Source organism: Pelodiscus sinensis, chromosome 2 (genome assembly GCF_052426305.1).
Source record: "Pelodiscus sinensis isolate ZL-2025 chromosome 2, ASM5242630v1, whole genome shotgun sequence".
Taxonomy (NCBI): Eukaryota; Metazoa; Chordata; order Testudines; family Trionychidae; genus Pelodiscus; species Pelodiscus sinensis.
The window spans coordinates 19,176,375-19,248,463 of NC_143053.1; the positions used below are offsets into that span (position 1 = coordinate 19,176,375).

The window sequence follows — 72,089 nt, forward strand, 5'->3', positions numbered from 1 at the left end:
CATTTCTGACACTTGAATGTCGATGCCCTGGCTCTCCCTGGTATTTTATTTGCCATGTTTCACATACCTCTTATTATATACAATTACATCTCATTAGTGACCAATCTGGTAGATGTTAGCATTTAATATTACAGGAGCTGTGTGCTCTTAAAAAAATCCACCTTTCATCTAGCTCAAATTAACCTGACACATATATAACACCTCAGAAAAAGCTGACTCGATGGAAGTTATCTTATGTAACCCCATTAGGCAATCTGCTTTAAACCCGATGACTTTACAACATCACCTGCAGCTGACAATACTGTAGACAGGTTTTGTTCTAGAAGGAATCTGGGTTAAAGTGGGGTTGTTTTAGGATACAGTCTTATCAGTTGCAAATTACCATAGGATCCTAACTTTCTGCATTCCTCTTCTTTCATTTAGACAACTGCTAATCCTCTGGGCTCATTGCTGTTTGTTGTTTGTTTCTGATTTTTCCCTGCTTAGTTCTTCATTGCTTATCAGGTAGCACCTCTCATTAGAAGCTAGTAGTCTGACCCAAATCCCATTAAGTCATTGGGAACACTCCAAAAATTCAAGACCCAAAGGGTGGGACAGTCCATTCCAAGACAGAAAAGAGGGATGTCGTGGAGCAGATTCGGACATGCCAACCCAGAAAGAGGGCTGGCTGTACTGTAAGGAGAAAGTTCCAAAGATTCCCGGTATTCCAGGGCACTCATGGAGGTGCCCCCCCTTACCTTGGTACAGTCTACAATGCAAAATGGGTGCAATTTTAACCCTAAGTGGGGCACCACCTGCTTCTTTGTCCAGTCATCCAATCTTCTCCCCTGCTGCTCCTTGCATGGTCTTCCTGAATTTCTCACTGCTGCCTTAATCTGCCATCAGAGCTTGGAGTACCTTCGATCTCCTGTGCTTGTATGTCTTTTCCCTCTTGTTTATTATATGCCTCTGAATTTCTCTCTGCTCTTGTTATTGGCTTCTGAACTGAGTACTTTGGCGACCATCCAATATTCCTTTGTTTCTTGTGTAAAAATAGTTGCTTCATCATTTGGCTTTTCTGGGCACCACCATCATTAATACAGAAAAGCTTAGAAGTTCTAACAGGTGTTCAGCAAGGATGTGGCTCCTGCCAGGTTATCATGTAAATGGTACAGCAGGCAGTATTTGTAGGGTGGAAATGGAACTAGAGGGTCGAGTTTTAAGAGGGATCTTGTTCAATATATCACCTATCACCAGGGGTTCAGAATTGTAAACGATGGCGTGAGAAGGGATTTGGAAGCATATCAGGCAACTGAAACACATGCTGGGGCTATAAAGTGTAACACGAGAGTCTCAACTACAGCTAGCCAAAGAGGGAATTCATTTCTGCAAAAACTTTTGCATTAAAAAAACCAACTGTCCCAAATTGAGATGAAACATCAAAAATGCAGAAATGGCGGTGGAAAATTTTTGCCAAAAGGGCCTTTTTCATCAGAAAATCATTGACAAAATATGTTCCCGCCAGAAATAATCTCGACATGTTTAATGAAGATACCTGTCCCACAGCTGCTTACAGCATCCCCCCTGGCTAGAGAGTGTTTTGTGTGATTGGAAGGAAGTTAGTTATTTGTTGTTAATTTGAACATAAAAAGGGAAAGGATATTAGTTAGGGAGTAATGAAAGATTTCACCAAAGCTGCTTTCTGAAGACACCTAAAGCCCAGGAGGAGAGTAGGAAAAATAAATACAGTGGAAATCTATCACAGATGAACAAACATTGACTGCACTTTGTCTTTTTCTGTACTTAGGTGCAATATTTTCCAGGCTATTAATCCATAGGAACCTAATAACATGTTAGCAGGAAATCAACAAAGCAATAATGGCTGCAAACCCTACTCCTTGTTATGTCAATGGGAGTTTCATCTGACTCCAGGGGAAGCAAGATCAAATCCTATTATTGCACAAATACCTACACATATATATTAGATTGCTCATTATCACAAATACACATGCAGACCAAAATACTAGGATGCGATTGAAAATGAAAATCTATAACACCATTTGCACTTAAGTCTAATGTAACCTTCTGTGTGATTTTAGATGCCAGGGGCCATATCATAGTGCTGCATCTTTGTACCAGAGGAAGGAATGCAGTCTATTTGTGATGTCACCACCAGACTCAACGAGACTGATTCTGCTTTTGATACATTCACGCAACCCCTGTGATTTTAATGGGGTCTTGCAGTTTGCCTGTTGGAGGTGAGGGATTGTCATTTTTAGTTCTGGGTGCCAGTGACTATAAATGTTAAACAGAACATATATCTCTAAGTATTTGATTATTTGTACTACCACTGTTCCTAAGAGCCCTGATCCTGGACCCAGGAGCTCACTGTGATAGGCTGTACAACTACAGAATACAAAGATGATCCCTGCCCCAAAGAACTTACAGTGTAAGCATAAGACAAGAGGCAACAGCTGGAAACAGACAAGGGGAGGTGGACAAAGAACCCAGGAGCCGGTATTGGTCTGCACAGAAAGTGGGAGACTCTGCACATCAACAGAATACAGGTTTGTTACTTTCTATTTCTATTTATCAGTTTCCATTTTTTAAAAACAGTGGCTAGCGGAGGAGGGGCAGGACCAGGCACAGGACCAGGGAAGGCCGTGGCCTCCCGGATTGCTGCGCAGATGTCCCTACGCTGCTGGGCGAATTCGGCCAGCAACTGCTAGTGCCACTCGGCCTCTGCCTCCTGCCTTCTCTCCATTGAGTCCTGCGTCCTTTGCAGGACTCCAACATGCTGGCGCACCAGGTCTAAGTAGCTGCGCCAGTGCCGATGAGTTCCTTGTGGCCCTCTGGATGGTGGGGCAGGTGTGGCACCCCCCTCCTGGTCAGCTGGTCCGGCTGTGGAGGACAAGAGGGAAAAGTCGTCAGTCATGCATGCTCATCCCTTCCCTGAGAGGGCATGCCCTCCTTCTTGTCAGCCAGCAGTGCCTGTCCTAGGGTCAGAGGCTGCTCATGTGCATCTCAGTAAGACATGGTGTGGCCTGGCCCACAGCCACGGTGTCCCTGGAGCCCAAAAGTTGTGCAGGCCACCATCCTGCCCCCCCCCCCCCAATGGCCAAGCAGCACAGACAAATGTCAGGCCACGGTTGGGGTTCCTGCAGAGTACTGAGAGGCCTGCAGCCGTGAGGCAATCCCGGCATCCCTGACCCATGCCTACCCCTGGCATCACTGCCTGCGTAGCAGCCATGCAGGTGCAGGGGGTAGCACGGCCCTCCCTGAGGGCGGCCCCGGGCCGTGATCAGCATGACATGTCACAGCACTGCACCGTCCCCTTTGCTCCCACATGCCCTGCCCTGTGTGTGTTGGACTCTCACAGCACTCACCTGATGTTCCCTCACCGGTGTCCGAGGTGGTTTGGGAGGCCTCCTGCATCTGGGTGCCTGGCTCCTGGGTGCTCTGAGTGCCATTCTCCTTCTCTTCCTCCTGCTCCTGGAGCTCCTGGTCCCCCAGCAGGTGTTGCAGCTGCTGTAGCACAGGGATCTCTAGTCTGGACTCCACGAGCCTCTCAAGATGCAGGGGTTCCCTTGGTCCCAGGATCCTGTCCAGCTCCTCATAGTAGACACAGGCGTGCGGTGCCTCCCCAAAGTGGGAGCTGCGCTCATGGGCTCTCACATACCCCTGCCGCAGCTCGTTTACTTTTGCCCTGACCTGCTCCAGTGTGCGAGGGTGGTGACCTTTCTGGGCAAGGCCTTCTGCCATTCAGCCATACACGTCCGCAATCCTCTGCTTGCTGCACTGCATGGCCTGTAGGGACTCCTCCTCAGCCCAGAGGCCCAGGAGGGCTTTTATCTCCGGACCTGACCAGGAGGGTGCCCACCGTTTAGTGCCCCGGGGTTCCCGGGGGGAAGAGTCCCTGGAAGGGCCAGGGAAGTCTTGGGGACCTTGTTCCTGGGACATGGCTCCCACCTGGCTCACCACACAAGAGCTGTGCCATCAGGGTCTGCTCTGGAGCTGGCTTGCTGTCAGAGTGCTGATCCTGGGTGCCTGTGCCTTTTAAAGATGGCTGCAGGCAGGAACAATAGAGTTGAAAGCTGTGGCAGGAGTGTCCACCAGGGGTTCTTCCTGGAGGCCTTTTCTGTCGACATAACTTCTCTCCTGCATCTACACTTACCTTTTGTCGACAGAACTCTGTTGACAAAGGAGTTATTCCTCATAGAATGAGGTTTACAGCCGTCGACAAAACTGCTGAGTTATGTCGACGTTATGTCGACAGAACTCGATGGCAGTGTGGACGCAGGTATAGTTTTGTCAACAAAAGGCCACTTTTGTCGACAAAACGCTGTAGTCTAGACCCACCCTAAGAGCTGAAGTCACTGGTTTGGCCTGGAGCCAGACCCATTGCAGCCAGAGGAGCGGCTGGCAGGATCGACCAGCGGGTGGTCAGCAGACCGGCTGGTGGGATTGACTGGCACCAGTAGGAGCGGCGGCAGGTGGCCAGTGGAGCGACTGGCGGGATCAACTGGTGGGCGGCCAGCAGGAGCAGCTAGCAGGAACGAGCGGCCAGTAGGAGCGGCGGCAGGTGGTCAGCAGAGCGGCTGGCGGGAACGACGGGCGGGCAGCAGGGGCATCACACAGGTGGCATCACATCAGGGTCTATGAAGGAAGTCATCAGGGTGATGTGTGTGGGTCTGCACTGACTGAACAGAGCTGTAAGTGGGGCGTTTGAAGTGGGGTACGGGGAAAGTTTGGGTAAGTGAATGGAACCCTTACATTGTTGGACTAGTGAACCTGAGAGGCCAAGGACATTGCTCGATCCATTTGAGCTGGGACGGTTACTCATGGGGAGTTATGAACTCTGTTCATGGTATTTTCCAAGTTAATGCCATGTCACTTCTCTCTCTCTTTCATTAAAAGTCTCTTTTCTACGCTCAGACTCTGTACTTGAAAGTGGGGAAGCATTGCCTCTCAGAGGCGCCCAGGGGTGTGTGAATTTCCCAGGCTACTGGGTGGGGGCTCGAGCCGGTTCTGTGTGAGATGGACCCCTAGATATTGAACCCGGCCCTGGTTGCTGCCGGCCCTATCCGGCAGAAGGGTTACACTCATAAAATTGTTTGCAGTATTGGGACCTCATGTTGTAATAATTATAAATATATTGTGTAGCCCCATAAATGTTCATGGCACTTCACAGACACTATTCTTAGTGAAAAAATTACAGTCTAAGGGAATATAAGCAGATAGCTCCACATGTCCGCCTGTTCTGTCTGGCATGTGCCTACTCCCTGTTCAATCACCCTTTCAGATGAAAACCACTAAGCACAATGTTTTCATTATGAATATAGGAAGAACACTTAAATTATGGAGAACTTGGGACCTGGATTTCAGACCAAAGTAAATTTATACGAAATTTCTCAGAAATGTTGTTATTAATGGGCACCTTGCTGGTTCTGTACTGCTTATGATGATGAGCATTGCTCTCGCCACATTTGGGTTCGTTAGAGTAAATCATTATCGCACAGGGATGGCTGCGCTCCAAGGGCTGTTTTAAAATTGTAAATAGTGAAAGGAAAACATCTCATGGAAGCAGCCTATTCCTGTCTTGCACTGCTCGGAGCAAATAAATTGAACTGTGGAGCCAGGGGGTGTGTGCAGGAATTTAAATGTAACAGTTTTTGGAGGGGCACAGCAGCACAGTGGCTGGGGGTTGGGGTAGCTACCAGGGTTGGATCCAGGGCTGGAGCAGAAATACATCTTTTTTAGATGAATGTTTGGTGCGGGGGTATGTGTCCCTGCTCCCCCGCTGGGAGGGGATCACGGTTGGGGAGGGGTGGGCTCAGGGGGGCAGGCTACAGGCAGTGCTTACTTCAAGCAGCTCCCAGAAGCAACGGCATGTCCCCCTGGCTCCCTTTAGACTGGGTGTTCTGGTTGAAAACCAAACACTTGGCAACTCTAGTCATCTCCATAGCAGTCATGCATCTCCTTGGACCATCCCATTCTCCTTACTTCCTCACAAATGTACACTGAGAAGGGAGGTGAGCTAGCATTGAACCTCCTCTTCGACACTGATCGCTAGTGGCTAGAGGCCCTGGATTTTAGCACACAGGATTCATGAGCCCTTGTCAGCCCCTCTTCCTCTCACCTCCCTGCCTCACAGGGGAACCATACTTATAGGGTAGGTCTAGATTACAGGCTTTTGTCGACAGAGGCTTTGTTGACAGATACTGTTGACAAAGCTTCAGTCGACAAAGTGCATCTAGACTACATCCAGTTCTGTCAACAAAGCAAGCCGCTTTGTTGACATGACAGTGTAGATGCAAAGGACAGTGTAGCTGCAATAACGCCTTCTGTCGACAGAACTCTGTCGACAAAAGGTGTTATTCCTCGTAGAACGAAGTTTACCGCCGTCAACAAAACTGCCGAGTTCTATCGACATTATGTTGACAGAACTCAGTTGTAGTGTAGACACAGGTATAGTTTTGTCGACAAAACTCTGTAGTCAAGACACACCCATAGATTCCAAGGCTAGAAGGGACTGTTGTGATCATCTGGTCTGACCTCCGTGCCATAGAATTTCCCCAAAGCAGCTCGAGAGCAGATCTTTTAGAGAAGCCTCCAATCTTGATTTAAAAGTGGTCAGTGATGGATAATCCACCACAAAGTGACAAATTGTTCCAGTGATGAATTATTCAGACTGGCAAAAAAGGATGCTTTATATCCAGTGTGAATTTGTCTAGTTTCAACTTCCAGCTAGTGAATTATATTATCTTTGGTAGATTGAGAGCCCATTATTAAAGATTTGTGCCCCATGAAGATACTCAGACTAATAAAGGTCCCCTGCAATTAAACGTTTCTTTTTTAAGCTAAAGAGACTGAGCTCTTGAATCACTGTAACACGTTTTCCAATCCTTTAATCATTCTTGTGGTTCTTCTCCAAACCCTCTCCATTTATCAACATCAACATTCTTCTTGTATTGTGGAAACCAGAACTGAACGTTAGTTTTGCTGCTATTGCAGTATCCTGGAGAAAGTTTTGAGCGGGATATGCCCCTTAGAAATGGGGACACTTCGCCATCTTTGCTGAAGAGCAAATAAGTCTTCTCCCTGGTGTGGGGAAGCAGCATTTTCCCACAGCTGCCCCTTCTCGTAGGCTGGTGTCGTGCAGGCTCCTCCACCTGCTACTAGCCACTTTAATCATCATGTTAAAGTGACCAGCTGTCTTATTTGCCCTAGGAAATAAGCACCATTTTCTGCTTGTCTCTCCTGGGAGTTATTTGAGAACATGGGAGTGATTTTTAGAAAACAGAATCACTGTTAAGCATGTTGTGTTCTAAATATGTATTTTTCAAAGTTTCAATAACTGGTGGTTTCTGTATCCCTATAAAAGTACTCAGCAAATATAATTAATATATATTGTGATAAATTAGAGCTGGCTGAATTTTTTTTAAACCAACAGCTTTCATTTAAAAAATGCTGTCTTTTTCAAAATTGAAATGTTTTGGGAAAATGTGTCATTTTTGATGGAAGAGTCAAAATGTTCTGTTCAAACTGTTGTAATATTCTGTGGAATAGAAATTGTGGTTTCTGACCAACTCTATCCAAAATGAGGATGCTCAGGGAAGGGGTAAATTGATTTAAAGAGTAAAGTAATCTACTTGGAGAGGAACAGTGATCTAGCAGATAAGGCCTTAGGCTGGGAATCAGAATCCTAGGTTGTATTCCCATCTCTGCCACTGACTTGCTCTGTGACCTCGGTCAAGGCACTTTCTATTTCCTTTCCCGTCCACTGTCTGCCTAGATGGTATGTTCTTTAGGACAGGGACTGAACTCTTTTTACATGCACATATTATGCCTAGCACATTGGATCACCTTGGATGAAGCCTCTGTGTGCTATTATATTTAGAATACTCAGAATTATCACCTATTTTTAGACTGAAACTCAACTTTTTATGGCACTAAAATATTAGGGTATGTTTGTTCACTTTTCATTTCTGGATGCAGTGGGATTTGTCAGAAGTCTCACAAGAATGCTTACCGTTGTGAGATTTCCAGCAGAAGATTTACAACTTAAGATCCAGAGGTTTTACTACAAATCCAGACTTTTGAAGCCATCTCTGATTTGTGCCTGAAGTCCAAATCTCTGGCCTTTCTACCATCATTAAGCAGTTTGTATGGGTTAGAAAATGCCCCTTTAAACTCCATCTCCAGACCCAGCTCAGTGAACTTTCAGGAACTGTACTCCACTTAAGGCCTAGGTAGGCTCCAGGGGAAAGGCATTACTTCTCAGAAAAATGACTACACACAAACATTGCTATCTTACTCAACAGGCTTTTCCCTGTGCATATTGACAGTGACATCTACTTACTTCTCATGAAAATTAGCTTTTCCCTACCTTTTCTTCTGTTATCCCAGATACACAACTCCCGGAGAACCAGCTGTTCTGGCCCTTGAATCATCAGCAGAATAATTAATTCTTTCCAGTCGTGTTTTAGAATAGTACCTCAGTCTGGGAAACCTTGTTGTGGGGAGCATGCAGTGAACTGTGCTTTACAAAGTGAATTCCTGGCTTTTCCCAAGGCAAAAAGCTCTTATTGATTGTGCATCACAAACAAATTGCAAATCCTGGTGATGGATTGCTAACCTCCTGAGTGAATAGCAATGTTTGGTGTAACTCTCTCCATGGTTCTCACATTCATACTGTATTAACGGCTTAATACAAATTGAAGTTGCACATATGTATCTTTAAAAGGCAAAGGGAACTGTGGGTCTCTTGAAAACCTAATACACCTGGGAAAATAAATGGCATAAACTATAAACAAAACACAGCACAACGACCACATGGCTAACTAGAAACTGGTCTTACAACTCACAGGGAAATAAGTATCTTTCCCAGTAGTGATACTTTGCATAGTATAGTGAGAACCGGGAATCACAGGAGGTATAAAGCTTTCTTGTTTGAACTTGACTGTAGAATCTGATCATGATGAAGGCATGCCAAGCCCTTCCCTTATTAACTGTTTGACTATTCCTACAGGCCCGTACATATAATCTCTGTGTTTGCAAAACAAGAACAGTTGCAGGACAAAGAACTTATTGTTAAATTAAAGTGTTTCACAGTTATTGCCTGCACTATGCACGGAAAAGAAACATAGCAGGGGATTGAGAAGGCATGTACATAAAGGCGAGAGGGAGAACATTGAATCTAAAGGAACTTGCTGAATTTCTGTTTCTGATTCGGAGGAACAGCGGGTTTAACAGTCTCTGTCCTTGAGGAATTGTAATATCTGAATACTGCAAAGTATTTTTTTAATTGGAAGGGGTTACATTACATTGTGGTTAGCATGTTAATTTTGATTGGTAACTAATTATACATTGAGAGAGTTGCGAATAAAATTCAAATTCTAATTGCATATGCTCCCCCCAAATATTTTCAAATAATCTTTCTTATACACCAGATCTGATATGTAGTTCTCATAAAAGCTGTTTTTGGCATGATAGTGCATTTATGTCTGTAGCTACATATGTGTTGTACCTATGTAATAGTACAGTAAGTATATTTTCAATGTGCTTTCTATTTAAATTCAAATGTTTGGCTAACCGTACAGTACACTGCTTCTAATTCTATAATGCTGTGATGTTTCCATCAGTTTCCTCATTATTAGGGTTTTTTTAAGGATCTTTCTGACTGAGCTATAAAATTTTGATTAAAGTCAAGAGCTGAATCCAAATTTCCTAATCATTTGGGGCAGTTGAGTTCTGAAGTTTTGGTTTGTTCTGCTCTCTGTTATTATTGCTGGTGTTATTGGAGACTTCTACTAATATCCTCAAGTCCTTATCCTGGCAGTGTTGCTGCTGAACATTCTGTGTGGGCAAAGGGCATTAGCCTAGAGACCTGGGTTCTGTTCCCTGCTTTGCTAATAACTTACTGTGTGACCTGCCCTTTCGGAACTAGCCTACCATTAGCAGGTCATTAATTCATACACCCCTGTGAGGTAACTTGATCATTACTGAGCTGAACTGGCACCCTTTGGATGAAAGGAGTCTGTTTCCATTGTCAATCGCCTGAGCAGTCTGGTCTCCTCTCTGCTTTCTACATTGGTACCAGGACTGCTCAGGGGCAGTAAAGCCAACAGCCACTGCAAGTCCCTGGGCCAGGTGTGTGTGGGGGACTGGTTCCACATTCTCAGAAGGGGCAGGGCTGAGGCGGAAGAGGTGCGATCGAGGGCAGCCATCTCTCAGCGCTGCCCAGAATGCGGCGCGTTCCCTCTCCATGGCCCTTAGTGCCGGCTGGAGCACTCTATTGGGCAGTCTGGTGGAGATTTAAAGCGCCTGGCTCTCTGGCCACCACTGCTGCTACAGTGGTAGTGGTGGTGGCCAGAGCCCTGAGACTCTTTGACTCACCGGGCCTTGTGGCAACTGCTCCCTTTGCCCCTCCCTGTTAGCGGGCCTGTCCAGAGGTGGAGAAGCAACACAGACAGTTTGCCCTGCCACCCCTATTTAAGAACATTCTCCCCCTCCAAGTGAGCATTGTTGTGAGGCGGGGAGCGGGGTCACAGCACCACTCAGTGAAATTTGGTTCATCTGGCCCTCTGTCATGCTGGAGGAGACCTGAGAGCTGCTACAATCCTCTGTGTGCCAAGTCACAATGCTTGGAGCAGGGAGCTAGGCCTTGGCCTGCAGCACAGGAACCAAGCCATCCAGGCAGTGTAAGTTTGGGGCTGGTTCACTTTCCAATATTAGGCCTCCCCTCACAGACAATATTTAGAAGGGGGTGGGAAGATCTTAGTTTCAGATTCTGCCTGGAATCCTAAAAACCGCTTTGTGTCCCTGATTGATGCAAAACCCCTTGTGCTATATTGGCAGACTGGTGCTTTGTCTGGGTATGTCTACACAGCAGGCTAAAGTCGAATTAAGCTATACAACCTTAGCTATGTCAATGGCGTAGCTGAAGTAGAAATAGCTTATTTCGGCTTTTGGAGATTTCTGCACAGCAGGAAGTCAAAGGAAGAACTCTCTTCCTTCCACTGTCCTTACTCCTCATGAAATGAGGGTTACCAGGAGTCAGAGTAAGAAGTCCTCCATCTCACCATTATTTTGAAATAAGGGTCTGTAGTGTAGATGCGTACTATGTTATTTCAGAATAACATAATTTATTCCCGAATAACATAATTTATTCCCAAATAACGCTGTTGTGTAGACGTACACTCTGGCTGTGTCTACACTGGCCACTTATTCCGGAAAATCATCCGCTTTTCCGGAATAACTTGCCAGCTGTCTACACTGGCCGCTTGCTTTTCCGGAAAAGCACTGACGATCTACTGTAAAATCATCAGTGCTTTTCCGGAAAAACTATGCTGCTCCCATTTGGGCAAAAGTCCTTTTCCAGAAAACTGTTCTGGAAAAGGGCCAGTGTAGACAGCACAGATTTCTTTTCCGCAAAAAAGCCCCAATTTCTAAAATGACAGTTGGGGCTTTTTTGCGGAAAAGCGTGTCTACATTGGCACGGACGCTTTTCCGGAAAAAGTGCTTTTCCGGAAAAGCATCCTGCCAATGTAGACGTGTTTTTTTCTGGAAATACTTATAATGGAAAACTGTTCCGTTTTAAGCATTTCCGGAAAAGGGTGCCAGTGTAGACGTAGCCACTGTGTTTAGTAGCACCAGCTACTAATTACTGATAGGAATAAACTTAGTAAAGCTCTGATGGAAGAAGGAGCCTGATATAGCTGAAAACATTCCAGTGATCAACTGGAAGTGAACTTCTAGTCCACTCTAGAAATCTCATGCATCCATAGCTCCACAACCACTGAGTAGGAAAACCTTAGTTTTCAATGATTTTAGGTACAAATATGATAATCTCCCAGATTGTCCTGTAGGGTTGAAGCGGCCACATGAAATTCTTCCTAAATACCAAAGGATACCCTAAGGTTTTGACCTTTGGTGGAGTTTGGACAAGGCTGTATGTGAATGAGAATGTTGTACATGAGTGCAGGGATTCCTAATATTTTGATCCTCTCCAACTAGCTGATCTAAAGAGGGTCAGAGAAGATGGCTTCCAGCTGTAAAACAGTTTATTTGGGAATAGATGGATTTGCTGTAAAACACAACAATGGGGAGGTGGAAGTGAGGAACATAGGAGACAAGGACTAAGATAAGGAGATAACTGAATTTGAGGAGCATGCTGTAGCTTTTCTAGACTCACACAATCCCAGTTCTAGCCCATCAGTTCTATTACTTATGATCATTAGAAGTAATGGAGATGTAGGAGACCCCTCCCAAGCAAAGTCAATACTGTAGGGGTTGAGAAGGAGAAAGCAACAACTGCATATCAGGAGTTAAAAGGGAAAAGAGGTGTGGGGGGAGGGGAGGAGGAGAAACCACAATTCTTATCGCTTTAATAGCACATTTTGTTCCTAAAGCTTAGAGACTTGAGACATGTTAATGAATCAAACATTGCAACACTTGTAAAATCAGGATGACCTGATGTCCTGATTTTATAGGAACCTTCCCAATATTTGGGTCTCTATCTTATATAGGAGCCTGTCCTAATTTTTTACCCTTGCTATTGGGTCAACCTATGTGAGGTATGTATGGTAAATCTTTATCTGAACTTTACACATGGGAAACTGAGTCACACTGAGGTTAAGTCACTCTTGGCTTAATGTCACCAGGAGTCAATATTAGGACCCAGAATTTAACTCACACGTATGCTGTAGTCAGTAGACCAGTGTTTCTCAACAACCGGTCCATGGACTGGCATCAGCCCCTAAGAGCTCCCTGACATTTTGGGAAGGGCAGCAAGCCAGTCCCAGGTATCAAAAAGGTTGGGAAACACTGCATTAGATCACCTCACTCCTTTTAAATTACCAACAGCAGTTGAGTAGTTGATGATCCACAGCATATGCATAGTCATAATAATTAATAAAAGTCTATTAGACTTTGCCGGCAGTTCTGCTCAATGAAATAATTACATGTGCTTAGAGAGTGGTTTTTTTTTCCTGCTTCACATTGTGTTATAGCACATTTGATAGTGTTGCTATGAATTATACCATGCCACAGCATGCCAGAGCCAAGTTCTGAATTAACAAGTTAGAATGCAATGAGATTATCTGAAAATGTAAAATAATTTATGTGCGGATAATTAGCAGGTTGACCTATTTGTTGGAAACAGCAGTGTTGCCAGGATTAATGAAGCAGGTAGCACAGAGCTGACACATTAGTTATTATGGGACATAGTTACATTTTAATTGTAGCCTAGTTTAAAAAAATCATATACACTTGAACAACTGTATATGCAATATTACTGGTGCTTTACATTATTTTTACCCATATTGTATTTTATAAACCTTAACCAGCGATAGGTCTGAAACAAAGCCACAAAACCAGACATCAAGATCAAACAAACTCATGGCATCTCTGCAGTCACATTGCTTAGTGAACTAGGGGAAGGCACCCAAATAGTAGTGCAAGAAGCATGATGTAATAGCCTATAAAGAATAGGATAGAAATCAGGTGCAACATCAGAGCGACACCAGATTTACTCTAGTGTAACTCAGAGCAGAATTAGATTCTTTATCTCTGCAGTGGACCCTAAGGGAGCATCTACACTGCAGGGCTTAACTTGAAATAAGCTATGCAAATTGAGCTACATCTATTGCGTATCTTATTTTGAAATAGTTTATTTTGAAATAGGGAGCGTCTACATAGCACTTATTTCGAAATAGAGCACTCTTCCTCCGACTTCCCTTATTCTTCGTACAATGAGGGTTACAGGAGGCCGAGTAAGAAGTCCTCCAGCTTGATAGTGTTTTGCCATTATTTTGAAATAACTTCCTGCTGTGTAGACATGGACTAAATTATTTCAAAATAATCTTGCTGTGTAGACATACCCTAACATTTCTATACATGTGGGTTTGGACTCTGTGTCTGTAACTTTTCCGAAGGCTGATATGCTCAGACATATGCAGGGGGGCCAGCAGCTTCTGCAGGCCCCTCGGGCAAGGTGTGGGAAGCTCCAACTCTGTGCCCCTGGAAGGGATGGGGCCTCATGCGGAAGGGATGGGGCCTCATGCAGAAGGGACGGGGCAGTGCCACCTGCAGCATGGCACTGGCCACCCTCAGCCCTCAGAGTATGTGGACCGGAACATATGGCTTCATATTTAGCCTGCTACAGGCTCGTCAAAACCACAGACATCAAGGCCATTCCATTTCCAAGTGAGGGTCCAGGTCCCTCATTAATATTAACTGCCTATCTAACTACATGGATAAAATGAAAGGAAGAATGTGATTGGCTGATGTCAATTCTAATTGTGCCTATAGACTGGAAGAAATAGGCAATTGTTGCAAAATATGATGGGTAGAGCAATACCATCTCCTCAGCAGTGCCATTCTACCAACTATCTGGAGTGCTTGTATGGGAGAGGGCACTTAGTCTTCAATCTGATTTCTTCTTGTAAATGCATTCACGGTAATCAGTATAATTGCTCACGTGTCATTGCCTTCATGTAAAGCAGGAAGCGAAGACCTAGGCATTCTCTGAAATTGGGAGCGGTCAGCCTGATCTTGTACAATTCCTAAGCCTCAAGGTTTTGTGCGAGTTCTCCATATGAGAACACTTGAGTGCATTTTGGCAGTGATCTGGTTTAAGGAATATGGAAAAAAATTGGAAATAGCCCAATCTCTAGATTAAATTGCATGTGAGTTTTTGTTTGGCACAAAGCAGATGACTTAGATTTTTAAAATAGTTCCACCTCTCTGTTTATTCTTTACCTGGAGTATATCCTCTGTGCAATTGCAGTTTCACACTGCTCTGATGTGAAATGAGAACCTTAGAACATAAGGTGGATCAGTAAATAGCGTTTTACTGAATTTTTCTAAGTAGGAAGATTCTAGTCTAGGTTCCACTTTTTGCTTTACACCAACTACCATACTAGTCAAATTCTCCTCTCAGTTACACTGTCCAACCTCATTGCACTGATGTCAACAGGAGAAGAATGCAGCTTGGCTCCTTGATTGCATGCAAATAGCCTGTCAGCAAAAAGTAAATAAAGCAGGAAGCGGCAGAAAATGACTAGGTACTATGGAACATACAAGAGGTTGCTTGTAAGTAAAGCCCAAATGGCTCTGTGAAGGAGCGGGGCTATCCCTTCTCCTCTCTGTCTGGGCAGCTGTGTCAGCCTATTTGCCGTCTGCCGGTGCAAGGTCTCAACGGCCTCCACCGCTAATCTGGTGACCCTATTCCATTGTTGCAATGCACGGTTTAGGTGGTCTGCCCTCACTCGGGGCTGTCCACAAAATAAATGGTGGAGTGGTAGAGGGGCCTGGACCCGCCCTCTCTCATGGGCCCCAGCCCAGGGCCCTAAGGACAGGTTCCGCTACGGTCCTGTCCGACTGGTGGGGCTTCCAGCCGTAACTAACCCTTCAGGGAAGCCCCACCCTGGGCTACTTCCTACCCCCCCTGCCTTTAGTTCGGGGCAGGAGTGTCCTTCTCTCCCCTCCATGGCCCCTTTGAATATGGCGCCTGCTCATGCTAACACCCCACTGCCCGACATCCATGACGTACGCTCCCTGGGGCTCCACTCCCCCCTCTGTGCATCATGCCCCGGACGTCTCCCCTGCTGTGGTGCTCGTTGCCGGTTGGCGTCCACACCACTCAGCTGAGCTGCGGCCTGGGAGCAGGTGGGGCAAGTGGCTATTTCACCTCTGCGCTCTCCATGCAGCACGGGGACTGGTGCATTTCTAGTGCGGGGCGGGTTGGCAACTCCGCCCCGTCACATGCTCCATCAGATGCATATTCACGGCAGAACTTAATGGGAGTGGTGCATGAGTTTCCGTTAATTTTACCTGGCATGTAATTTGGAGTCTGAGGGATCAACAATCACCTCAAACTCATATATAACAACTGCCCTCTTGATTCCACTCAGGACCCCCAGAGCTAAAAGCATATGCCTCTACTAAAGGATAGGGACCTAGGTCCTTGCTGGGAGTCACACACCTAAATACCTTAAAGAATCTTGGCCAAACTCCGTTAGTTCGCAGCTGTAGCAGATTCATATCCTCTATGGGTCAGGCACATAACACTCACTGTTACAAAGACAGGTGTGCGGGGCCCTTCATCTTCCTTTGATGCTTGCGTTTGAGAGTAATATGTTAATTATTAATCCTCTATTGCATGTTACAAAAAAGAGGGCATTGTGCTCTTTAAGAATAGATTTGCTGGGATGACACACAAAACAAAGCCCTGGAGGGAAGAATGGATGGCGTAAAAAGGTGTTGACAAGCTGCACATTATTTGGTTATGAAACACATATGTGGTATAGGACAAAGAAAAACAATTTTGTAAATGTGTGGGAACACTGGCGGTTGCTCTTTAATGATTGTAGCACAGAGGAATTTTGGCACCTTTTCTCATTGACTTTACATTACCAAGCTGAATCAGTGGTGAGTAATAGGATGTACCTTTAGAAGCGTCCTTTAAAGAACAAACTTTCATTTGGAGCTTTAATCCTCTGACTGGCACACACACAGACACATGCACACACACAGACACACACACGCAGCTTTCTGTTAAATGTGGTGGTCTTATAGCATTGGGTGACTTTTTTCACTACAAGTGTGGTTTTCAAATACAATGCACCTTTGTGGGAAAACCAGACCTCTGGCGGACAGCATTCACACACATGGGAATACATGTGATTTTGGGTGGCAAGTGAAAGAGAATCAAGTCCCTTGACCAAGACTTTCAAAAGTAACTGATTATTTGAGTGTTTCAACTTTGGATGTTCATCAGGCTCCTACATTCTGAAAATCAAACCTCATGTCCCCAGTTGAGTGCCCAAAATCACTAGTCACTTCTGAAATATCTTGGCCTTCATGTCTGTTCACATAGCACAGGTGCTGAGTGCTGTGCATATAGACACAAAGCAAGAAGCAACGAGAAAATTTCAGACCACAGCAAAATGCCTGTGATCCAGCTTAGACAAAGACACTCTTTTTTTGCAGAGTACGAGTGTGTGGATGGAGGGTCTCTACAACTTTTATGATGGGATAAACATCCATCTCAACTGGATGATAGAGAAAAAAAGTTTCCTTCATTCACTTAGGCTACGTCTAGACAACAGGCTTCTTTTGGAAGAAGCTTTTTTCAGAAGAGATCTTCCAAAAAAACTTCTTCTGAAAGGGAGTGTCCACACTGCAAAAAAAAAAAAAAAAGCAATCTGCATTAAGCTGTGATTGCTACGGATGGAATGGCCACCAGGGCTCTTGTGCTCTTTCCTCTTCTTCCGAAAAGAACTCCCTCTTCCCTGTCTACACACGCCTTTTTGCAAAAGAGCTCTTTTGCAAAAAGGCTTCTTCCTTGTAGAATGAGGAATACCAATGCCGGAAAAACCCCTCTGTTCTTTTGATTTTCTTGCGGAAGAATGCAATTGCCATGTGGATGCTCCTCAAGTTTTGTTGGAAAAAATGGCTGTTTTCCCGACAAAACTCTGTAGTATAGACATACCCTTTCACACATTTCTGATCCATTGAATTCCAAATAGGGGTTGCAATTTGTTTCAAACCCTTTGATTTATGTGAACTAACTGTGTGGACCCTGATCCTATAGGTTCAAAGCTCCTAATGAGCTTAATGTAGGATTAAGCTCTGAATTGTGATACAGGATGTTGTTCAGAAAGGGACAACCTCTGCAGGGGTATATAGCCCTCTTGCATCAGAACTAGTGTGGTGCTGCTGCTTGGAAGAGGGTCAGGATTTGAGGAGGCTGTGTATGACAAACACTTTCTCCCCCAACATGCCAGGGAGCCCAGTAATATGGAACACTGTGCACAGCTACACGCAGGAGGGTTTGGGATAAAGTGGTGGGGCCAGAAAATCTTTTGCTTTGTGGACCATCTTCTCCTTGACTATGGAGATACTAGAATGGTGGCGAATACATGATGGCTATTAAACTAGAAAAGTAACTGTGGAGCAAATCTATATATCTCGTCCGTCATTCTGTGGCCAATCAGGAAGGATTTCTTCTCCCTTTCTTCCTGTGGTGTTCCCCAGTGCCCCGCTAAATAATTCAAGATGAGTGCTGCAGAGAGGATATTCCTCAAGGTATGTAGATCACAGGGACCCACTAAACAGTTCATCAGCCAACTAACATATATTTGTTATTGCATTGTAAAGACAGTCAGTGCAATAATTCCCACCATTTCCTGATACATGGATTTACCATCCACCTTAAACATGAGGAAATTATTTGAAACAACTGGAAACCCAAAACACAAATAGGTAGACTTCCACAAAGCTTGAGTTCCAGCTTTGTGTCTATATTTAATAGGGAGGTCACCTTTTTGCTACTCTATGCAGTGTACAGGGACATCTAGTGGCCGATTAGTATACTGCGAGCAAACATTAAGCAGTGGTCACCAACTAGTAGATCAGGATCTACCAGTGGATCGTGGAGCCTCTGAAAAGGTGATCTTGATTGGTTTGGCTGGGAAGCTATCAAGTGCTGGCACTTCAGTTACCACCCACTGTCATGCTGCCCACTGTCATACTCCTCCACCCACTGTCATGCTGCTCCTCTCCTCTGCCTTGTAGCTGCCCCCCTGGGAGCCTTCTGCTTGCTCTGCAGGGTGTGGGAGGGAGAAGGCAGGGGTGCTGATGTCAGGGTGTCCCTCCTCCCCCACACTGCAATTCCTTATCTCCACAAAGAGAGAAAGGAATGGAGGGAGCCTGGCAATGCAAAACTGTCACTCTCACACACTGTGTGTGTCTCTGTCATTTTCACAAACACACACTGTCCTCCACTCATCTCCTGACCCAACATATACATGGAGGGTGATTGTTACTTCTTTTACTGCTTGCAAAGTGGGTTGTGGGGGCTAATTCCACAGGGTTATTTTTGGTTTTTGACTGGTCTGTGCAGTTCATAATTTTAATTTCATGCATAAATTTAATTCTTTGTGTAGTGAGTTCTAAAATGCCTAACCTGTTGTGGCTGGAGTAATTAATCCCGTGGTAACTGCTGCTCCTGGAAGGGGCTGGCATATCCCTGCAGCTCCTGAGAAAGAGAGAGCAGGGGCTCTCCACATGCTGTCCTTGTCTGCAGACACTAGTCCTGCAGCTCCCATTGATCAGTAATGGGGAACCGTGGCCAGTAGAAGCTGTGGGCTTAGTGCCTGTAGATGAGGGGCAGCACATGGAGCCATTGCTGTACATTCAAGCTGCTTTCAGGAGTGGTGCAAGGCCAGGGCTGGAGCAGACCTGCCTTAACTCCACTGCTACACCACCCGGAAGCCGTCTTAGCTAAATAGTGCCCAACCAGAGCCTGCTTCCTGAACCCCTGTCCCAGCCCTGAACCCCCTCCTACCCTCAACCTCCTGCCCCGGACATAAGTCCCCCTGCACCCAAACTCCTTCCTAGAACTTGCACCCTAAAACTCCTCCTAGACCCCAATCTGCCACCTTGGGCTAAGCCCGGAGCTCCTCCCACATTCTAAACTCCTTGGCCCAAGATCAGAGCCTGCACCCCAACCTCCTCCCACAGCATGTAAAGTGAGCATGGGGGGAAAAGTGGGATGGAGTGAGCAGAGGGAGGCCTTGGAGAAGGGGTGGAGCAGGAGCAGGGCCTCAAAGAAGGGGCGGGAAGGAAGTGGGGCCAGGGTATTTGGGTTTGAGGTAGATCTTAAATTTCACTTATATTGAAAAAGGTTGGAGACCGCTGCATTACAGAGTGGAAGTCTTGCACATGGGGATTAGAAAATGAACACTGGGGACTAATTTGACAAGGAGCTGAGCACCTCTCCTGGCTGAGCCCTTAGTTGTTATCAGTAAGAAATATTTCATATCCTTTTAACATTCAGACTGGTGTAACTGCTTTGGTTGGCATCAAGCATGCCATTTAAGAAAGATCAACAGCTATACTCATGCTATGGGGCTGGTGCTGTGGCTTGTTCCAGTCCCTGTATGCCACTCACAGAGCACAAATGTAGCGGACACCACACTACCACTCCTTGCTGAGGATTCCCTAGTCTGGGGCACTGCCAGCCAGCTGCACAGGGAAGGTCGGATGCTCACCGACTTCCAGGCTCACACCACAGCTGCTTTTAGAGGGTGTGGTAGGATACTCCCGGTGTTGACTGCCTCCCTGAGGCAGAGTTAAGCATTTGTATTGAGATACGGCTAAAGTGGTTCCCAGCAGAGGCTTTCTGTTCAAAATCAAATACAATTTTTCTTTGTAATTTAGTTCCCTTCAAGCACCATCAAGAACCTAGAAGTGGCCACAGGGTTAGACACCACTGCTTTGGAGAGTAGTGCCAAGGGCAATAACAAATATCAATGTATTTCTGTTTGACATTTTAGGTCTAGAAAAATCCATCTGACCCAGTATACTTCACCAATGAGACAAGCTCAGTAATTTGCTGAGAGGAGAGATTCTTATCAGCTTCTGTTACTGAGCCTTGCTGGGTAAGAATATTCGCTTTTATCATTCTTTCTTCTGACTTCAGTAAAATGAAGCAAAATGAAAACATTTAAGCCCCAAGATGTTCATCGAGGAGATACAGTCCTGGTCTCCTGGAGTTCTCTAAGGGCATGTTTACACTGACGAGAAGATTGACCCTCTGGAGGTCGATCTTTTAGCATTCGATTTAGCAGGTCTAATGTAGACCCCTATATCCAGGGCTCACCGAACCACGGCGAGCCCTGCTTGCCAGCCGCACTGTCTGGCGATCTGCGCATGCGCAGATCGTTCTGCGCATGCGCAGATCACCCGAACCCAGATCTTCCAGGTTGCAATTTACTCACCACGGGCGAGTAGATTGCATTATTTGTTGAGCCCTGCCTATATCAAACTCTGAAGGTAGCCTCCACCAGTGTCCGGTACTCTTCGTTCTGTGAGGAATAAGGGAAGCCAACAGGAGTACGTGCTCCTGTCAGCCTCCTGCTGTGTGGATGCCGCCACAGCTCGACTCAAGGTAAATTAACTCCATCTAAGCATTTTGCATAGCTGGAGTTCTGTATCTTAAACTGACCTGCCTGGTCTAGTATACCAGGCCTAAGGGCTTCCTTTGTATATGGGGGACTTTTCAGCCTGACAATCCCAGTATAAGTATAATGGCCAGATATGCCAGTAAAGATATTCCAGTAAAACTCTTCCTGGAGCTACTCTTTTCCCAGAATGAGAGTGCTTTTTTCCAATTCAGTTTATACTGATGCAAGTTGAGAATCCTCCACATGGGAGTTTTACTGGCATAGCTATGCCAGCAATTTTCCTTGTGTGTACAAGCCCTGAGTCTCAAACTGTGTTTCACTGGCAATCAAGCCTGCTGTGTTACAAGGATTTGCTCAGCGCATTAACAAGAGTTTTACCACTCAAGTCAGCACCGCAGCTATTATGATGAGTCTTAAACTGTTTATCCCAGAAAAACCTCAAGCTGCTTTTTTTTTACATATGTAACAAACTGTACAGAGACAGTCATACTGATAAAAATCCACCTCTGGGGGGAAACATGGCAGCTGTTTGAAAACAGCCTTGACCATAGCTGTCTGACTCAATGGACAGGGTAGTAGAGTAGGATTTAGGAGAACTGGTTGCTATTAGTGGTTCTGCCACTGACCTGTTTTTTGACTGTGAACAAATCATTTCACCTCTCAGTTTCTCCTCCCACTCTTTGCCTATCTTGTCTATTGAGAAAGCTCCTGCTTGGAAGAATTTATAATCTCTTACTTTGTGGTCTATAGTGCCTTGTTCAATGGAGCTGTAATCTTGGTTTGTTTCAATTGCTGTTTTCATATCTTGTATGAATAGTTAGAGCATTGGTCAATGCTCAGAAGGCTGTGTCTAGACTGGCAAGTTTTTCCGCAAAAGCAGCTGCTTTTGCAGAAAAACTTGCCAGCTGCCTACACTGGCCTCTTGAATTTACGCAAGAACACAGACGATCTCATGTAAGATTGTTGGTGTTCTTGCGGAAATGCTATGCTGCTCCCATTCGGGCAAAAGCCCACTTGCACAAATGCTTTTGCGCAAAAGGGCCAGTGTAGACAGCTCAGATTTGTTTTGCGCAAAAAAGCCCCAATCACAAAAATGGCGATCGGGGCTTTTTTGCACAAAAGCACGTCTAGATTGGAACGGACGCTTTTCCGCAAAAAGTGCTTTTGTGGAAAAGCGTCCGTGCCAATCTAGATGCTCTTTTCCACAAATGCTTTTAATGGAAAACTTTTCCATTAAAAGCATTTGCGGAAAATCATGCCAGTCTAGTCGTAGCCAGAAATGTATCTCCAGAAGTGTCAGAGCAGCCACTAGCACCCATGGGGCAGGCGATGGGACATAATTTACTTTATGCCTCCTTTGTGTCCCTGGCCTCATCCTACAGGTGCCAGAGTTTACACTGGTTCCTGGCATAAATAAAATAACTTTAGGGCTGCTTTAATGTGTACTGCTGGCAGATGTTCACTCCAGCAGCCAATATCACCAGCAGGGGCGGATGAGAGTGCCGCGGGGCCCTGGGCAGTGCCGCGGGGCCCCAGGCAGCGAAATTTCGCGGGGCCCCCCCTTTGACATGGTGCATGCGTGGGAGCCTTGGGAAGCGCGGGGCCCGGAGCAGCTGCCCCGCTCGCCCTGCCCTAGATCCGCCGCTGATCACCAGAGAGATCATGCCATAACCTGCTCTGAAAAGCCTCCTACTGTAGTGGTGAGGTGTATGTAACTGGCCCTACACCACAACTGGAAATCCTGTATCCCTACAGTGATACAAAGATGAAGGGCTGAGGATTTGGGCTACAGCCTCTACACATTATGGCTGTGTCTAGACTGGCCAGTTTTTCCGGAAAATCAGCCACTTTTCCGGAAGAACTTGCTAGCTGTCTACACTGGCCGCTTGAATTTACGCAAAAGCACTGACGATCTCATGTAAGATTGTCAGTGTTCTTGCGGAAATACTATGCTGCTCCTGTTCGGGCAAAAGTCCTTTTGCGCAAAACTTTTGCGCAAAAGGGCCAGTGTAGACAGCCCAGATTTGTTTTCCACAAAAAAGCCCCAATGGCGAAAATGGCGATTGGGGCTTTTTTGCGGAAAAGCACGTCTAGATTGGCACGGATGCTTTTCCGCAAAAAGTGCTTTTGCGGAAAAGCGTCCGTGCCAATCTAGACGCTCTTTTCCGGAAAAAGCATTTCCGGAAAATCATGCCAGTCTAGACGTAGCCCCTGTGTATAATATATTTTTAGAACCCAAAATACCAGGTTGAGGGGGGGCACCATGATTTCTAAATGTTTTCCACTCCATAATAGAGCACCACTCCCAAAAGCTGACATTTCTCCTGGGAAAAAATCATTCTGGCATGACTCAAATGTTTCATTTTGATAAAATGGAAGAGTTTCATTCTGATTTTGACATTTATATTGTGTTATATTGTGTTATATAATATAGCATTTAAAAATGAAAGGAAAAATCATTTCAAAAGAGAAAAGTGAAAAGTTCTTTTCCATTTTTTAAAAATGAAGTTTGGTTGAAAATGATAAGTTTCTGTGAAACGTGGTGCTTTCAACTATTTGGCATTTTTCAGTGGGAAAAAAAATGTCCTGTAAGAAAATTTCCACACAGCTCTACTTGTATTATTTGACATTTCCACAACATGATCAAGTGTGCCCTTTGCTACTTTCTCTGATGAAATATCATAGGAGAGGGGAGGTCTGCTTATAGGAAATGTATTTTTTTTACAACTGTTTAGGGTTCCTTCTGACCATTCCTCTTTACTTAGTTCTAGTTCAAGGTCTTAGTTCTACTGCTGTAAGACATTTGCACTATTTACTTTTGAGAGTTCAAACTGTTTTACAAATAATCAGGTTGCACCCTTTATAGGTTACTGGTCTTGAGAGTTTCCCTGCTGGGTTTATTTCACATGAACATTGCTTAGGTGGGAGTAGAGCTGGTTGGGAATATTTTGATAATTTTTTTGGCAAATGCCCATTCATGAAAACCAAAACTTTCCACAGAAATGTTTTGTATCTGTTTTATGGGAATGTTTCTCTGACCCAGGATGGAATTTCTGGTCAGAGAAAAATACACCCCAAAATAGCCCAGTGATGAGGGCATCCTCAGGGATGTGAAAAACAGAGGGTTCCAAAACATAGGATGTCCTTTTGCTGAACCTGAATTAGGCAGAGTATTCAACCTGGGTCACCCACAGCAGTTACCAATCCACTGGGTAATGGGCTTTTCTGGGAGAGCTCATTTGCTTTCTCACCCTGGGTGACTTGATGGCTCACCCCCAAACAGCTGGAGGACTGGGGCTAGCCAACCATGATTACAGAAGAAGCCCCACCTGAGAGGAAGTAGGTGATTCCAGCATGCAAGTTGCAGGGAAGAGGGAGAGTCTAGAAAACTGTGGTGAGTAAGATAGTTCCTTCAGGTTCTTGAGATAACAGAAGTGACTAGATTAGCACAAGCATGGCTTGTGCAGAGGCACATTCTTGGGAGGGGAGGCAGAAAGACAGACCCTCTGGGAGGAGGAGCTGTGCTTACCTGGGTCAGTTTGCATTCTGGTTTGAAAAATTTTGTGTTATTTTGGATTACCAGGAGAAAGATACTGAACTGGGTTTGTGGTAGTAGACCTAAGGAAAGTGGACAGCTGGTGAAGAATGCTTGATTTCCGTTGGACTCTGTGCCACTTGTTTAAAAAACCCAAAGAAGGGGAAAAAAGAAGTAGGGTGCTGTGAAGGCATTCCTGGCCTTGAACAGTGTTGGGGAGGCAGTTGACCCTATTGCACTCAATTTTGTTTTTTTTTAAATTTTTTTTTAATGTATTCAGGTTTATCCTGGTGCAGAATGGAGAAAACATATAAAAAGCTTGACTGTTTTACAGGTTAGGAAAACCATTTCTTGCTCAACTCTAGAAGTAGTATAGAAAGCACATTCTTGGTGCAAAGTTTATCCATTGTTCTCAGTGATCCCTTGTTGTCTGAGGCAGATAATCTTTATGACTTGTGTATATGGAAGCATAAGCATCTCCTGAAACAAGGTCCTGAATCTAGGATGTGATGTTGCTTTTGGTGACTTCAGATGCTTATACAAGGTCACTAGCCAGGACGTGTTATCCTGAATACTATAAACCTTGACATTTTGTTAAATGTGCCCTTTATGGGCCACTGAAAGGTAAAAGGACAATACAGTCAGTTTTTGCAAAAACTAGGCCTTGGTGAGGCCTTGCCCCCTACTTAGGCCCTGACCTTGCGTGGCTGTGAGTTCCTGAGCAGCTTGAGTTCTCGCTGGCTTTAGCAAGAGATGAGGGCATTGCACATCTTGCTGAAGTGCTCAGCATCTTGCAAGTAGGGTTGTCAGATGTCTGGTTTTGAACCGGACGATCCAGTATTTGAGCTTTCTGTTTGGGAAACAAATTGAGAAAATATAAATGTCTGGTATTTTCTAAATAAGATGTGATGTCAAGTGCGTCTGTTACTTTTGTTGAAACCATCTGGCAACCCTATTGCAAGATAATGCCCACAGCATGCAAGGAATGGAGAGGTGCTTGCTGCTCCAAAGGAGGGCAAGGAGGGATGAGTTTGCTTTGTCCCTCATCTACAGTGTATGTTGTGTGTCCCAAAGAGCACTGGAGGAAAGTATATTTCTCTTGAATGCTAAGGAGTGTTGGGAGGCACCAGCAGTGTTAATCCTGCTCTGACTTGGCCTTGCTTAGGGCTGCACCCTAAAGGCACAACCTGGTGTTTACCAACTGCAGTGCTGGGTCTATATGAGCACTTACAATGGCAGACAGATACTGAGTTGTCTTCAGCAGGTATAATTCAGTGGCGCTTCACCACTTTATACCAGCTGAGGATTTGGCGGTGTTTGTCAGTGACGGGTGATGCAATGGGACACTTTTATTTTTCACAAACTGCTCTGCAATGGCTACGGTGCCCAGCTCTCCAGCTAGTCTGTGTGGCCCTGATGTATTTCTTAATGCCCTGTGCCCTGACATGCTATCTTTCTCTACAAGGTTCCTTTATCCTCTGTCTTATCAGTCTACTGAAATCTGATAGTTATCCTGATTTGGCTTCTAAACAGTTGATCTGACAAACTGAAAGCAAATATTACTATTGAGAATTTGAGGCTGGGCATTGTGTTCAGAGCTGGATTAACATTTTGAGGGCCCATTGCCCACTCAGTCCACCCAATTCATTCTTTGGTGGGAGCTGTCGTGAGAACCACAGGTCCAATGATGCATACCCAAGGGGGGAAGGACAGAACCAGGTGGACAGTTTTACCAAATACTATAAATTCATCACTGTCATAAATATATTTTATTTATTCTAAGATTTTTAATAGGCCATGTTAATCATGAATTTACAGTATTTATTCTACGATTCCTAGTCAGAGACAAGGATGGGAATGGCAAGGGGAATAGTCTCTATTCTAAAGATATCCAGCTACACTAATTAAATAACAGTGATAACTACAAACTCTATGTACTACCAAAACCAACTACAACACTAAGCTCATACAATGAAGAAAATCAAATCATACATACCAACTTACACAGCACACGGAACATTTCAAAGATATCGGTTTGGTTGCGAAGGCCTTGGTTATGCCCGAAAGTCGGGGGAGATGGCTGGTTGGTTGATCAGGACGGCAGCGCTTTGGAGTATACGGGAAGGCACACGCATAGTGGTACGTGTGTTGCGAAGACCTCCTCGAGCGAACTGGGTATTTATCCTCAAGCCTGCACATTGGTTTCCCGTGCTTGCATATTACCATATATGGCCCAATGGTCACCAAGTGGGGGGGGTCTGTGTCCCAGGGGTTGGGCAGAAACTGTGCAGGTTTCATGTGACCAGGTAAGCCCCTCAGTTCTCACGCCAAGGTGATGGGTGGGAGAGTCTGAGGTGATTTCCCCTTTTCACACCTTCCCTTTTCTAAAGGCAATGGTATGCATGAATGGTGCGGCCAGTTTCTCCCAAGGAGTACTGCAGCCCACTATAGCAAAAGCAGCCTGGCCAAACTTTTTATTGGGGGGGGCAGTTTTTTCTCTAAGAGGAGCGAACTGAGACCACTAGCACCCTAATCCAGTTTGGGGTAGGCTTCCAAGGGTAAGATTTGTGCACATATTCCCCACTCACACCACCAGTCCCTTCTAGCAGCCGGCTCGCTATTCATAGCCTGGCTCTCAGCTTTCCCCACTCCGTCCTCCTCCTCCCATTCCTGTTGCTAGCCAGCCAAGGGAATGCTGGAAAATGTAGTCCCTTCCCTGCTCCAGGGCCTGGTCTCCTAGTTAAGGAACTGGCCAAGGAACTACAACTCTCAGGGTACCTCCGGCTCCACATCATGAAATGGGGCCTGTCTGAGCTGGGGCCTGGAGTCACAGAACAATTGGCCCAATGGTAAATCCACCCTTGACCATGTTCATTTCATTGATTGTGCCTCTGCCTAATAAGTCAATGACAAGTTTTTCTACCAGCTTAAATGTTCCACTGCAGTACAGAGAATAGGTGTGTTATGCACTCTCATGAAAGGCAGCATGGTTATGGGAATGAACAGGGAGTCATGAGCATGGTTCTGTTCCTAGCTTCACCGCTGACCTGCTGTGGGACTTTGGGCACGTTGCTACACTTCTTTGTTCCTTCTCCCATTCTTTGTCAGTCTCATCTGTTTAGAATGTAAATTCTGCGGGTATGTCTACACTGGAGCTATAAGGTGTTACTTCCAGCTTGAGCAGTCGAACTAGCTCTAAGCCAGCCAGTACACTAGAAATAGAAGCGTAGCTGCTATGACACAAATGTCAGGATGAGCTAGTCTCCCTGGGTATGATCCCGTCCAAGACCTTGCATATGAACCCGGGTGCATATGAACCCTTCCATTCATTCAGTCACGGTTAAACTTCTATGTTTAGCATGCTAGCTAGATCAGAGCAGGTCTGTTCAAGTTGGAAATTACACCTTGTGTGTTATGCACTGCTTAGCTCACTGGGGCCTTGATCTTTGTTGTGTTCCCAGGCATGACCATAATACACATCATTGTGGATATCTCTGTAACTGGTTGGCTCCTGTTTCCCTACTCTTTCCCTTAGTAAAGAACATAGAGGGGAACCAAAGATAATAAATATCCTGATTTGACATAATGTATTAAGTGAACCCACAAATGTTAATCTTCATAAATTCTGATGCTGATTTCTCAGGAGAGGGGCTGTACCTTCCTCTCCATCCAATTCTTTTTTCCCTTTGTTGCTCTCTGAGGTAAGATCTATGCTGTGAATGGTGACTGCATCAGATAGTAATGGTAGGTGAACTTTTCCTAGAATACATGAATAGGGAAGAAGCACGTCCCTTAATCATTTCAGTGAAGGGTGTTATAATTTAGCCAATAAATTGTTCTCCCAGATTTATTTTTGTACCACAGTGGGCACAGAAGACCATTTCATAGACTGATGGAGAGTAGGAAGGTATTTCATTATATTAAATCTGGATGGCTCTAATGTTCTGCGTAATGCTAAAGGCAAAATAGTCACCTTAGCTCAACAGTGGCTTTATGCCCACATACAAATCCCGCTTGGTCTATAACCTGCTATGTGTGGAAGTAATTTAGCTGATATTACTGCTATTGGCTTGGCCAAGATTTTAGCATCTCTGCTCATTAATGAAATAATCTAGTATGAAAAGAATAACAATTGATCTTTTCCAGGTTTGGGTATGGTCTTATGTTACAAGCTTTTCGTAATGATGAAAGGAGAGTTTCATTACTGAAACTGACCGTAAATATTTTGAATAAAAGAGCTGTCAGTTCTTCCTGTGAGATGCTATGGTAGATGTTTTGGGGTGGTTTACCCCTTGATCCTGCATTCCTGTAACTTAGTGTCAGAGCTCCTATTGACTGTGATAGGGCAGGATCAGGCCCTTGACTCTTTTATATTGTTCTCCATTTAGTTTTAAATGAAATAATAAGCTTAAACAATCATGGACATTTGTCAATTAAAAAATCTGAAGCAATGTTATGGTATGATTCCACATTCTCTCTCAACAATTGTCTATAACTTTTCGCCAACTATTATTTTGATGCTTTTCAATGAAAAACACAAAACAAAGAAATGATCTGTAACTTCAGTTTTTGAAAACAGTCCTGCTCAGAGTAGGGGTTAGCGTGCTAGGTAGCCTCTTGAATTTCCTTCCAGAGCTAAATTTTTATGATTCTGTGAAAGAAAAATGGAATTTTATCTTCATGTTTGATGGGGTGGAGGGGAAACGAGAGAAAGGGAAATGAAAACACATTTTCCCCACTTTATCTTTTTTTACACTTTCTCTGTCCCTTATTTTCCAGTGAAGAAAATGGGAGTGGGGTTGAAAGGGTCCAGGGGAAGCAAAAAAACTCAAACCCAATATATCTGGGTTTTTGAAAACTGAAATGAAACAAGGTACTTCCTTTTTGGTTTGAATTTTTTCATTGAAAAATCAAAGCTAATTTGTAGTTTTTGATCAGCTCCTAGCTAGCCAGTTACTAAAATAAAGAATTTGGAGTGCTAGAGCAATAATTTGCTCTTAAGAACGCATACACGTTTTACTTATTTTTAAAATCAGGTGTTAATGAACAGCTCTCAAAAGTCAAGGGGCACAGTTGTCTAAGTCAAGTAATTGAATGACATTCTCTTTCAACTATGACAGCTAGCACTTTAGCTCGCTCTCCTCCATTCTGAGTGCTCTTCCTTTCCTTCGATAACATTTGCAGATAGCGATCAAGAGAGATCAGTGTAGTTACACTGAATATCTGAAGTTGGTACTAGAACAGACATGTTGAGTGATTTTTTTTTTTTCAGTTGCTTAATCATTTGTTTAATGAGTCTGTCCAGTTTCAAGATGTCCCACCAGATTCTTGAAATATCCTTCGCAGTGTTTCTATAATTGTGTAGAGGTCAATAAAAATTAAGTAATGTCTGCATTCAGTATCTTACTTGGGGATAGAAACCATAAATGAGGATGTTTGACCATTCTAGTCAGAGATTCAAAAATGAAAATGCATGAGTACTAGAAAACATGTTTTTAAAAACAATTTTATGCTAGAAAATTCAGTGTAATTAGAAATCCAAACATTTTGCAGGAATGTCAATTTTGACAATTTTTGATTGGGGGGGCTCAAATCTTTTCAGCTTTTATTTCAGGAATGTGCCTTTCATTTTGGTAATCTCAAACTTTCATTTCAATATAATAAGTTTTGTCTCCACTTCCTTCTTTCATTTAATTTTTAGACTTTTATATTAATTTGCATGTTATAAATATAAATATATTATAATGCTTTTAGTAATCAGAATCAAACGTTTTGACATTCCTGAACCTAAATAATTAAAATTAAATTTTGCAATAGTTATTGAGAAATGTTACATTTTGTTTCATGGGTAATTGCAAAACTTTAGCTTTTCTGATTTGGATGAAAACAAACTGTGAAATGTTGAAATTTAACACAGAATAGAAATTCCATTGTCCAGCCAGCTCACCTGTAGTTATCAAGCATTGATATTAATTCCTTAAGCTAAATCGGTCCATTATGTTAAACCCAAGTTTCTTTTGTTTGTGTGTGTGTGTGTGTGTGTGTGTGTGTGTGTGTGTGTGTGTGCTTTTTCTTTAGAAGCAAATTCTAAATCTTCACTGTACAGTTAAACACACTTGGCTTTCCTAGGTCAGCAGACTTGGGCCTGCAGGACTCGTGGGCTATATCTACACTGCCCCCTCATTTACTTTGTTTGCACAAGAGGTGAAGCATGAAATATTGCTGCGCCTCATTTGCATAATTAATAAGGTTCCATTTTTGAGCAAAAAACCCCTCTTGCACAAGAGCTGCTCTTTCTGAAAGAGGAAGAACAGCTCTTGCGCAAGAGGGGGTTTTTGCGTGAGAAAAAGAGCCGTGTAGACAGCTCCTTTTTGCGCAAAAGCCTCTTGTGCAAAAATGGAGCCTCATTAATTATGCAAATGAGGTGTGGCGATATTCCATGCTTGGCTTCATTTGCATGTTTTTTGCACAGGAGTGGGCAGTGTAGACGTAGAATCTGTAGGGTTATGAAATTGGGGTGTAGATGCTTGGTCTTGGGCTAGAATCTGGGGTCTGGGACTGTGTGTGTTGACGGGGACACAACTTAGGATTTTTCACACAACAGAAGGAGACAGGAGCAGCAAAGAAGAGTAGACATGAGTTGCTCGGGGGAGGGCTTTGAGAGCTCAGTCGGCAGATGTAATAGGACTGCTGGCAGGGCTGGCCTTACTTTGAGGCGGACGCCTCAGGTGCCAGACTCTGGGGGGCACCACTAGGACCCAGAGAATTGAGACCTTTCAAAGTTTTGGCCCAAGCGAGGGGGGATGGGGGCGTCATTTGAGCTCCCCGCCTCAGGTGCCAAAATGTTGTGGGCCAGCCCTGACTGCTGGTGAGACTTCACCAAAGCTGGAGACCCCTGACAACCAGATGGCTTGGGCAGTTGCCCTAGGAAAAGGGAAAGAACCAGCTTGGTCAGGAGAAGCTGAGGCCAGAAAGAAGAGGGGTGTGGGAGGATGGACTCCCCTGAGCAGAGGTTGGACTCCCAGGCAAGAAGTCTGGGAGTGGAACATGTGGGGTGCCTTTTGCATGAAGACCAAACTGCAGGGAGACTGGTCACTGTCAGGCCTGGGTCAGGGGCCAATGGAACTGGGAACAAATGCTGTTGATTCTTAAGTGGGTGACTGGGAAGTGGTATCTGTGCAAAGGAGAATGGAGAGAACCTGCCGTGTCTTTATTGTGGACATTGGAGTTGGGTTTTACTAGAAGGTTTTTAGGGAATTTCTGTCCTGGTGTATATGAATAAATTATGCCAAAAGATGGAATGACGTGAGAGACTCAGACTCTTCCACCTGTGAAAGGAACATAAAGGGGAAGTTGAGGTGGGTGCATAGGTGCCAACTTTGTGGGTGCTCTTGGGCTGGAGCACCAGCAGAAAAAAATGGGTGCTGGAGCCATGTGGATCAGCACCTCCCCCTCTCTTCCAGTGTGATGAGCTGTTCAGCCGTGTGCAGAAGGTGCTGGGGGGAGAGACGGGAGTGCAGGCAGGAAAAAGTGTGGGGTGGGAATGGAATGGGGCAGGAGGAAAAGGTGGGGCGGGGTGGTATGTAGGTGAAGGGGTGCTATAGGGGTGGAGCCAGGGTTGAGCACCCCCAGGGAGTAGAAGAAGTCAACACCCTATTGGAGGCATACTTCTCATGCCAGAGCCTGCTACTGGAGGGGCCAGCTTTTTTACAACCACATTGCCTCCAAACACATCCTGGTTGCTGATCTATGCTTGTACACGACATTCACATTTGCATATACATTCTGGTGCCTGGAAACAAACTCTGTTCTCACTTACAACAACTCTCCTGAAGTCAGTATAATTTGCACTAGTGGAATTGAGAGCACAATTTGGTTAAGATATGCATAACCCTGGGGTAGGTAGAGATTTCATGTACTGAGTATATGGGAAAACATTTCTTCTGGCAGATGTTTTGCTCCTAATGAGATCTGTTGCTGTGTTGTTTATGAATAATAATTATTATTTTAATTTTGTATGATAGACTCCAATCAAGATCAGGAGCCCATTGTGTGGGGCACTACACAAACACAGAATAAGATAATTTCTTCCCCATAGAGCTTGCCATCTAAAATAGAAATGACAGAGTGGGAGGGTAAACAGAGGCACAGAGTGGAGAAATGACTGCCCAGGTCATACAGCAGGCTAGTGATATAACTGTGACTAAAATCCAGGTCTGAGTTGCATTCCTGTGTTCTATCCACTGGACTACACTGTCTTTCATAGATAAAGCTCTGTAAGTACATCTGCTATGTTAATAATCACAGTGGCAAAGGGGTGCTGTGGGCAGGGGGCAACAGAGTGCTCAACTTGGCAGTAGTAGTAAAGGCTTAATTCTGCCCCTGATCTGTAGTTTACACGCTCATCTGTTTCCAGTGGCAAGCTCTACATGTAGCATTAGTACAGGATCGCACCCACAGCTTGTCAACAGCTTTTCTGTCTTTATGTATCCTGAGATTAGGCAGGCACCACTTACAATGTCTTCTCAGGATGGGCAGCAGTCCTAACTACGCCTACAATTATAACTTAGAAGGCAAGAGGTGTATGGAGCTCAAGGCAGGAACCATCAGGTATACATTATTCCCTGCAATTTAACCTCTTGAGGCGGGGAGGAAGGTCTCTGACAGGAGATTTTTCATAAAAATCATGACATTAACCACTCGCAGAGGACTGGATGGAAGCCACTTAACGTGTTTCAGTTTTGCCCCGATGTAGATTTAAATCCATATATTCCCTAGATAGAAACACATTAATCCTATAGACTGCACCACCCAGTGTTATGGACTCTAATTTATAACTCACATATCTTAAAGCAATGTCTGAGAGCAATGTGGATTTTTTTTATTTATTTACAAAAGAGTTTAAATGTGGTATTTTTCACTGTATAAACTTCAGGCTTGACATATCTACTAGAGCAATAAATCATGGCTGTTTCATTTACAAATCATTAGGGAGACTGAAGGCTCAAAGTATTTAATTTATCCAAATCACCCTGGATAGTTTATCATGTATAATGTACTTTTTATTTTATTCCCAAGATGACTGGTGCAATTCCTAGCAACTCGGGTCTGCAGTCAATGCAAATCTACTAGGAGTTGCCAACTTTCATGAAACTAGTCAGTAGCAATTACTTTCAGAAAAGATATCTAAGGACTGGATCTGATTTTGCTGCTAATGTTGTTTACAAAATTACACCAGTGATAAAATCATCATGAAATCAGAATCAGAACTTCCAGTATTTAAGACTTAATGCACTCTCTCTAAGCCCTGGTCTACACTGGGGAATTATTTCAAAATTTCACCGCTTATTTTTGAAATAATTGGTGTGTCCACACTACCAAGCCCGCTATTTCAAAATAAGGGGCTGGTTATTTTTTAAATCTGTACTCCTGCTTTCCTTGGGGAATAACGCTTATTTCAAAATAATTTTGAAATAGTGGTAGTGTGAATGCTCCATTGCTGCTATTTTGAAATAACTACCCCCTACGGTCATTGAAAGTAATCACTCCCCAAGTGCTTCCTGCAGCTGTGGATATGCTACCTCAACTTACAGTAACAGAGCCTGGCTCGGACTAATTTCAAGGCTTCCCCATAATGGGGACATGCTGTTTTGATTACATTTGTGCATAGAGGTCATCTTATTCTAGGCACCATAAAATGAGCTAAAAAAGAGCGCCTGAGCTTACAATTTGGGAATAGGTTAAGATGCAACTGATGGAAGAAGCACACAAAATGGTAGGTCAGAAGGGCAAGGTATCAAGCTCCTCCTGTTTTCCTACTGGTTGAACTGCCATGATGAATCATGGCAGTTTGTGCCCATGGCAGATCATGGGAAATCAGACAATTGAGAAAAATGCGGGGCATGAAACACCTGCACTAACTTTTGTGAGGCATGAAGAGAGCTTAGGCAGACAAGTTTGATATTTCAACTTTTCATTCCAATTAGGAGAGGAAACAAATGTTAAAACTTAGGATTTTTTTCTTAGAAGATGGAAATTCCAATTTTTGACCCCCTCTAAACTTGGATTCGTTAACTGGTAAGCAATTGGTTAAAAAGTTAGCCAGCTACGTGCTAGCATCCCTACTCGTACCTAGAATATGCAAAGTGATTTCACTTTTAGAGCTACTGTATTTCACTAGTTAAATTACAGCTTCTTATCACATGTAGAAAGAGAATAACCATTTCTGTGTAATTCTCTAATAACAATAATAAACACAGATGACAGATTCAATGGTTTAATTTTAAAGGTTTTTTTACTTATCTAAAATGTCCTACTGAAGGATATTTATATACACAAGAAAAATAAAATGGTGACAGTTGAGACTTTGCGCCAACTGTAGATGTCCAGATCATGTATACAAACTGTGATACAATGGATAATGCTGGCTATAAAGTCCTATTCACAGTCAACTTATTCATGATATAAATATAATTTGTTATAGCTTAATAATTTGCATTACAGTAATGGCTTAAACCCCCAATAATAGATTAGGATCCCATTGAGGTAGGCATTGTACAAACACATAACAAGCAATGGTTCTTGCCCTCACGTCAAAAGTTTACAATTTAAGTAGTAGGTAAATTTGTGCTCCTGAGTCACTTAGATAATTCTGAAAAGTAAATATTTGTGCAGTCAAAAACACATTTCATTTTGATTTTGAAGCTTTTAACTTCCCTTTTTTACTTTAAAAGTCCTTTTGAACTGAAAAGTCAAAACATTTCCTTTTAAAAGCTCCAACATAAAAAATGTTCCAACTTTGTTGGAATTAAAAAATTTAAATCACAGAAATTTGCAAAATGTTTTTCAATCTGAATCTATATTTTCCACTCAAAGTTCTGGTCAGAAAACTTCATCTCTAATCTTTAGAAATTTATGAAAATCCGGACCCAACCACTGTATAATTAACATTTTGGGTAGGTCTGCAAATACCTTCCCTTCCTCCTCTGAAAAGTTAGGTAGCTAACATTTGCAGATATGTCCGAAATGTCTCTGCTGGGAAAAGAACTGCTAAAGAATGTGGTTTAAAAAACAAAAACTGGCTTATTTGGACAAATCCACGTCTTTGAGTTTCCAAGGACAGACACATCATTGGTAACAGTAGTGATCTAGGTACAACTACGCAATGGTGATATTTTTCTCTGGGAATACGAGGTGGTTATCTAGCAGCTTTGCCATCTCTTGCATTCCTAACTCTCTAGGTCAGTAGAACAAAGAGCTCCTGTGATGTAACCAGAAAGCATAGTCTGTGATCATCTGCAGGTTTAATGAGTGTGCAATGAATCGATGCCTGCTCCGGTGGGAGAGAGCACAGGGAATTGCTCTGCTCCAGAGCTCTGAAGAGCCTAATACTATTAATAAAATGAGGCTTTTTACCACCCAGATTTTCAACTTGCTGTTTGACACCCAGTGGGAACTCAGTGTCAAAATCTCCTTGGTAGCTTTGAAAACCTTTGCTGAAATGCCCATTTTTATTAAACAAACCCCAAGGCACTTATGCTGTTCATTCATAGATTTTAAAATCATAAAGAACCACTAGAAAATCTAATTCAGTTTAGCACATGCCACAGAATTTCACTCAGTGATCCCAGTAACTTGTGCTTTAGTCAAGCGCATCTTCCAGAAAGGCATGGAGCCTTATCTTGGAGGGATGGTAAATAACCACTTCCTTGCTAGTTGTTCTATTAAAAATTATGCCTTACTTCTCATTTGAATTTGTCTGGCTTTAACTTCCAGCCATTCGATCTTATAACAACTGTCACCCTAGGTTATTGAGTTCTTAGGTAGCCTTTTCTTCCCAGGAAGGTACTTGTACACAGCCATCACCTCTTGATCTTCTTTTGATCATTGTACCAAATTAAGATCCTTCAGCATCTCAATGTAAGACATTTTCTCCAGGTCTCACAATTTTTGTGACTCTTCTCTGCATTGTATCCAATTTTTTTAATGTCCTTTTTACAATGTGGATCCCTGGAACCGGGGTGATGCAAGTGGAGGCATGAGGGGGTCACATGCCATAAATGCTGTGGGCGGGAGGGGCTGGACAGCAGGTGGTGGGGGGACTAGTGGGGCTGAGGGCCAGTGCCAGCAGTAGGGGTCTGTGCCCCCCACATTCATCAGCACTGCCGGGGAAAACATAACCAGGTGGCCCCAGCTCCCACTGCTCTCCAGCCATGCTATGCCACTCTGGGATGGGACGGAACTGTCCCTGCACTCCCCATTGGGAAGTGGAGTGATACAGTGGCCCGGGGAGCAAAAGCAGCTGGGGCTGCCTTACTCCGCCACTGAGTGCAGGGGGGTGGGTGGGTGGGTGTGTGTGTAAGCCTGCTGCCAGCTCTGGCCCCGCTAGTCCCCCAATCTGAGTTGGGTGGGGGAAGAGACAGGGCAGGGGCATGGGAAGGGGGGAAGCAGGGAGGGAGTGGAGCAGGGGTGTGGAGAGGTGACACCTAGGGTGGAGGGGGAGTTGACTCAGCCTTTCCCTGGGCTGGGTGGGGGAGATGTGGTTGATGTCCCCTCTGACCAGTCCCTCTGTCCAGAAAAGTGTGTGGTACAGGATGGACCTCACTGGTCTGACACCCTAATGAGGGGATTTCCTGGACAGGGGAAGGTCCCTCCCCTCCTGGTGGTACTGCCACGGGGTTTAGGGTTCCAGCCTGCCCCCGCTTCTGCTCTCTAGATGCTGCTGTTCCCGCTGCTGCCAAAGCTGGAGCACCATGGCCAGAGCTCTGCAGCCACTTGGGCAAAGGGCCAGGGATGGAGCTCCCTGGCTGTCACCAAGGGTGGAGCTCCCCAGCCGCTAGAGCCAGAATGGGGCTGGAGCTGGAGCTCTGCGGCTGCTGCTGCAGCCCGGACTCCCCACTATGCCATCCATTTCCCCCTCCTCAACGCTGGTGCTCCCAGCTGAGTTACTGGTGCTCTCTACGGCGCTCTTGCCCCACTACCAGACCTCCCTGTTTCTGGACTCTGCGGTCAAGGGAATCTGGATGTTGCCGGACCAGAGAGTCCCGGTTAAAAGAAGTACACCCTGTATTCCATGATTAGGCTCACATATTGTCTACACATAAATAAAACTGCTTCCCCATAGGGAAGTGAGCAACTAGTCAAGTTATAATATAGTCAAGTAGTGACTCAACTAGTCACTCTTCTCCCATCTCTTGCTGTCTCTATCAGAGGCTATGTCAACGCTATGAAGTTTTTCCGGGATACTGGAGCTATCCCGGAAAAACTCCTCAGTGTCAAGGGAACACGTCTGCTCTTCCAATTTTTTTTTTCCGGAAGAGCAGAAGTGCTCTTTTGGATGTCCTGTATTCCTCACTTTACGAGGAATAAGGACTCTTCTGAAAGGAGTTTTTTCCAACATTTGGACCTGTGTAGACAGGCCAAATGTTGGAAAAGCCTCTTCTGAAAAAAATCCAGAAAAAGGTACTCAAATTGCAATTTGCGTACCTTTTTCAGATTAAAAAAACAGCGGTGTAGACATAGCCAGAGAGAGACAGCTAAGGGAGGGCTTTAAAAGCTGGTTCCCCCTAGCACTACTCCACAGGGGTGGGGGCAGGGGAAGTAGAGGTGCAGCTAGGAAATGTCACGAATGGGGACTGAAGCGGTCCCTGCTTGTGCCGGTCCAACTGCCGTGCCTCTCCCTTTAAAATTTAGTACAGGTTGGACCTCGCTGGTCCAACACCTGAACAAGGGAAAGGCGGAACCTCCGTGAGTGGGGACTGCTTGAGTTCTCTCTGCTCTTCTGCCTTTTAAATGTAGTAAGAGCCCTGGGCAGCTCTTACTGCATCTAAAAGGCAGAGGCACAGCCAGGACAGCGAGTGCCCCACTCCACCCCTTATTAACTGATAGAGTGGTCGATGGAATTTCATGAAATTCCATCGACTACTTGATTAGTTGATCAAAATTTAACATCCCTACTTCCCCATCCTTCCGTGTCACTCAGTAAAAATTTTATTGTCTAATTATAAACGCTTCATTATAATTATGTGTTTATATTTTTCCCATTTGGGGTTTTGCTGTATGATCACAGATCAGAGCCAGACCCTGCCATCAGAAGTCATTTCTCTCACGGCCAAGCAAAGTATTCATATCAAATATATTATGTGAATTTAGCACCTTTTCATCTTTGCCTATTATCCAGAATCAGTGACTGATTTCTGTGCATTTGTCTGCCATTTTGGAATTTGTACACTCTCAGTCCAAAGATTGCTTATAGACTATTTTTGCTTTCGGTTTATCAGTTAGGGCTCTTGAGGAATTTTTCAATTAACAGTTATTATAGTAAATTACGATAATTAAACTCCGAATTGTTCATGAAATGGGGTCACTTTTTTGAAGAATTTCCTGACTGAAAAATTATTAGGAGAAAGAAAGATCAGATCTCCCATTTTAGTGTTTTGTAGACAAAACATTACTTTTTTTACTTTTTTGAAATGCTAGTGAATTTAGACTAAAGGTTAAAATAATTGAAAATATAAATGAAACACTTAAAAATGTTGATATATTTTGGTGAGGATTAATCCAAATATTACTGGAGGTTTGGTTTATGAAATTTTTTAACTTTTTTTGTCCTGATATAGAATATACAGATTTTTCACTAGTTCTAAACTTTTTTTTGGTAAACCATTTCTTGTCTATCTCTAGTCTTAGTGTATGGTGTGACTGATAATTTAGATTATCTGCTGCTTTTTGTACTCATTGATTGGATGATAGCTATCTTAAAATCTTTTCATTTTCCTTCCCTTGCTTATAAAAGTTAAATGTACCACTGCATGATTAAAGAAATATGACTTGGATAAATGGATTATAAATTGATAGAAAGCTGGCTAAATCATCAGGCTCAAAGGGTAGTGATCAATGGCTCAATATCTAGTTGGCAGCCAGTACCAAGCGGAGTGCCCTAGGGCTCAGTTCTGGGCCTCGTTTTGTTTAACATGTTCATTAATGATCTTGATGGGTTGGTTTGCACTCTCAGCAAGCTTGCAGATGACACTAAGGTGGGGGGAAAGGTAAATATGCTGGACAGTAGGGCTAGGGTTCAGAGTGACCTGACTAGTTGGGGAAGCTACATCTGGGGTATTACATCCAGTTTTGCCCCCCCAGCCACACAGAGGATGTGGACAGGTTGGGGAGAGTGCAGTGAAGGGCAACAAAAGCTAGGTCACATGTCTGAGGGAACTGGGCTTATTTATTCTACACAAAAGAAGAATGAGAGGGAGGTTAATAGCAGCCTTCAGCTACTTAAATGGGAGTTCCAAAGAGGGTGGAGCCAGGTTATTCTCAGTGGTGGAAGATGACAGAACAAGGAGCAATGATCTCAAATTGTAGCAGGGGAGATCTAGGCTGACTATTAGGAAAAATTATTTCACTAGGAGGGTGGTGAAGCACTGGAATGACTTACCTAGGGAGGTGGTGGAATCTCCATCTTTAGAAACCTCTAAGGCCAGGCTTGACAAAGCCCTTGATGAAATTTAGTTGGGATTTGTCCTTCTTTGATCTGGGAGTTAGACTAGATGACCTTTTGAAGTCTCTTCCAACCCTAGTCTTCTATGATTATATATTGGACTCTAAACAGTCAGTGAAAGAAAATAAAAACATTCATGACAGTGTTCACGGAAAAAGGTTTATGGAGACTGCAGAAGTGAATTCAGTTTATATTCAATTTCCATCTTTCTTTACAAAAGAAGAGAAATCTAGAAAATAGTCAAACGAATATTTGCAGTTTCCCCCCAGTATTTTTCAAGCTCTAGTGCTGAGCTGAATATCAGAGCGGTAAGTGGATCTTGTAGTTAGGACACTGGGTCTCAAAAGACCTGCCATAGACCCGGTGATATCAGGCAAATTACTTCTCTCTGTCCCTCAGCTCCCCATGTGCAAAATGGGGACAACAGCACTTTTTTTTCACTCTAGTCTTTAGATTGTAAGTTCTTGAGGTAGCGACGCTTAACATCTCCCTGCCTCATGCAATAGGGCTCTGACCTCAGTTGAAGCCTCAGATGCTGCCATAATATGCATAAGAATAACAAAAAACAACTGATTATTCTTACTTCAGAAATCAAAAGGAATCTTTTTTTTAACACTTCACTACCTCAGGGGAACAGCCTCCAACATAAATCAAAGTCATTTAAGTGAAGCTCAGAATGTCAGCTTGACCAGACAAACAGATGTAGCCCACGGGGCATTGCCCTCTTTTTGTTTCTACACGGCTCTCTACTAGGAACTGGAAAGGGGTGCCTTGCGCTCTGCGACAACGCATGTGTGGCGCACTTCTTGCTTTTGAAGAGCAGGCCGTGTTATCTCCTACATAGGAACCCTGTCTCAGTTCAAAGGACGGCTCTTGGAAATTCTGTGAAGTCAGGTCACCTTATCAGTGCATTCCCATGCTATAGGCTCTCCTGTGCTTTCCTTGTAAAAGCTGAGCATGCAGCTTTGGTGTGTTTGATTTATTTTACTGTCTTGCCAGGGCAATAAAAGGATGGTAGCAGAGCATTTTCCTGCTTCTCTTTGCTCTTTTCCAGAGAATGTACCTTTGAGAGTGTCCCCGTCAGGAAAGTGTTCTCTTGCAAATATTTACTCCCCTTCTGACTGTCAGTTGAACCCAAAGAGCAGGTTTTTAACAGTGCAGGATAAACTGGCCGAAGGACATTGGCCATTATCAGCATGCGTGTGTGTGTTCAGAGGAGACAGACGGTTGCAATGATTTACCACCTATATCTGGCAACCTTAGTATAAGTGTCCCATTTAAAACCCATTTGGAAACGGAGCTCCACTTCTCTTTCCTCCAGAAGTGCTGGATTTTCCCTTCCTCATTCATCTCGGGTCAGAAAAATTCCTGCCTGTACCTCAGGGGATTGGGTGAGACCTCATCTCAGGCTGGCTCCCTGTGGGAAGATTATAGAAAGCACCAAATAATCATCTGGAACATGGAACCTCCTCCTCTTCCCCCAAGCAAATTGTATTTTATGATTTTTAGAGTGGGGGGGGGGAGGGGAAAGGAAGAAGGGAAGGAGGAGGGAAGGCTAAACAAAGCCAGAGATGTTTGGGTTTCTCATAACGTCAGAGCGTAGGAACGTCACACTACACGATTCCATGTCGAAACCTAAGCCTCAGGCGAAGCACTCTTTTGTGCTGGGATTCCCAACCTCTGTATTAGGATTTGGAAGCCTCCAATCCAGAATCAGTGCTCCCATCACCCTCCCTCTCAGATGGTCCCACCCTTCCAGACATCCACACCAGAGTACAAGTGCCCTTTGCCTAACTCCCTAACCGCTCCCAAAATTGCCTGTCATCGAGTCCATGCTCCTATCCCATCATCTTTCTATTCCACGGGTTCACTTACATTCCAGGTGGGTAGGCAGCAAGATTTGTTTGCTTAGAGCCCTCGCATGGGACTATGGACTGAGGGCATGTCTACAATGCATTTTGAAGTATGATTCAGAGCTCATGGAGAGCATGTCTACGCTTGGGGTTTATTTCAAAATAACTTCCCTTATCATATATATAGTAGCCCCATGTCTGTGAGTCTGTAATGCTGAAATGCTGGCTGTTCCCTCTGGGCAGCCCAAGCTGTATGGGGAGTTCGGGGCCCAAACGGCTGCTTGCGCTGCTTGCTCCCACGCGGTGGCCCGGCTGAGTGGTGCAGAAGTCAGCCAAGCGCCTCAGCGGGAGGGGAAAGAGAGTGGGGCAGTGACGTACATGGCCAGGGGGTCCCATGTATGTCACCACCCCGCCCCCTTTTGCCTCCCGCTGTGGCACTCGGATGACTTCTGTGACGCTCAGCCGGGCCTCCGCGTGGGAGCCCAAACAGCCGCTTGCTCCCTTTTAGGGAGGGGGGGGGGGAGAGAGAGCGAGATCGAGATCGAGAGATCGGAGGCTCAGGAGAGAAGACTGATGTGGAGGAGAGACCTGAAAATCCCATCTTATGACAGGCTAATTGGCTAGTTTCAAAATAAGAAGACAGGCATCTATACTACCAAGTGCATTATTTTGATATAACTCCTGCTTGTGAAGAAGAATAACGCTTATTTGGAAATTATTTTGAAATAGTGTTAGTGTGGACACTCAGCTGCTGTTTCAAAATAATTGGCCTCCAGAGGCCCCTCACAGCTGCTCCTGTGGCCACTCTGATCACATCTACTGTTCCCCTTCTCCTGCAGAGTTTAAAGCTGCAGGGAGGAGGGAAATGCTATGAGGCATGGGGCTGGTGTGGTGCCACAAGCCATCCTTCACCACATCATCTGATTTCCCCTCCCCCTGCCCCCCATGGTTACCAAAATAGCTGCAGCCATCTCAGAAGCCCCTGATCAGGGATGAAAGAGGCCACCAGCCTGGACTAGTGTGGAGATTCTGGAGCTCATCAAGGTCTGGGGTGAGGAGACAAACATCCAGGATCTCTGCACCAAGAGGCAAAATGCAGAAGTCTCTGGCCGGAAGGCCACCAGCCTGGCCCTGAAGGGATACAGCTGCACCCTGGAGCAGGTGCTAATACAAATAAAAACTCTGGCAGGCCTACATGAAGGCCAGGGAGGAAAGTTCCCACTCTGGGGCAGCACCTCACGTGTATTGCTACGAAAAGCAGCAGGATGCCATCCTGAGAAGGGGCAGCCAGTCACCTTCAATCAGTCACCTCCTCCCACCTTGTCATTGACTCCAGGATATGTCCATCATCAGCTACTGCTCCTCCTCCTCCTCCATCATAATCTCGCCCTCATGGAGGCTGGACAGCCTGGACACTATGCCCGCCAGCCAGGATGTTGTCAACTGCTTGGAGCCGGTCACCTCCCAGGGCTCAGAAGAACCCAGGGAAGGCGCTGGAGGTGAGTTCTTTACCTCTACACATGCGGGGAGATGGGTGGTGAGGTGCTATGGCGTTCTTCGGTTGGCCCTCTCGGCCTAGGGCTCATACAACAGCTTCTGGGTGTGTGTGGGTGGGTGGGTGCACATGGAGTGCTACTCCGGAGCACTCAGCTCCATGATACTCTTGCTCCTCACAAGGTTCCTGGAGAGGCCTGCCTTACTTGGGCCTCTGTGGTGCAACACTTTCCCATGACAAGCTACCAATAAGGAGGCTGGAGTCATGGAACCACACAGCAGTGCTGCACACAGCACTGGTTCATGCCCGCACTGTTGGGCAGCATCGCTTCCAGTCAAGCACAGCGATGCAGAGGACGCTGATCCCCTGAATGGGAACCTGCCACGGGGAGGAAGAGGAAGGGACCCCAGTAGAACTCTCCCCAGAAAGCAGCGTCTGCCACTCTCACACAACTTCTATCCCTGCCTGCTGGAGGAGAGGATGGGGAGGAAGTTCTCTCTCTGTGAGATGCCACCACTGCTGGACCTGGCATGTGTGGGATATGAAAGGAAGCTGAGCTGTCTTGCATCCCCACCTTCCTGCCCACAGGTTGCTGGCCTGATGGGCAGCCTTCCTATGCCTGCTTGTCCTTGGGATGTGGAGGTAGTGAGGCTCCCCTGGGATATCCCTGCCCCTGAAGGAAAGTGCCTGCTGTGTAAGCAACAGATGGCCTTGCTTGAAGCACATTGCCATCGTCCGAACTGAGAACTTGGTGTCGGCTCAGAGATCAGGGCTAGGCTTCATGTGCGGTGTCTCCTGTGGTGACTGCCCTTGTCACTTTCCTTCTTTCTGGTGCAGCTGTGAGCATGGCATGTCCACCATCTCCTGCGCCATCTTCCTGACTCCACGAGACCCGAAGGCAGAGGTGAACCCGCGAGGACTTGGTGTGGAAGCACCTCAAGTGCCTCCGTTTTCCTCAGCCGGAGCTTTGAGGAGGAGTGTCAGGAGCTCTGGGCTGACTGGGAGCTGAGGAGGACCATGTGGCAGCAGCAGCTATCACACAAGCATGAGGCCATGTGCTTCTCTATTCCATGCATCATGGAGTGCATGGTTGTGTGTATGGATCAGTTCACCTGCCACCTCCTCGCACCTGCCCCCCTGAACTCTCTGCCTAACTTCCCAGCACTTACCCCTGCCCCTCTAGCCTCTTCTCCTAGCTCACCCAGGGGCTACCAGGGCCTGTGAACACGTGACAGTGGGACCTTGTGGGCAGCTATACCTCCTGAGTTACCCAAGGCAGGAGCCAGTCTCAGCCCCATTCCCCAGCCCTCAGCACCACTGCCTGTCTCCCCCATTCCAGGTTCTTTCCCCAGTCTCTCTTCGGTTGTATGTTCTTCAAATAAAAAAACAGTTTTGTTTTCCAAATAGAAATGCTTTTTTTATTTGGTCAGGGTGAGGTTGGGGGGGAGGGGGGGGAGAGGAAAGGCACGTAGGGGCCCCGTTTTAGGGAGGCCTGGGGAAGAGTGTCATAGGTGGCCTTGGCTGAAACTCTCCCTCAAGGCCTCCTGGATGAGCACAGTCCCCTGATGTGCTTGCTGACTGGCAGTGGTGCCTGGCTGCTCATAAGCTCTGGCCAGCTGATCAGCCTCTGCCCCCCATCCTGGCAGGAAAATCTTCCCCCTTGCTCTTACTTACTTTGTGGAGCACAGAGCAGGCTGCCACCTCCTGGGGGATGTTGTACTTGCTGAGGTCCAGGCGGGTGAGAAGACTGCAGAACCTCCCCTTGAGGTGGCTGAAGGCGCACACCACCACCACCATGCAGCACCTGCTAAGCTTGCCTTTGAAAGTCTCTTTGGTGGGGTCCAGGCTGCTTGTGAAGGTCTTCATCTGCCAGGGGAGCAAGAGGTAGGCTGTATCGCTCAGGATGCAACATGAGCATGTCGACGTCCCCGACGCTGATGTTGCAGTCGGGGAGGGGAAGTGCCAGCGTGCGTCCTGTGGAAGAGGCTCAAGTTTTGGAAGATGTGGGCAGCATGCACCACCTTTGAGCACCTGACGTAAATGTCTGTGAAATGGCCTTGAGGTCCACAAAAGCTTACAGCACCATCAAAAAGTACACCTCTCTATATTCTGGTTGGCGGCCAGAAAGGGGATGTGGGTACCATCAGTTCCCTCTCCCACAGTTGGGGAAGCCTGTGGTGGTAATGCCAGTGATGATGGGTCCACCTTGCCCAGAGTGATGACCCTCTGCAGCAGAATGGTGTTGATGGCCTTGACCACCTATAGAAATATAGAACCAAAGGGTTTCAAGAGATTTTGGGAGGTCAATGAGTCCAACCCCCTGCCTAAAGCAGGACCAACCACAATTAAATCATCCCAGCCAGGACTTTGTCAAGCCAGGACTAAAAAACCTCTAAGGGTATGTCTAGACTGCATCCCTCTGTCAGCAGAGGGATGCAGATTAGGCAGGTTGACATCACAAATGAGGCAGGGATTTAAATGTCCCATGCCTGATTTGCATAAAAATGGCTGCCGTGTTTTGCCAACTCAGCACTTTGTCAGCAAAAAGCGGCAGTCTAGAGGGGTATCTGTAGAGAAAGAAAGCCTTTTTCGACAGATCCTGTAAACCTCCTTGCAGGAGGCATAAGGGATCTGTCGAAAAAGGCTTTCTTTCTCAACAGATACCCCTCTAGACTGCTGCTTTTTGCTGACAAAGTGCTGAGTTGGCAAAACGTGGCAGCCATTTTTATGCAAATCAGGCATGGGATATTTAAATCCCTGCCTCATTTGCGATGTCGACCTGCCTAATCTGCATCCCTCTGCTGACAGAGGGATGAAGTCTAGACATGCTCTAAGGCAGGAGATTCTACCACCTGCATTCCAGTGCTTCACCGCCCTTCTAGTAAAAGTCAAACCTGCATGAGCACGGCCCCGACTGTGGATTTGCCCATGCCAAACTGTTTCCCGATGAAGCAGTAGCTGTCTGGCATGGTGAGCTTCCAGCAACGGGCTTCTGCAGGGAGGTCTCATGTGGGTGCCCTATTGCCTGTGGGCAGTGGCGAGCCACTTGCAGAGCTCCAGGAAGGTGGCCTTCTGCATGCGCAAGTTGTGGAGCCACTGCTGGTGGTTCCATTGCTGTATGACAACGTGGTCCCACCAGTCGGAACTGGGCTCCCACTGCCAGAAGCGGCGTTCCACGGTGTGCAGGAGAGGATGGGGGGAATTTGATGCATGAGGAGTGCCAGGGCTTGGGTCAAGAGGTCCCCAAGGCCGGGTTGGTTATCGTGCTCTTGCAGCGCCACCTGGGCAGGCTGCATGAACTGCACCATGAGGCACAGCACAAGGCCCAAGAGCCTGGCACTGCTTTGCAGCAACTCCAGCTCCATGTTGAAGTGCTATGGCATTCGCAAGCACAGCCAGATCATGTGGCATCAGTTTGGTGTCCTCCGAGGGGGTAGTCGGTCAGCGAAGTGGGTGAGAGGTGGCTGTAGAGGAGCACCAGTCTCAGCTAGCCACAGGCAGCAGCTGCAAGAAGTGACTACTCTCTCGATACTCTCCCTAGAGTGCTTGCAGGGGCTTTAAATGCCGTTCAGGCTCCAATCACTGTGGACGCGCTCTTTCAGAATAATTCTGTGCTATTTCGATGGTGCCTTGTAGAGTGGACGCGCTATTTCAAAACAGTTATTTCAAAATAAGTTATTTTGAAATAATGTCCCAGTGTAGACATGCCCAGAGGCATCTCTGGACTGACTTTAATCAAGCTAGTAGTACTAAAAAAAGCGGCAAAGACACAGCAACATGGGCATCAGTTCAGGTTGGAAAAGCTGACATGATTTTCTCCCTCTTCCACCCCAAGTAGGTATTTGTGCTGGTAGATTCCGTCTTTGCATCTTCACTGCTATTTTTACTCAACTATCTAGGTTAAAACCACTGTGGGATTGCCCACAAGAGCTGCAAATCGCACCTGTTTGCGGCGTACCTTTACTCTGACTGTGCGGCCATCAGCGAGCCACAATCTGGGGCACAGATCCCTGATATTAAAATGGGGATAATGTTCATTTTCTCTCATCCTTTGTTGATCATGCCCATCTAGGGGATAGGCTGTTTGGAGCGGAGATTCTCCTCTTACATGTTGACCGAGTCTGCCCAAATGGGGCTCGGCTCTTCGTTAGGGGTTGCAAATGTTGCTACAATGCTCACTGATTTTTTTTTTTTTTTTTTTTTTGAGATGCAACAAATATGAAGGTTTGGTTCTTTAAAAAAATTTTTTTTTACTGAGTTGCTAAGGTCTGTTTCAGATTAAAGATTTGAACATGGGTCTCCTCCATGCCAAGCGAGGGCTAAGGGCTGTGGCAGAAGCATCAAGGTTACTCCCTCCTTCTTCTTAGGGCTGTTTTGTGAATGGCTGAAACTATTCCTGTCAAATCTGTGATGAGTTTTGGGTTGATCAAAACTAAGATTTTTGTCCATCTGACTGAAAAAGTTCACCCCGTTCCAGTTCTGAGAGCCCCTCTAGGTGGAAAGGTCCTTAAATAAGGGATTCTAGTGTCATTTGGCAGTCTGAAATGTACTGTTCAAGTGAGCTGGCTCTTTCCTAACCACTTCCGCCTAAATGTGATTAAGTGGATCTCGTTTCAAAGTGACTTATGGTAAATGTCTGTAGGCAAACTGCTCTCTTTTAAAAAAACAATGGCTTTGTGAGTAAAGCGACAATACTTCCTATGCTGCTCAGTCTGTACCTTCTCTCTATAGGAAATGCCATAAAATAACCAGTGAAATTATGTTTCTGTGTATTGGGTGGTGAGGGAAGACTTCTGTATGACACAAACTGTTCCTGTTTCCTTGAGAGAAACTGTCCTGCTGATGCTCAGCAAGCACAACACGTCAGGATGATGCTCAATGTTCAGTTCAAAGGTCTATGGGCCTCACCCAACTTCCACTGAAGTCAACAGATAGTCTCCAGTGGGAATTGAAATGGATCCTCCAGGTGTAAATCAAAATATACCTTATTTCTTCAGTATCGCCTATCAGGGGACCTGACAAGCTGTGTGGGCCCTTGGGCAAGGTGAGGAGAGCATCTCTGTGCTCCTGGAAGAGGCGGGGCCTAGCTGGAAATGGGGCCAAGGACAGCCAGTCCTCCATCCCACCCAGAGCACAGTGCAGCCTCCAGCCCTCAGGGCCACATGGAGCATGCAGCTCTGGCAGCGATTTAAAGGGGCTGAGGCAATTGCCCCTTCCCTCCCCCATCATCGCCCCCATTCCATTGTCTCGTTGTGTTGACCATCCCATTCTACACTGTCTATGGTGCTAGTCATCATGTTCCTGCTTCTCCTGCAGCCGCTGACGTGCTTCGTTCCATGCCTTCCCTCACACGTGGAACGTAACTTCTGAGCTGCTCTAGAAAGCTGCTTCCATTGCCTCATTCAAATCCCAGCAGCCACATGGGCAGCAGAAGTTGATAAGGGGCCCTTTTAGATCCCAGCTTCTCTGTGCAGCCTATGGTGCCTTCCTCCTCTGACGTTACCATCTCGGCTCATCATGGAGCTGTCCATACCCCTTTGTCTGACCTCAGCCTTATCCTCACTGACACTGGAACCCTGCACCACTTCAGAATATATTAAGCAGCCTATTAAAACAATGCAGGCATGCCCAAAGCAATTCCAAGCAACCAAGCTAGTCTTTTTACTTCCTGTCCATTCCCTATTCATGTAAATTATGGGCCTGATTCTAGCCTCCTTCCCCCACAGTCAGCAGTACCATTCATGGAGCAAGGGACTATTCCAGTGTGACAGTCTGGCCTGCATAAGGCCAAGGAATTGTCTTCCTATTGGCTTAAGTGTCAAGCACACTTGGGGAGGGGGCTAGAAAATGATTAACAATGGTGCTGATTTGTCTTTACCCATGTGGTATCTGCAGCTGTCAATTATCCATTCAGCACAGTGAGCGTACAAATACCAGCAACAGTAGGGTATGTGGTGTTGTCCAATTACTGCACCACCAGTAGCTTGTGCCTTGCACTTTAATTAATTGGCAACAACTGCACACTCACTCCTTTGTGCTTATTGCTTAATTTATTTACTTAATTAATTTAGGCAGAAGAGTCCTCCATGGTTCCAGCTGTCTGGCTTTCCCCAGCTAGAGGTACATGCAATCAATTAGCTCCACCAGTTTAAACAACAGAAGCTCAATATATGCTGCCTTTGTATACTACATTTCAGGCTTATACAAACTGTTTAGTAGTATTGTGCTTTAATGTCATATAACTCAGTCCAGCCATGTTAGACTTCTTATGATTCATTTTATACACATACAGTGCTGAATAGAGTTGACCTAACAATTATTTAGTTGCGACTAGGGTGTATGGGGGAGGTTCACTGGCCAAACCTCCCCCCCCCAAAAAAAAACCCTGAAAAAAAGGTTTTTTTGAGGTGAAGCCCAAATGGATATTTTCGGGGTTTTTTTATTTTTCCAAAATGAAAAACCAATTTTTTGTTTTTTGTTTTGAGTCAAATAAAACATTTTGTTAACCTCTGGACACTTTTTTTTTATTCAGTTTTCATTTTGTTTATTTGTTTCATTTTTGAGTGTTACTCATTTTTGTTTTGTTGTTTAAAATAACTTTAGCTAAAGTTTGAAATTCATGTTAAAATCATACTTCAAAGTCAACATTTCTTTTTAAGATGCCCACATAAAACATTTTTGACTTGCAGTCAAAATCTTTCAAAAGCTATTTGCAGAATTTTACCTGATTTTTGTGAATAGTTTCAGTTGTTCTGAAACTGCATTTGTCAGTGAATAAACTGTTCATCCAAAAATGTTGCTTAACTCAGCACCGAAGACAAATGTGATATTTATTATTTTATATGATAGCGGGTGTCCAGATAAAATAATAATCTGTGCTTTAAAAGGAACACTTAAAATGTGATACCAGTACAACATCTAAAAATGAAAAGAATTTGCTTTATATAATCTAAAAAGCCAAAGTACTGTTGCAAAGCACACAACATGTAAGCAAAATGATTGGCGGGGGAGGGAGGAGAAGGGAAGTGATTGGCAAATGGCTTGTTTTATACTCTCCCTCATTTGTCCCTCTGATAGTGATTTCATGAAGGCACCCTAGCAATGTGATTCTTGGATAGGAACTGCCAAGGAAATTCTTATCAGTCCTGGTGGGTGAGCTCTGACTTTTCATACATTTATAGTAGAACTATAAAGCCCTGGACAATTTGTTTCCATCTACTTACAAAGCAGCCACTTCCCTTCAGGAAATGTTTTTGAATTGCCACAGGTTGAACCTCTCTAGTCCAGCACTCTCTCTGGTCTGGCAACATCCATGGTATATGGCATGATTTTAGTTAGCCAGATGTGGCCAAGTTTCCCGCAGTCCCATAAAGTTTGTTTACAGCCACTAGTCCTGGCTCTCAGTGTTCTGTGCTGTTATTTAGCTCTAATTTACCCCTAAATGTCTTCTAAGAGCCCAGTAAGCAGTGGAAGTGTTGGTCATGCTGCTAGACAATATTGACCTCCCATGGTCTGGCACCAGTAGGTCCTGAGGGTGCTGGACTAGAGAGGTTCAAACAATAGATAGTAACAGCAGAATGGATGCCAAGATGCAAAGGTCCGAATTTGCTAATCAAGGTGAGCTATAAGCCTGTATCAGATCAAATGGAAGTCATTCCATGGGTTTGGCATCAAGGTCTTAGGGCAGTAGTCACCAACCAGTAGATCAGAATCTCCTGGTAGATCTTGGAGCCTCTGACAGGTGATACTGACTGCTTTGGCCAAGAGGCTATTAAGTGCTGGCACTTCAGCTGCCCTGCTACTGCTGTACATCTCCTGCCCTTTGCCTTAGAGCTGTTCCCCTCAGGAGCTTCCTACTTTCTGGGCAGGGCAGGGGAGGCAGAGGAGGGCTGCTTATGTCAGGATGCTAGGTAGGAGAGGGGGCACCCTATCTCCACAGAGCAGAGAGGGGGAACAGCAGGACTTGGGATGGAATTTGTTGGCTGCTTTTGGGAGTGGTTCAGGTCCAGGGTAGGGGTGAGCCTGCCTTAGCCCCACTGTATCACCACCCAGGAGCCACCTGAGGTACACAGTGCCCAGCTGGATTCCATATCCCAAAACCCTACCCCAGTCATGAACCCCCTCCTGCACTCCAGGCTCCTGCCCTAATCCCAAGCACCCCTGCATCCAAATGCTCTTCTAGAGCCTGCACCTAGAACCCCCTCTAGTACCCCAACTGCTTGCCCCAAACTCAGATCAGAGCCCTTAATCCAAGACCAGAGCCTGCACCCCAATCCTCTTCCCCAGCCTGGTGAAAGTGAGGGAGGATGGGGGGGGGGAAGGAAGGAGGATAGAGTGAGCAGGGGTAGGGCTTCAGAGAAGGGATGTGAAGGAGGTGGGGCAAGGGTGTTTGGGTTTGAGGTAGATCTTGGATTGCACTTTAAGCATGGGATCACTTTCTGAATTTGAAAAGTTTGGAGACCACTGTCTTAGGGTCTCTTTATACCACAGCTGGGAGCATGCCTCTTGGTGCAGATAGACATACTTGTGCTAGCTCTGCTCAAGTAAACATGCAAGAAAACAGCAGGCAACTGTTGAGGCATAGGCAGAGGTCAGGCTAGTCATCTGTCTCGAAACTTTTTTGGACCACTGCAGTCCCAGTGCAATTTTTAGTGGGCTAGGTCCAGCAGAGCTAGGATGTATCCCTTTAGTCATGTTCCCAGCTGCTGTGAAAAGACGCCCTAACAGCTAGCCAGGGATGGAGCCAAAACAGGAGGAGAGCAGAATCTGATGTGGTGTTCCTGATTAGGAAGCAGTGATAGTTTGTAAATCTGGGAGCTGTCATCAGTGGGCAAACCCGTAAACCCATGGGAACCACGTCCTTTGCTGGGGTAGCTATGTTGAAATGGTTGGAATTAAATCCAGTTATACCAGCTGAACATTTGATGTTCATTTCTAGATTGAAATGTACACGGAGCCCATTCAAGATGCACAAGGCAGGAGTGTGTATGTGTTAAATGAGCAGGAAACTAACAGGAACATACCCTTTGGGTGTTTGGGCCCCTGGCCAATCTCATGTTCTGCATTAAAATCAAGGAACACTTTGTCAGACTGGGCTGCCCCTGAGCCCTTCAACCAGCTACTGATCAATCTTAGACCTTTCTATGGGCTAGATATTGGGACATTATGAACACTCGCTCCACTGCCATTGACTTCAGAGGGAACTGAAGGTACTTGTTAGAGCTGGCCAGAAAATGGGGAGGAGGAATTTCTGGTGAAAACTGATAGAAAATTGAAACATAAAATTAAATTTTAGCAATTTTGACTTCTTGTCAAAACCTGAAACTTGATTTTTTTCTTCAGTTTTTGAGTTTGTGGCTTTCTGATGAAAAATAAAAGCAATCTAGAACAGCAGACATGATCCACAAAACTCTTTGCTTAGTAAAAATCTATCAAACATTTTTCATCCTGCCCTAAACTTCATCAGCCTCACACAGCTGCTTGGCAACTTGCTACTTTTTGCAGGGGAAGAGTGGAGACAAGTTGGGAATGCCGTACATCTTCACAGCTAAGCTGGTGGCTGGCTTGCTGGTGTAAAGGAGAAGGGTAACCTCAGACTCACTGCAACTCTCCTGAACAAGTATCCATCACACAAAACCATTCAATTTCCATCGATTTAATGACAATACTCAACAGAATAATGTCACAGCAACTGACCATTGGTTTTGATAGGATGAATGCCACCTGCTCCGAGTGGGGAAAAATCTGATTTTCCATGATATTTATTTTCCATTGATGCCTCCACATGTATGTAGCAGCAGGAGGAGTCCAGTATTCCATGGCAATGTTTAACTTCACCAGCATGATCTCTTTAAGTATGTGCATTTAATAATATCTCTCTTGATATGAATGGGCTCTCAGATTACAGCAGTCTTGGCTGCATGTAGGCTAGCTTACACTTAGGAAGCACCTAGTATCTAAAAATCTCTGGCTGTGTCTACACTGGCACGATCTTGCACCAAAGCGGCTGCTCTTGCGCAAAAACTTGCTGCCTGTTTACACTGGCCGTGTGTTCTTGCGCAAGTAAACTGACGTTCTACTGGATAAAATCAGGGCTTCTTACACAAGAACTATGATTCTCCCACTCAGGAATAAGCCCTCTTGCACAACTGTTCTTGCGCAAGAGGCCAGTGTAGACAGGCAACATGAATTTCTTGCGCAAGAAAGCCTTATGGTTAAAATGGCCATCAGAGCTTTCTTGCGCAAGAGAGCGTCTACACTGGCATGTGCTTTTGCGCAAGAGCATCCATGCCAGTGTAGATGCTCTCTTTTGGAAGAGTTCTTGCACAAGATCATGCCAGTGTAGACGGAACCTCTGTGTTTTACAGACATTAAAGCAGGGAGGTTAATAGTAATTAATTGCTTTGCAAATGTGGAAAACAAGACATGGAGAGATTTAGTGCTGTCTTTAAAACTGTGCCAAAAGCTGGCGCTTGTCTAGGATATTCCTATGGCTGTAACTATGATACAATTGTGCTACTGCAAACTCCCAGTGCAGGCAGGTTGTACCAATGCTGTACATCTTCACACCAGTGTCTGGATTTACCTGGGTACGTGTTCTGATCTCAAAAGCTATACATGAGCACCAAAATCTAAGTCAGGAGCGGGAAACCTTTTTTGGGCCAGGGGCCACTGACCCACAGAAAAATCAGTCGAGGGCCACACACTGAGAAGCAAAAAAAAAAAAAAAAAAAAACCCAAAACCCCTGTCTGGCCCCTGACTGAGAAGGAGAAAGCCATTTCCCACGTTCTCCTTACACGCCAAAGCCTTTGGGTGCCCAGGCTAGATTTTGTGTGTTCCAGCCCGGCAGGGGGACTGGAACACCAGCACAGGATCCCCAAAGCTGGGAGGGAGCCCCGAGCCGTGGGGTCCAGATCCAGGAAACTGGGGGCTACATCCAGCCTCTGGGCCTTAGGTTCCCTACCCCGATCTAAGTGGTTTGGGGCCGAGCATTTGTATTTTCTGTGCAAGTCAATAATGTCTACATTGTTTTCATCTCTGACCTTTTCACCATTATTCTGTTATGTAGTACTAGAAGATTTACCCGGCGTTGCTCGGGTCCTTAACTCAAATACGTTTTGTTTTCATTCATTTAAATCTTTGCTCTGGGGTGGGGCTGGGGATGAGCAGTTCAGTACGCAGCCTGCCCTGGGGACAAAGGACAACCCTAGCCTTCTCACCACAGAAGCTTGGGGCTAAGTAAAAACCACCTGTTCATAACTGCTGCAGCTCCAGTGGGCGCAGCTGTGGGGAGGGTGTGTGTGTGTGCATGTACCCAAGTTGGGGGACAGACAGACAGACACACACAGAAATAGACAAACTCTCTGAAATATATAGTAGATAGCTGCCCCTTTTTCCACCCCTGCTGTCCCATTGATGCCCCTCTGTGATCATTCTACAGTATAACTCTCCCTCCTACCAGACCTCTGTCTTTCCATTTTATGAGAAACCATCAAATTCCAGGCATATCCTAATATCTTGGCACAACCAAACCATTACTTTGTTTTAAGTTATGATGAGAGGAAGCTTGGATACTAAATTTGGTCGTCCTAGCTCTTACCCTTGAGGAGAAGTTCTTGAACAAACCAACTCAGACAGACATACAAACGCTCTTAATTATATAGTAGATTTTGTCTAATGGTAGTGCTGAAAAGTCCCCCAGGATTGGAACTTCATTGGGCTAGGCAATATGCACATAAGAGATGGTCCCTGCCCTTACAAGCTGATAATCTATCTAGAGACATGCACATGTGACAGTATAGTAGGGAAGAGAAGATGATGGCAATGAAAATAGGATCAGACAATTACATAGGCAGCTATTGTGCAGCTGTCCCCAGCCAATGCACAAGCAAACCATTATTAACTGGCTACTTTCTTGTGGACTTTACAGCAGATGTTGGTATGGAAGAGGGATTTGAAAGAAAAATGCTTTTAAAGATTAAGGGTCCAATTCAGTAAAGCCGTTGTCCACATGTAAGATTGCCAGATTCTGCTGGTTTCTATGCATATAGGTTTCCCGCCCCCCCATACACACACATTAGTATTGCTAACGTGAGACACCCTTGAAGCAAGGGCATCTGAAGTGATGTGCGTGCTAACTGCACACAACGTTGACTGTGAGAGCTGGGCACTCCTGCATCTAGTCAAAGTGTGAAGGAATAGGCAGAGAAGCAGACAAGTGGGCCAGTGAGGCTAGTAGCATTGATGAAGCAGAGGAGGTAAGAGGGTGACAAAGCTCAGAAAGAGGGGATTGGCTGCATTGTAAGATTAATTGGTTGATGTGTGCAAGATGCTTAGAAAAAATACAGTACTCGCTAAGGAGTGCTGTTGCTTGTTACTCATCACTGTATCTGATACAAGTTCAAACAATCTTGTGTTTATACCGTCTCTCCCTCTTTTAAAATTTCTCTTTGCAATTCCTCTGTAACCTTTCCTTTTCCAGGGAGTCCTGTGGTGTGTATGGCTAGCAGGACATGCTTGCAATAGGTTAAAAAGAGTAATAACAGAGACCACATTAGAACTCTTACAACATACACAATTTGCTTTCTTGGCAGGAGCTCTACTAATTCCTAGTGAAAGGGCACAGCAGAATGCAGGATGTTGGTGCTCAAAAATACGTAAATATGACTTATATACAAAGAGCTTGATTCTAATTAGGGGCAGGGGAGCCAGCTGGGGCAAAATCAAAACCTAGTCCCCACCCTTCACTCAAAGCTTGAACCCAAAAATCTTTTAATAGACACAAATATGTTTGGTTACATTTGGTTTGTAAAGTTTATTTTGGCTCTTAAACTTCCTCCTTTTGGACAGGCCTGGAAGTGGGAGGAACTGAAACAGCAGAACAGAATTTGTCCTCATAATATTTCCAGAAATTGTAAGTACTGGCAAACTCACAAAGAAATTGCCCAGTGCTCCCTTAGCTGAAAGATCAGGCAAGGTTATGTTCTTTCTACTGATACAAAAGGGACCAAGTTCTCCATTGCTTTACAGCAGTGATGGCCCTCAGGCCTCAGGTTGCCCACATGTGGCCTATTGGGGTTTTGTGCAGGGTAAGGATGTAAGTGAGTAGTCAACTATCCATAAGCCTAGGCTTATCAGGTAGTTGAGTTGACTACTCACATTTCCCCCCTAGAGGCAACAAGGGCGTGGAGGAGAAGGGGGAGGGAAGCAGGAGCTGGTGCTGGGGAAGCCGGCTTGAAAGCAAGGCTTGTACCTTACTCCTGAACCAAACTTCCTAGTTACTGCTGTTCGTGCAAATCAGAAAGGCAGCATTGTCAACTCACTGTGCAAAGGCATGAATGACCACACCAGGTGCAAGGCAATGGGTCCTGGGTTAATAATGACTAGATAGTTCTCAATCTTTTCCATAATGGAGACGTCGAAGGCATCCTGCTTCCTCGGTGCTAGTTGGCATCTCCGTCCTATTTAGCAATGCAGAAGTGGCCAGGGTAGTTGTGACCCCAGCCCACGTTTATGACCGTTGGAGTGAGAACTTCAGGACTACAGCAATACATTCCTTCAAACATTCTGATTTCTGGCAAGTCAAAGCCCAGCATGGGTTTTTGCAAAACAATTAAAAAAATTGATTTTATTTCAAACTTAACTCAAACCACATTTGTCAAAATGTTCATGAACTGGTGCCTGATTCATGGTTTTCTCTCCAACCACTTGACATTTGCACTTTCATATGTTCTTAACTGAGTTTCTTGTTGAGCCACTTCTAGAGCTTTGCGAAATCTAGTGGTTCTGCTTCCTGGCCTGTCGTGTGAACTCTTCCTCCAGGTTTCACTTTGAGACTGAAATTCAAACAGTCCTCAAATCTCAACATGAACATTGGTCAAAAAGAGGTGAACGTGCAAACCCAGGGTAATTGGAGAGAAATTAATTGGTTTGGTCTTCATGATGTTCATCACTCTTTGGGGGTTAGCAGAAAGCTACTTGCTACCAATCCAACTTTTTTTTTCCTCCTGTATCCCAGGATTTTTTTTCTTAAAAGTCTTCAATACAACTTGATGGTGCTTACTTTTCTTTTGTGCTTCCAAAGCCTCATTGCAGGAGGTCTGCTTATAGACCTTGAACATCATGGCTGGATGTGAAAGAGGAGTGAGGGACAAACAGTGCTCCTGACTCTTACTATAGTGAATTACAAAAAATGGTTAAAACACACTTTTATATTCCCCCATCCATTAGCTCAAACTTCTCAAAGGTCCGTTCATCCTCTCAGCTAATACCCAGATATGTTCCTATTTTCCCCTATTCCTCAAAAATATCTTTGATGGTCCTAATTACTTCAAACCCTCTAGAATTCCATTAATCTACATTCTATTTCTGGGTGTATGGCTGTTGTTCCTTATAATACTTTTTTATATATTCCTTTATTGCAATATTTTGTTTGCTTGCTTTATAACTTATAGTCACTAGGTAGTCATATGCTCAACATCTAAATAGAATTGCACCACAGCTTAAGAAGCATTTTTTTCAAGATATATCCGCTATACATATTGAGCTGAGTAGAACAAAGACCATCTGCACTAATGCCATCTGGTGAATCCCATAATATTACATTCATAAATCTTTAAAGTATCTGTATGTAAGATCAAAGGAAAGTGGTTATACAAACCAATCCAGATTAAAAATTGTATCCATTCAATTGTAATATTAGTCTTCCATTTCCCTTAACCCTGTGCCTTCAACAAAATCCCCAAAAAGTAGATGAGCATGAAGAAAATAGATTACCATGCCCAGAAAATTAACAAATTCTGCTTCTGTCAGAGGAAAGGGCAAATGTTCATGAGCTCAGGAATAAAAACCCCATTTGCACCATGCACAAAATGTTTTGCCATTAGCTTCTCCCTCTTTAAAAGAGGGACAAGTATTTCAGGTAGCTCAGCTAATCCTAATCACACAGTGAAATGAATGGATGCTCAGGCAGCCAGAATTCATGGTCAAATAATTTTTAAAAAAATTGACACACTTACTAGGATTTCCTGAATGGTTTTTTATACCATAAAAATAAAGCACAGAATTCCCCTCTTTTATTGCTCTATGAAGCAGATGCTATCAAATTCACGGGTCTTTTAAATTTTGTTTTATTGGCCCCATTTACTCCTGGTGCCCTGAAAGTGGAAATCTCACGGCATCAAAAGTAACATATTCCCACAGCATATGAAAGAGGAACTTCAGAGCTATGAGGGGTCAACTCTAGAGAATGACCTGTACTTCACACTACAAAAAAGCTCAGAAAAACACTCAGAAAAATTGCAGATTCACCCATGCCAGCAGTATTTTTCATTTGCCCTGATTAAAAGCCCATTAAAGCCAATGGGAGTCTTTCTATTTATTGATCATTTATTTAATTTATTATTTATTATCCCACTTATTGAGTTTTTCAATAAAAATATATGCACACAGCTTTCTCCTCTTTTTCCTAGATGAACTTAAAGTAAACACAAATAGTGATCGACATTAAATTAATGTTGTTTACTCACAGATACAACAGCATTCTTACACTTAATAACCACAATACCTCACATTACATAATACTAAGGCTTGCCACGAATATTGTTGAGGTGGTGAGACTTGGGATAAATGTAAACATTTTCATGGTAACTGATGCGAATAGAATATTTTATAGGAAAAATATTACAGTGAAGCCAAGTTTCTTTTTTCCATTTCTGCTGCTCTTGTAGTTATAAGAATCTTGGCCTAAATTTTCAAACCTGGCTGGTAGATTTTTGACCCAAGGAGAGCAGGCTCTAAACTATTGCAAAGAACACTGCTGTGCTGATTTACCTATTATTCTTTTGGTTGAAATATGATTACCCCAGCTGCTTCTGCTGTCCAGCCACACCACCACCAAGGGAAGGGGGGGAAAAAAAACTTCCTCCAAACCAAGTTGCTACCAAATTAAAGCCTCATTTCTGTTCCCCATTTACCCACTTCTGGTTGAAGTTGTGTAACCAACACAGAATCATCTTGAGAACAAACAGTGAGTCCTGCTGCGAGAGCCCTCGTGTCACATGCAGTAATGTTTTCTGAGACAAGTGGAAAGAAAAGCACAGGACGATAGGAGTAGGAGCTTCTCTCTGCATGATACTGCAAGCCAGAGGCACATGCAATGACTTCCAGGCAAACATCATCTGCTGCTTCTCTTAAGGGCTGTTTGTCTCTTCATTTTCCTCTCTTTAGAAGTGAGAAGCATGTCCTGTCAGACACTTTCTAACAAACATACCCATATACGAGGAAGCAGGAGAGAGAACGTGCCCATTTTAATCCTGGCACCTCTTTCCTCTAGAACCAGTGGAAATAAGGCCTCGTGCAGCAAGAACTACAGAGCATTGTTCCCTATAAGCTGAGTGCTTGGGATGCTACCCAAGAGAGCTTTAAATGCAGCCCAGCTGATTAGCAGAGCACCCACTGTGCCCACAGCTGGCAACATGTGTCTGTACCGGTGGTGCACATCTTCACATGCTTTGGTGCACATGTATTCTGCACATGGATAGAAAAAAATAGAGGGAACATTGCTACAGAGGCATGTACTCTCCCTAGTCTAGCTATATCTTCTATGGACACTAATAAAAATAGATGCACACAGCTTATTTGTTCTCCTAGCAGGGATAATCATCTTGGTTGATTTAGCTAACCAAAATATGGGTGTACAATAGCAGTGCTTTGCATCACATGCGTGCTTGTTTGGGAGTGGTATTTTGTGTGGTGAGCCTGTATTTGGCTCATGATGTGCCTTTTGAACATTGAAATCTCTAAGGGCATGTCTACATTGGGGAGTTATTTTGAAATAACCTTATTTCGAAATAACACGATGAGCATCCGCACTACCAAGCCTGTTGTTTTGAAATAAGGGGCTTGTTATTTTGAAGGGATAATTCCTTCTTGTAAAGCTTATTTCAAAATAGCTATTTCGGGAGTTATTTCAAAATAACCTGGTAGTGTAGACGTAGCCAATGGTCCCTGCCCCACAAGGGTTACAATCTAGATATAAGCCTGTAAACAATAGATGGACAGACAGATGAGGAGAAACAAGGAAACAATGAGACTGCATGATTGACAGTGATTTTTTTTTATATCATTATGATAATCCGTTATTAGGCTGAACAAACATGAAGAAATAGTTTTTGCTCAGGAGACCTTACAAAGTAAGGAGACAGGAGAGAGAAAAGGTGAAAGAAACGGAGCATTATTACCATTTTATAGAAAAACAGATTATGTCCAAGGTCACACAAGAAGTCAGTGGCAGAGCCAGGAACTGAACCCAAATATTTAGAGTCCCTGTCTAGAGACGGAAACAAAAGACAATGGTTTTAGTTTCTCCTGCTATCAGAAATCATCAGGATGTCCATGGAAAGTATGAGTTCCGAACAGAAACCCTGAGGTGGCTCATTCTGCAGAAATGTTAGCAATGCCAAATGCAAGCCACCATCCATCTACTTAGTTGGATGAGGTTAAAGGAAGTTAGTTTAGCTGATTTATTGCATAATTTGTGTTCTCTACAGGTTTCTTGTTCAGAATAGAAGTGTCAGTGGCCTGCGGTACATAGTTTGTTTTCATTTAAATGAGTATGCAAAGCCTAATAAGCCGGGAGTGGCAATGTTAAGGGGAACACTGCATTAATGTGCTGATTATGTTGCAGATGATCTGAACCTGTTACCCAGCTAGGGGAAGCATGCTCAGGATATGCCTCCTCAAAGAAAAAAACTCAGAAGCATCTCTCACAAGGCAAGAAGGAAAGGGACATGGATTGGAAACCCTCACAGCATTTAACCTCCACATAAGGCTCTTTAAAGGGCTCACAGTTCCGGCACCTGCTTGGATAGAATCATAAAATCCTAGGGCTGGTAGAGACTTCAGGAGGTCTTCGAGTCTAGCCCCATGCCCAAAGCTGGACCAACACAAACTAAGTCATCCCAGCCAGGGCTTTGTCAAGCCGAGACTTAAAAACCCCTAGGGATGGAGATTCCACCACCTCCCTGGGTAACTTCCTCTACTGTAACTTGAGACCATTGCTCCTTCTTCTGCCATCCATCACTACTGAGAACAGCTTCTCTCCATCCTCTTTGGAACCTCCCTTCAGGAAGTTGAAGGCTGATATCAAATTCCCCCCTCACTTTTCTCTTCTGCAGACTAAATAAGCCCAAATCCATTAGCTTCTCCTTGTAGGTCAAGTGCTCTAGCCCCCTAATCATTTTGGTCGCTCTCCACTGGACCCTCTCCAATGCGTCCACATCCTTTCTGTAGCAGGAGGGTGTGTGTGTGTGGGGGGGGGGGGAGGGGGTGCAGAATTGGACACAGTGCTCCAGATTTGGCCTCACCAGAGCTGAATAAAGGGGAATAATCACTTCTCTAGATCTGCTGGTAATGCTCCTCCTAATGCACCCTAATATGCCATTAGCCCTCTTGGCTACAAGGGCACACTGTTGACTCATCCATCTTCTCATCCACTGTAATCCCCAGGTCCTTTTCTGCTGAACTGCTACTTAGTCATTCAGTCCCCAGCCTGTAACAATGCTTGGGATTCTTCCATCCCCAGTTCAGGACTCTGCACTTGTCCTTGTTGAACCTCATCAGATTTCTTTTGGCACAATCCTCTAATCTGTCTAAGTCACTCTGGACTCTATTCTTGCCCTCCATTTAGAAATGGGTTGCACCATTTAAATAGGATCCTCTTGCCTGAACCACCATCTGAAAATTATCCTGGCACGGGCAGCAGGATATAAATAGAAAGTGGTCAGATGCAGTCCGTGGGCTGGATTAAAGTGTTAGGTGGGCCAGATAGAGCCCCCGGGCTACATCTTGCCCAGTCTGTCCAGGGTGGTAAATATACATCTACCTCAGAGTCTTTCTCATGGAGAGTCCATTGGGTAGGTCGCCTGTCACCTCTCCTGTTCAGTGGGTGTTTTAGAGTGGCTGAAGGAGGTAGTGCTGCAATTTGGGCAGCAGTGCATAGGTGACAACTCTGGTCCCAACCTTGTTATTTCAAAATAATGGGTGTGGACACTCTGTGTGTTATTTCCAAATAAGAAGAGTTATTTCAAAATAACTCCCTAGTGTAGACCAGGGCCCAAGTGGTCATGACTGAGTTCAACTAATGTATTAATCCTTTATTTTTTAAACCTGATAAAATGGGAAAAGGAAAATGTCTAACTCACTCTTCCTTTCAACTTTCTTAGTAGCTTACCTCACCCTTTATTGCTGGCCCAGGGAGATCTGTATTTAAATCCTTTAGCCATATGCATTCCTCATCTTCTCTGTCTAATGTGTGTAAAAACACCTGGTTACTTCTGGAAAGATCTGATTTCCTGGCACAGAAGGTGTTTGTGGTTTTCATAACAAAGGAACTGAGATATAGAGGGAACTAGGTGGCTTGCAAAGCACCCAGGCAACAAACTTGAGAACCTGTAAGTTAGGAAGAGCATTTCCCTGTGTTGTCATGGTGATGCTAGAAGTACAGCCTTTTTTTTTTTTTTTTTTTTTTTTTTTTTTTTTTTTTTTGGTGGCTCATCCTCTCCAATGTTTGTAGCCATTCTCAGTAGGGGCTTGATTCAAAGCCCACTGATGTTGATGGAAAGACTCACTGATCAGATCCTGGATGAATTAATAATGCACACAGCTTTTTCAAACAATCTGCCGTTTCTTCCTTAGGTGGAGTTCGGGCTCCCTGGACAAACCAGAAGCTGGCTAATCAGCCTGCGGTTTGTATCAGCTGCTTTCATACAGAATCTTTGCTTGGATGTATGGATAAGAGGAATAAAAGCACATCAGGAGTGAATTCTCAGCTGGTCTAAACATACTGGTTTATACCAGTTGTTGACTTTGTCCATTGGAGGCCAGCAGATAAGAATGTTAGCTATCCAAGAGAAAGTGTGATTTACTAGTTAGGACACTAGCGTGGGAATCAGGAGATCTAGTTCAGTTTTCTGCTCTATCTACTGACTTCCTGTGTGACCATAGAAAAGTCGCTTAGTCTTCTTTGCCACAGGACCCCATCTATAAAGGGGAGATAATAGCTATTCCTGGCCTCTCAGAGGTGTTCTGAGGACAAATGCATCAAAGATTTCAAATGTATTCAGGGGCAACGGTAAACTTTTATATTGTGTGTGAGATCACACTAATTGGGGTGGGCCCTTGCCATGACTGGAAGTACTGGAATGTCTAGTACTCTGGGTCCCTACAGATTTTTAGTTTAGCTTGTGGAATTTACAGGTGTAATTATTCATATATATGTCTAACAGGATTTAATGTCTAAGGGCATTTCTACACTGCAGGCCAGAAGTCGAATTAAGACATATAACTTCAGCTATGTCAATTGTTTAGCTGAAGTCAAAATAGCTTAATTTGGCTTTTGGAGCTGTCTACACAGAAGGAAGTCGAAGGAAAAACACTCTTCCTTTGACTTCCTTTACTCCTTGTGAAATGAGGAGTCCTCTATCTCAACATTATTTCAAAATAATGGTTTGCTATGTAGACGCGCACTTTGTTACAGGCGACCCCGACTTACGACCACCTGACTTACGACCCCCCGCATTTACAACAGTGTACGATGCAGACACCACGTGTCCATACCAGTGCCAACCAGCAGTGGGCAGTGTTTAAATTGGTGCCTCACTAGGCCAGGACCTTGCCCCAGGCCCTGATCAGCATTGCTGCGGGCCTGGGACATTTGAACGGCCTGTTCCTAGCGACCGCCCTGCTCCAGACCAGCATGGCCACTCAATCCTGGTGCACTGGGGACTAATGCTCCCAGGAGGCAAAGTGGTTGGCTGTTTCTCCCACCCCATGGCCTCATGGGAATCACAGTGGGCAGGGCTGGGAGCTCTTGCTGGCTCTGTTACAGTAGTGCTCCACCTGGTTGTATTTTTAGGGTATGAAATGGGTTTCCAGGAATGGAACTGCCATTTATAACATTGCACCTATGGGAAATAAGGGTTCGACTTATGACGGCTCAACTTACGACGGTTCTCCAGGAAAACTAATTAGGTCTTAAGTGCGGGGGTAGCCTGGATTTTGAAATAATGTCAGTTATTCCAAAATAATGCTTCTGTGTAGATGTTCCCAAAGAGTGGATGTACACAGAAAAGTTATTTCAGAATAACGGCTGTTATTCCGAAATAACTATGAGAGTTTCTACACAGAAATTCTGTTATTTTGAAATAATTTCAAAATAACGCACAGCTTGCTCTGACTTCTGTAACCCTCATTCTATGAACAATAATGCCTATTCCAAAATAGCTACTTTGAAATAAGGTGTGTGTAGATGCTCCACTTCTGCTATTTCAAAATAGCCCTTCACCAGGACCATTCTAAGTTATTCCTTCTGGGGCTCTAAATCAAGATAGTCCGAGGTAGGCTTCCCCAATGTAGACATGCTAATTTTGAGGCTTCCTTGCAGTGTAGATGTGCTATTTTGAAATAAGCTATTTTGGAATAATTATTCCAAAATAACTATGCAGTGTAGACGAACCCTAAGTGTGCTAAATATTTCCTCGTTTGGTTATGCTCTCCTCCATTATGAAACCTTCTTAGAAATTGTCATTTTAACAACATTTGCTTTTTCAACATGCCAGAAAGTTTTGTTTCAAAAGGATTGGATTAAGGCATCCTTGTTCATACTGAGTAGTGCTTGCATCTTGAGTAGCTATATTGAAATTGGTGGGACTTGTCTACAAATAATAGTATTATCTGTGGCAAATCTATTACAATCTAGTTCAAAATGAGTTCCTAAAGGGTTACAAGTTTGGTATGAGAAAGCAAATTAGTGCTCATCTAAATACTGTCTCAAATGTTCTCAGCAAAAGTCCTGGGAATGTTTTATATCCAAGGTATTTAGCTATAAGGCACTACATAATTGTTTGTTTTGGAATCAGAAAGGGTGATTCACTTATGTGTGATACTCCCATTTATTAGCAGACAAGATCCATGGTACATCATAGTTTTAGGTCACATTACACCTAATTAATTCAGTGTACCTTAATTAATAAGAATACAAAGAAATATATCACTATGATCTCTAAGCATTATGGAGTGGATTTTGCTTTATGGATTGCCTTGTGCTGGCAACAAAACAGAGCTGCTCTGCCCCTACAAGAGTTCAAATGATTTTTAGGTTGTTCCATTGTGGAATAAAACCAAATTATAAAAACGTGAAACATTTTGACAATGCAGAATGCTTGTTCAGGGGTGAGCATCCAGTCTTGGGCCCAGACCAAAGAAATCCAGAGATGTAACCGTTACTACAAATCTTTCTGAATCTTTGAAGCATTATTTACATGGAAAAAAATTAGTTATCTACAGTAGGCATGTTACATGGGACATTTGATCTAAAGTTATAATTTCAAAATTATTTTTCTTTCTGTGTTTATAGAGGCATTATGGTACATAGATAATGAGAGTCAAATTCAGTGGTATCTGGGAGAAGTTTAGATACAACAGAGGCAGGACCTTGCAAGTACCTAAAGAGAGAATGCAGGACAATGTAGCACTTTAAAGACTAACAAGATGGTTTATTAGATGATGAGCTTTCGTGGGCCAGACCCACTTCCTCAGATCAAATAGTGGAAGAAAGTAGTCACAACCATATATACCAAAGGATACAATTAAAAAAAAAAAAAAAAGAACAAATATGAAAAGGACAAATCACATTGCAGAACAGAAGGGGGATGCGGGGGGGGGGGGGGGGAAGGGGGAGGAAGGAAGGTAAGTGTCTGTGAATTGCTGATATTAAAGGTAGGGAGAGTGGGATGTTTGTGAGTTAATGGTATTACAGGTGATAATTGGGGAAACTGTCTTGGTAATGGGTGAGAAAGTTCAAAGACTTGTTAAGTCCTTGTTGGCAAGTGTCGAATTTTAACATGAATGACATTCATGTTAAAATTCGACACTTGCCAACAAGGACTTAACAAGTCTTTGAACTTTCTCACCCATTACCAAGACAGTTTCCCCAATTATCACCTGTAATACCATTAACTCACAAACATCCCACTCTCCCTACCTTTAATATCAGCAATTCACAGACACTTACCTTCCTTCCTCCCCCTTCCCCCCCCCCCCCGCATCCCCCTTCTGTTCTGCAATGTGATTTGTCCTTTTCATATTTGTTCTTTTTTTTTTTTTTTTAATTGTATCCTTTGGTATATATGGTTGTGACTACTTTCTTCCACTATTTGATCTGAGGAAGTGGGTCTGGCCCACGAAAGCTCATCATCTAATAAACCATCTTGTTAGTCTTTAAAGTGCTACATTGTCCTGCATTTTGCTTCAACTACCCCAGACTAACACGGCTACATTTCTATCACTATTCTAAAGAGAGAATGATAGTCATAACCACTAATATTTCCAGTTAATTTTGTCCTTGAACTTTTCGAGTTTGTAGTCTACTCAAAAAAAATGGAGGATCAGTTTAATGGCCAGTTGTATATCATCTTGATTTCTGCCTCTTTTAGTAAGCCCAGACACATCTTTTTTCTTCAGAATATCAATAACTGAGTCTTAAAAGCTCCCCAAAATACCAGCTTGTGACTGTGACAAGGATTTTCCAATTTGAGCAACCAATGTTAAGTTCCAAAATCTGTATTTTTGGCGCCCAGCTATGAAAATGTTGGCCTATATTTCAATACCTTAAATCAGAGATGTTGAGTAGCACCCACAAGCATTGAGAGTGGTGTGTATTGGAAGAGCTAGGAAAAATTTTCATTTAGTCCGACCCCATCTTTCTAACTGTGGGTTTTGCAACATACCTGAACTGTAGACTGGGTCTGGTGAGAGAGTGGCAGGAATTCTGAGGCAACATTGGCTGAGTTGTGGGAAACCTACAGAGTTACTGTTTTGGATGAAGCCCATGGGCAATTCAATAGTTTTTTGCCCCAGAGTAGGCAAAACATGGCAGCTTTGGCTGAATTTCAGTTTCTTTGAGTGCAGGAAATTCAAAGCAATATGCAGAGGATGTGAACCTGTGCAAAATGAAACCAAGGTTCATGCAAACCATAATGGCTGAGCTTTACAGACTTCTGCTTCTTACTGAGTATTTAATGTGCTGTTAGGTATTGAATCTCTTTCATATGCAGCTATAAAGCCTTGAGGTCCAGTTTCCATAATTAGAGGATGGCCTTTGTATCAAGTGAGACTATACATTGTAGACTCCCCTCCAGATGTTATGTTGGATACCATTCCACCACACGAGTTATGGTTTGCAGCATTGCCCTATAGCCATAATGTGGGGAGAAACCCAGGCCAAGTCAGCACATCATTGTGGCAATTCTGGTTGAGCTACACAGTAGTCTATTGAACCTGGTCCAGAACAGAAGAATGGCCATATTGGGTCAGACCAAAGGTCCATCTAGTCCAGTATCCTGTCTTCTCACAGTGGCCAATGCCAGATACCCCTGAAGGAATGAACACAACAGGGAATTATCAAACGATCCGTCTCCCATCACCCATTCCCAGCTTCTGACAAAGAAGCTATGATCAAGTGGACAAGGAGGAAGGTGCAGCAGTGGACTCCTGAACTTATTTAGAGTGAGAGATGCTGTTTCTCACTCGTGCTTCCACTCTGTAAGGACATAATTTTTGGTTCCCTGGCAGCATGGATCATCCATCCATGGTAAAGAGCCAGTAGTACTCTTGTCCCAGAATGTGAGAGCTGCCAGAGCCACAGAATGGTTGGAGATCAGCTCTGGTATCAAACCCTGAGTCACAGGAGTGACTCCTGTGAACACAAGCAGACCTTTGAAATGGTGCAACATGTTATTCCTGTCTGAAAATGGGGTATCAATCAGCCAGAGATAAAAGACATTTGGTTTCACCTGTCGTAGTTCTCTAAAGAGATTTAATACTAATAGCATTTTGTCAGAGGTCTAGCAGAACTATAGACACTAACACATACAGATTGGGGAGTGGTGTATCATTTGAACAGACAATAATAATATAAGTGGCCGCTATCAGCTCTGTGTCAACAAGTAGAGCGTGACAACTGTGTCCCCAGACTGCAGAGCAGTTTTCAGATGGCACAAATGTGAGGGCCAGTGAACAAACGTGAGGGCACAAACATATGCAGGTCTGAAAGTGTCTGTTTCCCAGTAGGTTTCTGTGTAATTTTGGTATGGGAAGACACCTTCAGTCTCAGGTCTTCCAGGAAGGTTGGTATGTCACACTGCAGTTTTGTTTGACTCCCAAACACGACAACTGGGCATTGAATATACATGCACTCAAACACAGAGCGTATGTGGCTATAAACTAGTCTCCCTTTCCCCCTTCATCAAGGAGGCTCTCCAATCCTCCAGCACTCTCAAGCAAGGCCCAGTGTTTTAGGTGCTGTCCCTCAAGCTAAGGAAGATTGGATAGTTCACCCTTGGAATGTATTAACATCACTTTTAAAATAATCTAGAGCAATCATTGTTGGTTGAGCAATACAGAACACTCCTTTTCCCCAGGGGCTTGGCTCTATGTGCTGACAGCTAACCTGGAGCAAGAGTGGGATTGGGAATTGATCCAGCACTCCACCTCTGGAATCTCAGTTGGCTGCCCATGGGCCAAGAAACCTTGTTGTTTAGTGTGACTGGGATAGTCTGTGATTGTGTGTCCAAGAGATTATTTTAGAGAAAGGCCAACACGGGCTATTGGAAGAGGGAGAAGTCTAATCTGCCCATTGAAAAAGGGAAAAGGAGGAGAGAGAGGCACTGAATTAGGACTCGGGTGACCTAGGCTCACTTCCTGGCACAGTCACAGACTTGCCATGTTTCCTCAGGCAAGTTGTTTTGAAATTCAGTTCCCTGTCTGTAAAATGGGGATAAGAAAGCTGTGTTACCTAACAGGGTTGTAGCAAGGATAGGTTAATTAATGTTGTCTGAAGTGCTCAGATATTACAGTGCTGAAGTCCTTAACACAAATATTGCTGGAGAGGTGATGCCCAGATGCCTCTCAGCTCATTTTTTCAGGATGTATCAGAATTGAGCTTGCAGTTAGCCACTTCCCTTTTGGAATTTCTATCCTGTGAAAAAAATCCCAGCGCTTGGGTATTCATTTCCACCCCACATCAGGGCAAAAGGTCAAAATAGCTACACATAGAGAGATAACTAGAAATGCACCATGTTTTCTGCTGCAGTGCATTGTGGGACATCATGGGAGATGTAGTCCAGCAAAAGAACAAGGCCCACGGGGAAGAACTGGGGTGCAAGGAACCCAGAACTATAATTACCATTAGGCACCACCATATCTGGCAGCAGACTGCACCAGATCCTGGGCGATGTGCATGTGTGGGGGCTTAGTTCCAACCCCCTGGAAAGGGGTGAGCCTCAGGTAGAAAGGGTGGGGCTAAAAGCTAACCACCCCCAGCCAGTTCTCAATGCCACCTGGACCATGCTGTGTGGGACCCTGGCAGTGATTTAAAGAGCCTAGGGCGCCATCTGCCACTGCTGCTATGGTAACAACAGTGGCGGCCCCATGCACAGGTCCTTGAAAATCACTAGGCCCTGGGGCAACTGCCCCCTATGGCATCCTGCTGTCACTGGCCCCGAACAGTACAGTGGCTCAAGTAGACACAGACTTTAATGTCAGCCCCTAAGAAAACATTTTCTTTTGATTTTTTTCTAACGGATAATTCTCCCAAAATTGATTCCCTCCTCCCCCACAGAGTGTTTGATTTTTAGATTAATTTTCTGACAGGGAAATATTTCATACCGAATTTTTCAAATCGCTCCGCTCCCATTAATCAAAACGCTTTGTTACAGCTTTTGGAATAGATAAGCACATTTATATAAGAACAGAGGCTGGTTTGTAAAATGTAATAGGTGTGATCAAAATAAGTGCTTGCTATTCCATATCTTTGCATATATATGTTAAGCTCTTTTGGCCTGTGGAGGACAATCTAGCAGCTATCCTGTTCCACCCTGTAACTGTATCAAACCACCTTATACCTTTCCTTTTATTATTTTATCACAGTTTGGAACAATGTTGGGACTTGTGTTACAGCTCATTTATTTTCTGTGGGAACAGTAATCTGATTTCAATGTATGTGTGTGGGTGGGTAGATTATAAATTATAGGCTCCAAGCTCAGGTACAGGTCCTGGGAGTGACTGTTTTAAATAGCTGTACGATTAGCAAATCACAATGTTTTATGGAATGGAAAAGAGCTGTCTTGTAGATCAGTGTTTTACTTAAGGAATGATTCAACATGGGATCTAGAATAGATGAGGGTCGGTGGGGGAATATTTATCATGTTATGCACATAAAATCAGCTAGTGATCTGTGAACTTATTTGAAGGTAGATGCCTGATTTGGTATAAACTTTTCAGAAGAAAGTTTTTGCTATAAAGGGTGGGTTTTCGGATAATGGCTGATTGTCACAGTTGGTTACTTGTAGACAAGGGCGGCCCGTGGCTATAAGCGGACTTGGCTGCTGCCTGGGGCGCTTGATGATGATGTCACAGGGATGCCCGGGGCTCCCGCTGATTACATCAGTCCAGTGACGGCCGTGCAGGCGGGGGCGTCAATCGCACGTTCCACCTAGGGTGCCAGCTGCTGCAGCTGGCCTCGGGCCACTCCTGCTTGTAGATGCACTTTGATATGAATAGAGATGGGTGTAACTTAGGCCACGTCTTCACTTACTGTCTCCACTTACCAGAGAATTGACACTCTGGCGATCATCTTCCGGGGTTTGATTTAATGAGTCCAGTAAAAATCCACTAAATTGAACACTGGGGACACAACCATGGCTGCTGATCCTTCTTGCTGTTGCAAGGAATAAGGCAAGTCGATGGGAGCGTTTCTCCCATTGACCTCCCGCAATGGAGATGATACCAAGCTCAGCTTAAGGTACATCATCTCCAGCTTCGTTATTTATGTAGCTGGAGTTAAGTATTTTAAGAAGACCTTCTTCCCACAGTGTAGACCGGGCCTTAGCTAGGCAGAAGATTGGGTTCCAGGATGTCTTATCAGTATAGCTTCATAGAGCTGACCATCATAGTTCTACCATCTGTGTTGTGAATTAAGGCCCCTGTGCTAGCACACACTTAAGCGGTTGCTTACCTTTCACATATAAATAAGTAGCCCCACTGACTTCAAAGGAGTATTCACATGTTTAAAGTTAAGCATGTTCTTAATGTTTTGCTGGAGTTGAGTCTAACCTAGTAGTTCTTCTCACAACCAATGTCCAGCAGGCCTCATAAAAAAGGAAGAAGAGTTACAGAACTTTATAAATGTAAAGTATTATAATGGTACCAAGGGAGCTGACAACTATGCCATCTTAGAATCATAGAATAATAGGACTGGAAGGGACCTCAAGAGGTCATCGAGTCCAGCTCCCCGCCCTCAAGGCAGGACCAAGCTCCGTCTACACCATCCCTGACAGATGTCTATCTAACCTGTTCTTAAATATCTCCAGAGAGGGAGATTCCACCACCTCCCTTGGCAATTTATTCCAATATTTGACCACCCTGACAGTTAGGAATTTTTTCCTAATGTCCAATTTAAACCTCCCCTGCTGCACTTTAAGCCCATTACTCCTTGTCCTGTCCTCAGAAACCAAGAGGAACAAATTTTCTCCTTCCTCCTTGTGACACCCTTTTAGATATTTGAAAACCGCTATCATGTCCCCCCTTAATCTTTTTTCCAAACTAAACAAGCCCAGTTCATGAAGCCTGGCTTCATAGGTCATGTTCTCTAGACCTTTAATCATTCTTGTCGCTCTTCTCTTTACCCTTTCC

At 44.5% G+C, this 72,089-nt stretch overlaps 1 long non-coding RNA gene across 1 annotated transcript; it reads left to right on the plus strand.

Annotated features, from left to right (window-relative positions):
* The first annotated feature begins 24,227 nt into the window (after positions 1-24,227).
* Positions 24,228-44,721, plus strand: LOC142826689 (uncharacterized). The gene is made up of 3 exons (XR_012900892.2): positions 24,228-24,348; positions 43,181-43,343; positions 44,177-44,721. It is a non-coding gene; the product is annotated as an uncharacterized LOC142826689 (long non-coding RNA).
* The last annotated feature ends 27,368 nt before the right edge of the window (positions 44,722-72,089 follow it).